This window comes from Elaeis guineensis, chromosome 5 (genome assembly GCF_000442705.2).
Source record: "Elaeis guineensis isolate ETL-2024a chromosome 5, EG11, whole genome shotgun sequence".
Classification (NCBI taxonomy): Eukaryota; Viridiplantae; Streptophyta; class Magnoliopsida; order Arecales; family Arecaceae; genus Elaeis; species Elaeis guineensis.
Genome location: NC_025997.2, coordinates 31131034 through 31203122, shown reverse-complemented (window position 1 = coordinate 31203122; position 72089 = coordinate 31131034). Strand labels below are relative to the sequence as shown.

Below are 72089 nucleotides of genomic sequence, written 5' to 3'. Positions count from 1 at the left end.
AAAAATATTAAAACTCTTTGATCGGATCGAGAAGGAAAATACTTATCCAGTGAGTTTCTCGATTATTTGAAATAAAATAGAATACTCTCTCAATGGATACCTCCTTATTTTCCATAATTAAATAAAATTATGAAAAAAAAAATCGTACCTTATTAGATATGATGCGGTCCATGATGTGTTTCATGAATCTTCCAATATTTTTTTGGAGATATACCCTCGAGGCTGCAGCATATATTTTAAATAAAATACTTTTAAATCTATTTCTATCACTCCATATAAAATATGGAAAGAAAAAAGATCCAATCTTAAGCATCTTAAGATTTGAGGTTGTCCGGCTTATGTGAAAAATATTGATGGACATAAGCTGGATGCTAGATCAAAAAAATACAGATTTGTAGGTTATCCCAAGAAGAGTATAGCATACTACTTCTATAACCCTACTCAACAAAAGGTGTTTGTTGGTAGGCATATCATTTTTCTGAAAAAGAGTTTATCCAAGAAGGAGGCAGTGGGAGGTCTGTTGAACTTGAAGAAGTTCAAAACCTACAATCCATCCAGGATTTACCAAATAGTTCTCAACCAGTTTGCCCATTGTTAAGGTACAGCCACTACACACACCTCCTCTCCAAAGGTCAAGTAGAGTGCGTAATGTACCACTCAGATATGGATTTGTTATTGAGAATGACAATACAACCCACATCATTGAGAATGATGATCCTATGACCTATTCAGAAGCTGTTATGAGCAGTGACTCTAACAAGTAGCTCAACACCATACAATCCGAAATGGACTCCATGTATGCCAACCAATTATGGACTTTGATTGATGCACCTAAGGGAGTGATCCCAATAGGTTGCAAATGGGTCTTCAAAAAGAAGATTGGAGCAGATGGCCAGGTAGAGACCATAAGGCCAGGCTTGTGGTAAAAGATTTCAAATAAAAATAAGGTGTTGATTATGAAGAAATCTTTTCATCGGTAGCCATGCTCAAGTCTATTCGGATAATGCTTGTTATGCAGCATACCATGACTATGAGATCTGACAGATGGATGTCAAGACTGCCTTCATCAATGAAAATCTTGAAGAAGAAGTCTATATAACTCAGCCAGAGGGATTTGTCTCTAATGGGATGATAAATCAGGTGTGCAAGCTGAATAGATCCATTTATGAATTGAAGCAAGCATCGAGGAGCTGGAACATCCATTTTGATGAGACAGTCAAATTGTTTGGCTTCATCAAAAATATGGATGAACTTTGTGAGTATAAGAAGAATAGTGGGAGTGCTATTGTATTCTTGATTTTGTATGTGGACGATATACTGCTTATTAGGAATGATATCCTGATGTTGCAATCGGTCAAGACTTGACTATCATAAAAGTTTTTCATGAAAGACTTGGGTGAGGCACCCTATATATTTGGTATTAAGATCTATAGGGATAGATCGAAAGGAATGCTAGGCTTGTCCCAATCTAGGTACATTGACCTTGTTCTGAAGAGGTTCAACATGGAGGGAAGTAAAAGAGGTTACTTGCCCATAGATCGTGGTATACAACTCTCTAAGAAGATGTCTTCTAAAATACCTGAAAAAAAATAGAACGAGTTCTATTTCTTATGCTTCGGCTGTAGGATCAATAATGTATGCTATGTTATGTATTAGGCCTGATGTGGCTTATGCCTTGGGCATTGTAAGTATATTTCAGGCTGATCCTGAGGAGGATCATTGGAAAGCTGTGAAAAACATACTCAAATAGTTGAGAAGGACTAGAGATATTTTTCTGATATATGATGGATCTGATTTAAAACTGGAAGGTTATACTAATTCTATTTTTCAATCTGATCCGAATGATAGCAAATTGATATCTGAATATGTGTTCACCTTATATGGTGGTGCAGTAAGTTGAAAAAATTTCAAACAGCAAACGGTTGCTGACACAGTCACTAAGGCTGAGTATATTACTGCAAGTGAGGCTGCTAAGGAGGCTATCTGGATGAAAAAATTCATCACTGAGTTGGATGTGGTTCCAGAAATTGAACAACCAGTGTTTCTTTATTATGATAATACTGGGACAGTTGCTCAAGCCAAAGAACCAAGATCTCACCATAAATCCAAGCACATCCTAAGACGGTTCCACCTTGTTCGGAAGATTGTCGAAAGATGCGATGTGATCGTAGAGCAAGTTAACACCAAGAACAATATAGCAAATCCGTTCACTATAACCGCCATTTTGATAGCTTGGGCATTAAGTACAGGGGTGATTAACTTTAAGTGCAAGTGGGAGAATGAAAGAATAATGCCCTGCAAGCCAATCGCAAATGGGATGCGATAGGATATTTTTATAATTTATCTTTCCAAACTCATATAAATTGATATTTATATTATTAATAAAATAAGTATTTTTGATTAATTATATGCTGCATCTTATTAATTTAAAGATTATAATAACCCTATAGGTCTGAGCAATAGTTTTAGGGCCATGATGAGATCACGCCAGTGAGATCTAATTCTTTGATGGTCCTGATCTAAAATATTTCTAGTCGTTGGTATATTGAGTCGGAAATCAATGATACCGATAAGACTAGTATGTCCTATGTATGCTCAGAAATAAAAGTGGTTAATCTCATAACCACTTATGAGGTAACACTAATACAAAGATATGAGTGCTCATTAGAGAATGAGTTCACTAAATTGACCTATAAAAGAATATCACATGGAGTCTTATTTACGTGTCAACTGATGATTCTCTAGTGAGAGTTATGTAAGTGATCCTTAGACTGAGGTCACCATGGTACCTTGTGTACATGGATCCATATTTTGGTTCACTACCTAGCTTGATTCTTTGACCTTGTGTGGGGTATTCTGAATATGGTGAAATATACAAGGAGATTGTGAGTGATCAATAAGAGATCAGTCACTCCTAATAAGGGGAGCGAACATCCTATGTGATCTCATAGGATGATAATTCTGAAAGTCTTTGATCAAAGCTGGATGATAATTAGAAAAGAGTTTCTAATATACCATCAACTGAATCATCATCTTTGGATCAAGATATATAATAATAAGTGATTAGATTTGACATATTTTTATACCCACAGCTCATCTGAGATGTTTGACTGAAGGATGAATTACACGAGAACTTACCACTGAAGGATACTTTGATAATTTTTTATCAAAATTTTAAATCTTTCAAATAGTCATGACACATTGCTAGATATCAATCTGACTTGTGGATTCATCCAAATTAAAAGAGTTTAATTCTGGAGTCAATTTGGAAAAGTGCAAGTTGATTGGGACTCTTCGGGTGACCTAATCTTATCGGATTATGGTTACGTAAAAAGTCTGGATCAACTGCTAGCTAGATTTGGAACCCAATGGGTTACACACTTTAAAATTTAATATTGGTCTGATCTAATTAGAGTTTAATATAAATTTTATGGGTCAATTCGATATGCTAGCACATTGTATTAACTCAAATTTTCGAATTAATTTAGATCAAATTATTTGAGCTAACCTAGACCAGTTGGCTTTGACCTAATGGAGTTGGGTCAATTTGGATTGGATCCTTATCTAACTTGAAAGAGTTTCAAGTGGAGAAGGAGTCCTCTATATCCACCAGAACTCACGGCAAAAAATAAATGCCATCCACCTTAAATTTGCATGAGAAGTGGAGAGTCCTTCTTAATGAAGGCTCTTAACTATTACGTATTACCTTAAATTCCTAATCAGTTCTCCTATGATTTGATGCCAAATTTAATTTAGATTTTTATGACACATAGAAAACTAAGATTTCTTCTACTCTAAGTATCTGAATCATTAAAAATTCACTCAATAAATTTATTTGGTGCATGGGAAGTTGGAGCACTAAAGGTTTGCGTCCCATGGTCTCATGTGACGTTCTTTAGTCCCCTATTTATAGGAGATGCCCTAGATAGTTTCTTATGATGATTTTTGACTGAGACTAAGAGGAGGGACATGGTAAATATAAGAAAAAATATAAAAAAAATTGAGAAAAAAAAGAAAAAATTTTGAGTGGCAAAAGTTGCTACTAGGGTGGTGAGATTTTCAGCAAGTGTTGCTTGAGCGTCCTAGGATTTGATTTTTTTATATGTTGGAGCTAAAAATCAAATCCTAAGTTGTATGACATCTGAAGAGTGTCTTCTTGGTATCATTCTGGTGGTGAGATCGAAAGCAACTGGGCTTTGGTGTGATCGTGATGCAAATTTAAAGCTGGCAGTGTTCTTGAGAAGACAAGGCTGCAGCAGCGCACAGTTGGGAAGGACTTTGGCCAACTTCTGTCTGGATCACCATTGGAGGATTTCTACCTTGGGGTCTTGTGGATAACACCAATGTGCCATTTTTTTATATTGGTTGAAGTATAATTTTCTATCTCTTTGCATGCTTGAATTTACTTTGATCGTGATCGACAAAGTGATTCTAGGGTTTTGGGTTCGACTCAATAGTATTATTTGATAAGGCTATTGATTTGCTTGTTTTAAAATTTTTAAAAATTATTTTTTGCTGCATGGCCAAAACCCAATAATAACTACATTCACAAGTCAATCTGGATAGGTTGCCTCACGGATGAAGTCGATCGTCAATAACTTGTCAACCTCTCCATCAATGGCCTTCTGTTGCTCTGGAGCGAAGCTTCTCTTCTTTTGCCTCACAGACTTATAATCGGGGTCGATGTTTAGTCGGTAGGTAATAACTTTTGGAGGGATGCCTAGTATGTCTGAAGTAGACCAAATGAAGACATCGGCATTTCTTCTCAGAAAATCGATCAGCTCTTCTTATAGTTCCTTGCTTAGTGAAGATCCGACTTGAATGGTTCTAGTCGGGTCTCCACCATATAAGAAAAATGAGATGAGCTGCTCCACGGGTTCTCTCCAACTTTTGATTTCTCTCTGATCTAACCCATCATCGAGGAGGAGAGCTTCAGCTAGTCTTTTTTCATTGAGAGTGGTTAAGTAAAATTATCAAACCAACTATTAGTCTCCTCGCATCTCACTGAATCTATTTCTTGTCAGAAAGCGCACGAGCAGATGGTAAATTAAGACGACTGCTTGAAGCACAATCAATCTAGGCCACCTCAAGATGATGTTATAAGCGGACAAGATCCAGGCTACAAAAAAGTTAAGGTGAATGGTTGATTATCGAGGTGGTTGCCTGACTGTGATGAGGAGTTCGATCTCGCCCTCCAGTTTCATCGAGTGACCTATAAATCCAACTAGAGGAACACTAATATGTTTGAGAAGTTTAGTAGAAAGCCATTGCATTCGAAAGAAACAATCATAGAAAATCACACCAGCGGAACTTCTATTATCGATAAGACATCTTTTTACATCATAATTAGTAATTGTCATTGATACAACTACAGCATCATTGTGAGGCGTCTGAACTCCTTGCAGATCTGCTTCACGATGTCATCATCAGTGCATTGGCGCTTGAAAGTACTTCCACAGTCATCTGCCCCCTGAAGTCACGGTCCTATAAAGATCATGTTGATCACGCCCTCTATTGGTTGGACATGAGTTTGCTCTTCGAGCTCCGAATGAGGTGGATTGGAAGGTAGCCACATCGAATGCTCCCGCGCATACCTCTTGAGATATCCCCACCTTATCAGGTTCTCGATTTCGTTCTTCAACTGGTCGCACTCCTTTGTATCGTACCCATGGTCATGATAGAAGCGGCAATACTGCTTTCGATCATGAGATTTCATCTTTATTGGTGAGGTCGATGAAGGAAGCTTTCTTCTTCTATCTCCATCAGAATCTGAAATTGAGAAGTAGTCAGAGGAGTGTAGGTGTCATACCTACCCATAAAGTTTTTGAGCTTCTTGATAAGTGATATATTTTTATATTTATTGAAGATATTTTTGGTAATTTATGGTGCTAACATCTTCTTAAAAATTTTAATTTCATGAATTTATTAATTTTTTTAAAAAATAAGTGATTTTAAAAAAAATATGAAATTAGATATATTTATAAAAAAATACATGTTAATTTAAGCACCAAAATGAAGAAAAATTTTTGAAAAATTTAATGCATATTTTTTTTAATTTTTCAGATAAAAATTGGAGCAAAAATAGAGTTAAAATATCCTAAAAAATAAAGAAAATAGCCTTCGATGTACGGTGGACCGATCGCTCGATCCACAGAGCCAGGATGCGGTCCATCGAAAATGCTACGTAGTCCACAGGCATGGTCTACGAGCAGCAAAAGCTATTTTGCATGATCCAACGGTTGAGATTTAATCTGAGGATCGATCCGACGGTCAGCATCCATTATCGATTTATAAAGAGGGATTTTTGTACGATCGGATGGTCGAAAATAAATCCATCATGAGATCCGACGACTGAGGACACTCCCGACTGAGAATAAGAGATTATCAGCATGATCCGACAGTCAAGAACCAATCTCAGGCATGATCGAATGGCTGTGGTTTGATCAGACTTTGATAAGGATTAAAACTATAGATTTTGGATAGATCTGGATGGTTCAAGCTCCATCCGACGGCCAGAAATATTTTTAAGAAGATTAATATGATTTCTAAGGGTTTTATGACTCTTTTTTCTATCAAAAAATTATAAAAAATTCATCTATAAATAGGAGATCTGGGAATAAACTTTGAGAACAAAAAATTTGAGCAGAAAGTATAGAAAAAAATAGAAAAAAAATTTAAATAGCTTTAGGGACCCAAAGAAAAGAAAGAGAAAAGTCAGTTTGCTCTACAGAGTACGACGAAAGATGGAGAGGTCATCAACCATCTTTCCGACAAGACTTGACTGATCAACTTCAGATCTTTGTTATAATTTTATTTTTATTTTATTTTATTATTTTTTTTAAATTTTTGTACTTAAATTTCAATTTTAATTAATGCAAAATTTATTTTTTTGTACTTTAAATTCCTATCTTTTATTTTTTTGCACGTAGATGCTAGGATCTAATTAGTAAATCTTAGTATCTGATTTATTTTATATTTTTTAAATTCTTACTATTTATTTTTATTGTAAGTAGATGCTAGATTAGTTAGTAATTTTAGTACCCGATTTATTTTATACACTTTTAATTTTTATTTTTTGACTTAAATTACTTTCTTCAAAATTTTATTTTTTTTTATAAAATCAAATATTTCAAATCAAAATTCTACTTTCTCTGTGGATTCGACCTGACTCACTACTTTCTATGTATTTTTAATTTTTATTGAAGTCAAAATTTGATTGATAATCACGGTGTCCTAACGACAGCATCGCGATCGTATCAATTTTTGGCACCATTGTCGGAGAATGAATCAATTTTAATTTTTGATTTCTTTGATTTTCTTGTGACTATTGTTTACTAACTTTTTTTATCTTTTTGTAGAAAAAAAAAATCAAAAATTCAAAAAAAAAAGGGAGATAAAAAGCTTCCAAGTTGGTGAGATCAATCCTAACCCTAGCCTTAACTATTTTTTTAGTATTAATTATTATTCTTTTTAATTAACCTAAAATTTATCCACATAAATCTAATAAAAATTACATTACAAGAGTAGAAATTTAATTTTTAGTAGCATTCATCATTGTAGATTTATTTTTGATGATCGCTGGAGATAAAGTAAGCTTTCAAGTTTTATTAGTTTCATGCATCTAATTTAGTTGCATAGAACCTTTTGTTTGAAATTGATTGTGAATATTCATCTCAAATCAATTTAAGGGCAATACACATAACAAGATAAGGTGAGAATTTTATCACCCTTTTTTGGCCCAAAAACAACCAACCAGCATCCCACATTAACCCTAGCCTAACTAAAATCAAGTAGACATTGGCCCCTAGTATTAATCAAGTTCAGTTCTGAGTATTATGGTCAAGTCAAGTGCAAAGTAAGTCCGGACTCACTCCTGAAACTGGTGTCTAAGGCTAGAGATTATAAAGGCTCAGTCTAAGTAAATTTATGATTATTTAATTAGTTCCGTTAGCTTACTTGGCCAATTCAATTGGTGTCTAAGGTAAGCAACGGGGGGACCCCCACGATCCCACCTCTTACCTGACTAGTTGAAGGAAGTGAGAACAAACCCAATTTGTATCTAGACTAAGCCACTCTACATCGAACTGTTAGATCTAAGAAACCCATAGGTGTCTAGGTTTAATTGTTTGCTAACTTGATTGTAATTAACACTAAACCACAACTAATTCTTCCCACCTTATGTATCTAGGTCTAGGGCTCTTTCTTTCTTCTCTCTCCTTTTTCTCTTAAAAAAAATGAAATAAAAATAAAACTTGAATCATACATTAGGGTTTGCACTGGTATATGTAAGGTAGAAAATCTCTCTATCCTGACCTAGTTGAACTCAATCCTGAGATTGAACGGTTCATTCATATTAAACCTAAAAATCAGATGGCTGGAAATCCTAGAGAACCACTTAGGCAGATAAAGGAATATTTTATTCCTTCCTCCTATAATCCATCAACTTGTATCCACTTATCTGATATCTCTGCAAGCCACTATGAGATCAAGTTAACCATAATCCAGATGCTTCCGTCTTTCTAGGGAATACTAATGAAGATCCTTACAAACATCTTGATGAGTTCTTAAAAATTTGTTTCACGGTGAAAATTCAAAATTTTACTGATAATACACTTAGATTGACCTTATTCTCCTTCTTACTTAAAGACAAAGCCAAGTACTGGCTTGGCACAATAGGGAGACCAATCCAAACTTGGGCTAAAATGCAGTACGAGTTTCTTATAAAATTCTATCCTATAGGTCGAACCAACACCATAAGGCGAGCCATCACTGGATTTGCTCAGCTTCCAGGAGAACAAATTCATGAATCATGGGAGAGACTTAAGAAACTTTTTAGAAAATACCCACACCATGGTCTATCTAAGTGGCAAATTGTTCAAGCTTTTTATGAGGGTTTAGGTGACCAATATAGATAGATAGTAGATGCATCTTGTGGGGGTACATTCATGAGTAAAAGTAAGGATGAAGCCTACACTTTATTTGAAACTTTGAGTAAAAATTTAATCAATCATGCTTCATTATCCTCCTACGAAAGATCAATCTCTCACCAAAAGCGGACAGAAATTTTTGAGATCAAGCAAACAGACTCTAGTCCTAAGGCCGATCTGAATCTAATAGCCCAAAGATTAGATAAAGTCAGCCTTCTTGCCCAAAAATTTGATCAGTTCCTAGCATTAGATCAACAATCTCTTGCACAATACACACCACCATCTAATTATCATGAGATTTATTCTATCTGTGCTAGTCCAGCCCATCATGTGAGAGAATGTCCAATGGCTGCACAGTTTTCACCTTTCATTCAAGAACAAGTTCAAGCTACCCAAGGTTACTCCAAACCTGTCAACGATTCATTCTTAAACACATATAACCAAGATTAGAGGAACCACCCTAATTTTTCTTGGAGACCCCAACAAACTCAGGCTAAGACCCAACTTTTTTCTGTGCAGAACTTTCGGAATGGACCCTAATACCAAAATTATACCTATAATAGTGGTCAGTCTAGTCAGCCTATCTAGCCATCCTATTACAATCAGCCATTATACCCACCTCCTCAACAGACTAATCTAGCCGACGATAGGTTGAACCAACTCCAACAAATGATTATGATCCAACAGCAATCCCTCGCCAGGCTAGAAACACAAATAGATCAATTAACTGAATCTACCATGAGGAGAGAATTAGATCAATTACCAAACAAGCCAATACCGAATTTTAAAAATGACCCACCCATCCACCAATCATCTGGACCTAGTCATCAATCCAATGTCCCACCTAAGAATCTCCAATTTGAAAGTGATAATATAATTTCTGAGCTTAAAAGTGATAAGATTCTTAACGACCCATATCAAGTCCTAGTGAGTGAGGCTAGTACTGATACTAGTCAAAGTGAGAATTTAAAAGAAGAGATTAGTACTGAGACTAGCCCAATAGAAGAATCTGAGTCCAGTACTAATATTGATCTAAGTGATAAAGAGAAAAGAGCAGATGAGTTATCCGAGATATATTTACCAAAAATTTCATTTCCTTCAGCCCTAGAAGTCAGTTCTTCCACTTTAGAATCACCTCCTCTAAAAATAAAATTGCCCTCGGTCATATCTGAGTACACATATTTAAAATCAACTGATACCCTTCCAATATCCATTACTTCAAACTCAACTCCTAACCTAAAAACTCAATTCATGAGCATTTTAGAAGAACAAATAGAAAAAATTCTCGATAAACAAGGGTCTGTGAATGGGTTTGTGAACTATCTTTCTAAAATTAAGAACGAAGATGTGAAATACTTTTTGAAGATTGGCAATAAAATATTAAAATTTATTATAGGCCATCTTCCTGAGATTGGCAATCCAAAATTATTTATCAATCCAAAATTTGACACGGGATAGGTGAGAGAATCAGCATGGTCTGGCTGAAGATGGTAAACTTAGCGCTTCTTGGGAGGCAATCCAGTTTTTAATTTTTAGTTTTGTACTTTTTGCTATCTTTTGTATTTTGTTTAGGTTAATCAAGTCTTACTTAGTATCTTTTGTAGAGATCTGAAGATAATCTTGGCTAAGTTGGGAGGAGAATCAATTTTAAAAAAACTTCTGGATCAAGTGATATCTCTCCTTTTCTTTTTCTTTACATGCACCGTTCATATTTTCTACTCCATTAAGGACAATGTTGATTAAGTTGGGGGGAGAATAAAAATTTTTTTTTAAGTTCTCAAGTAAGTTAGTATTTAGTATTTAAGCATCTGATTACACTTAAGAATTGAGCTAAATCAAGCATTTTAAAAAAAATTGATGCACAGATCAGAGAGTTTGTGAGATATTGAGGGATCAAGTATTAAGAAAACTCAATAAAGAGTTAAGTTTAGAACTTAAACAGTTTTCTTTGAGCATTTCTAAATTTTTCTACCAGTATCAAAAAAAGAGTTAACTTTTTATGGGCTTATGTAGGGTAACTATATATTTCTTCATATATAAAAAAAAAAAAAATTAAGTACTTCATGTTGAGTAACCGGGCCTCTTTGCCTAAGCAAGCATTGAGTTTCGCGTCAAAAGGTATGAAGGGCAAAGAAGCTTTGTTGTAAAGCTAGTTTTAATTCGTAGCCTGTTTGATTCGAGTAAGTAGGTCCAAAGGATATTCTATATCCAGTGCCCTAAAGCCATCTGATTTTGGAGTCATTGACTGAAAACTCGCTACATGGGTCAAACAGAAAGCTTAAGGGATTAAGACACTCAATAGCAGTACAACATTTAAAAAAAAAATTAATCAATAAATAAAGGACGGAAGTAACAATATACTTGTCCATAAGAAAATTAATAATTTGGAGATAAAGGTAGCGATAATTTAAAAAAGTTCAAAAAAGATTTAGTGTTCTTAGTTTAACTCTCATATTGACTAGTATTAATACCCCAATGACATACCTCATTTATACTCTACGAAACATCAGTGGTCCTTTCAAAAATTATTTGGTAAAATTTGAGATTTTAAGTTAAACGGTACTTGATTCTAAATTTTTTCGTTACTCGAGGACGAGCAAAGTTCAAGTTGGAGAGTGTGATAAGTGGTATATTTTTATATTTATTGAAGATATTTTTGATAATTTATGGTGCTAACATCTTTTAAAAATTTTAATTTCATAAATTTATTAAATTTTTAAAAAAATAAATGATTTTAAAAAAATATGAAATTAGATATATTTATAAAAAAATAGATGTTAATTTAAGCACCAAAATGAAGAAAAATTTTTGAAAAATTTAATGCATATTTTTTAAAATTTTTAGGTAAAAATTAGAGCAAAAATAAAACTAAAATATCCTAAAAAATAAAAAAAAATAGTCTTCGGTGTACGGTGGATTGGTCGCTTGATCCACAGAGCCAGGGCGCGGTCCACCAAAAATGCTACGCGGTCCACAGGCATGATCTACGGCAGTGAAAGCTATTTAGCACGATCCAACGGCTAAGATTTAATCTGAAGATCGATTCGATGGTTAGCATCCATTGTCGATTTATAAAGAGAGATTTTTGTACGATCGGACGGTCGAAAATGAATCCATCATGAGATCCGACGGCTGAGGACACTCTCGACTGAGAATAAGAGATTATCAGCGTGATCCGATGGTTCAGAATCAATTTCAACATGATCGGACGGTTGTAGTTCGATCCAACTTTGATAAAGATTAAAACTATAGATTTTGGACAGATCTGGGCGGTTCTAGCTCCATCCGACGGTCAGAAATATTTTTAAGGAATTAATATGATTTCTAAGAGTTTTATGACTCTTTTTCCTATTAAAAAATTATGAAAAATTTATCTATAAATAGGAGATCCGAAAATAAGCTTTGAGAGTAGAAAAATTGAGTAGAAAGTATAGAAAAAAATAAAAAAAAAAAAGTTAAATAGCTTTAGGGATCCAAGAAAATGAAGGAGAAAAGTCGATTCGCTCTACGGAGTATGATAAAAGATGGAGAGATCATCAACCATCTTTCTGACGAGACTTGGCTGATCAACTTTGGATCCTTGTTACAGTTTTATTTTTATTTTATTTTATTATTTTTTTAAATTTTTGTACTTGAATTTCAATTTTAATTAACACAAAATTTATTTTTTTATACTTTAAATTCCTGTCTTTTATTTTTTTGCACATAGATGCTAGGATCTAATTAGTAGATCTTAGTACCCGATTTATTTTATACTTTTTAAATTTTTATTATTTATTTTTATTGTAAATAGATGCTAGGATCTAGTTAGTAGATCTTAGTATCCGATTTATTTTTTACACTTTTAATTTTTATTTTTTGACTTAAATTGCTTTCTTCAAAATTTTATTTTTTTTTATAAAATCAAAGATTTCAAATCAAAATCTTGCTTTCTCTGTGGATTCGACCTAACTCACTACTTTCTATATATTTTTAATTTTTATTAAAGTCAAAATTTGATTGATAATCATGGTGTCCTAACGACAGCATCGCGATCGTATCACTTCTAGCTTAGTTGGGAGGGTGGAGCCTCCTTCTTGTTCTCCGGAGCCTCCTCTTTTCCTCGCCTTCTTCTTTTGACCCTTTCTCTTGAATTGGCATCGGTCAGACGCGGCTTGCTCGATGCGGATGTACTTCTGTGCATGCTCGAGGAGTTCGACATAGGATCGAAAAGTGCCTTGTCTAGAGAATAACTTGAAGTTTCGGAGTCCCCCCTTCATCGCCGCGATGGCCATCGCCTCATCAAGGTCCTTGATCTCCAGGGTGGCGGTATTGAAACACACCACAAACTCCTGCAAAGACTCTTCATCCTGCTATCAGACAAAGAAGAGACTATCAGTAGTTCTGGGTACTCTCCGATTTGTGCCAAAGTGTGCCACGAACAGTTGCTCAAACTATTCAAAAAAGTTGATGCTTCCCGATTGTAGGCCCAAGTACCACACTCGGGTGGTTTTTCAAAGCATAACTAGGAAGGCAATGCAAAGAAGGGTGTCAGACGTTCCTTATAGAAGTATGAGGGCTTTGTAGCTTTCAAGATGGTCGAGTGAGTCAGTGGAGCCATCGTATGGCTCAATTTGCAATATTTTGAACTGACTAGAAATTGGTTCATCGAGAATCCATCTTGAGAATGGGACTCGTACTGATCTCGAATTCGTTAGTCATGTCCCAATTGTTGGTCTGGAGTCATTCCAGACGGTGATCTATTTCTTTCAGTTTTCGATCGTAGTCGTCCAACTGTTGCTGCGACACATCAGGATGCTGCGAGTAGCCTGGAGTAGAACCTCTCCGAAAAGAAGATATTAACGATGACCACGGCCTCTTCCCCTTGTGCTGAGTTCATCGAGGGGAACATGGAGACCGACGGTCGTCAGAATCGGCATACGAGGCACGTCGTGACTCTAAATGCATTGGCCATCAGGCAGGTGGAGAACTCGCTCAATGGGAGTGCCGCATGGAGTGGCGGGTTGGAGATCGTGGTTGGTGGCTATGCTTGGAAGGTGCATCACATGGTGCGATTTCTCTCAGCCGCTGTTATTGTTGGAGATCTTGAACAGCTTCTATCAGATTTTTCAACTACTGTACAAGGGCAGCAAACCCAAGATTCATCATCATCAGCGATCACAAAGTGCTCGGCTCTCCATGGATCGTCGGAGGTGCGTCACACCACGACGATCGTTGAACAAAACCAGCAAAAATATTCTGTGCTCTTGTCTTGGCCATAGGGGTCCTTAAGAGAAGATTCTTCTCTGCTCGATGCACCCCCCCTTCCTGGCACGCCAAACTATTGTGATTTTTCTTTGGTGGGTAGTCGGTAGTCGATCCAAAGCCGACTAAGGGCTGCCCCTATTAGCGGATGGTGGGATCGTCGGAAGATAATATCCCGTCATCGAAAAAGTGCACATAGTCAGGGCCGAGATCAAGGGGAAAGAGAGTGATGGTGCTTGGCTCCGCTCAGTGCCAGAGGAGAAGAACCTACAAAACAAGTTCCATCGGAGGTGGCTCCGACAAGGACCCTCCGACGCTCAAGTCAATGTAGTGGTTCGAGAAAGAAGAGTGACAGAATTTTTAGATCACAAAAATAGTGTGCGCATGCCCCACTTACCTGGAGAGGTCCCCGCTTACCTCTATTTATAGAGAGAGTAAGATCAATGGTGAGATGACAGGTGATCATGTCGATCATGTCTTATCATATGATGCCGTATGGGCATCTTTAAATGCTAACGGTGAGCATGCCTTCTACTCGGCATGCTTATGGCGGCAGACACTACCGGGTGTGGGGTATAATTAATAACCTTGTGGACATATTTAATGAAATTATAGTATCCCATCACGGTGCACAGTCAGCCGACTAGAGTATGATTTCTAAGTGACATGACCTTGATGTGGCCTGTCAGAATCATATGATGGCTATGTTCGGTGGTGGTCAGCTAGTCAGCTGAGACTCGTATTATCGAAGGCGGCAAAATGGGACCATTAGGTTGTCTTGTCCTCGATTGGCGTAGTTGGTCTCTAACCGATTATGAACTCGGTCACGGGCCGAGCGCCGTTGGGTGCCAGAAGCTATGGGTGGCATATTGATCTTAGTCGGGCTGGTGCTGATCAGAGGAGAGATTTTATTTGGCTGGAAATCCACGTTAGTCCCTCAGTGTCAACCTTGCCGGTCGGGACTCGTCAATTCGAACCGGGTTGATTGAAGGTGGCTTAGTCAGTGAAACTTCTTTAGTCGGCTCAGATACGAGAGGGTTGGATAGTCGGCTAAGTGATGGGGATCTACCCGAATAATGGGTATCAGGACGATATTCTATGTTGACAGATAAGATTATAGAACAACCTTCTATCTATCTAAGTTTTGAAAAATTTTTTCCTACAGTATGCTATTTTCTCTTTTCTTTCTTCAAACTCCTCCCGAGTCACAATAGCTTTCGTGGCCACAGACAACATCGTGCAAGGCTACAACATGAATGCAGACACCGCCGCAGGGGAGATCATAGCCACCGTGAGGGTGGAGAAGCTGATCCTGATGATGGATGTGGTGGGGATCCTGACGGACCGAAACAACTCCGAGAGCCTGGTGAAAAAGATGGATACCAACGTGGCAAAAAGGATGGTGGAGGTTCTAGAGGCTGGCTAGGTGCTGTAGATCGCTGGAGAGGTGGTTATGGGACGGGGTGTGGACAAGCAGTGAGCATCAGGGCATCAAGAGTGGAGGAGCTACAGGTGGCGGGGGGAGGGTGCGAAGGAGCTGCGGGTTTCGGGGGGGGCTCGGAGGAGCCGCAGGTTGTGCAGGAGGGGGTGGGCACAGAGAAGCCGTGGATAAAGGAAGGTGGAGGAACTATCGAAGGAAGGGAGGGGAGAATGAAGAAACGAAAAGAATGACGTCACTTCTGGCTACTCCAAAAACACCACCCTCAGCATTACCCTCTTACCTCTCGAGCTTCTGTGTATTTAGAATAAGAGAAATTTTTTGTACACTGCTTGCAATATAGAAAATCCGCATGGAGCGCACCGCTTCATTCGATTGGATCACATAGCTATCATTTTTTAATGCACATTTAATGCCATTTAATATCCATAGTTCTATTTTTCGTTTAAAATTTTGAATAATAAAAATATTTTTTTTTTTTAAAATTATGACATATTATGTCAAAATTATGATATCCTATGTTGAAATTATAACTTTCCGTATAGAATGTCATAACCATAAATTTTTCAACGGCGAAAATATACTTTTTCTTTATAACATCCTATAAAAAAATTATGACATCTTGTACAAAAAAAATTATAATTTCAATACAAAATATCATCGACATAGTATATCATAATTTTTTAAAAAAAATATTTTTATTATTTAAAATTTTAAATAATTAAATAAAATTATAAATATTAAATATATATTAAAAAATAATAATTATGTGATCCAATACAACGAAACAGTGCTCTTCACGTCAGATTTTTTATCCCGCGGGGGGGGGGGGGGTTATAAAGAATTCCTCTTCGGAACGATGGACGTCAATCCGTAGGTCCAATTCCGGCCGCTGCCGGGACAAATTTTTTGACGGCAATCCCTCAGGTCCATCAGCTGCTGCACCCATAGCACACGACACGGTGCATCATCTAAAGTTGAATGTAAAAGCTCTTTTGCCTCAAATCACTTGGTGTGGATTTTCAGGAGAGAGGATTAACTTCTATGGGAAAAGATTTTGGGATGAGACGATTATTTTTGCTAAACCAGCCTTTGAAAAGACAAGTGAGGGTGGCAGGGCTTCAGAAAAGACATTAGTCTTTCCCGTCACTCTTTCACATTGCCAAAAAGACGATGCAAGCCATGAAGGTGGCAGGACTTTGGAAAAGAAGGATAATAGTTAGTAAAGTACTGGATTTGATGGGGATCTAAATAGAAAAATAATTCCCCTGACACATGACGTGAACCAAAACAAACGATCTTGGTGAAGATATGTAATCATCAAAGTAGTAAACAACCATCAGGACAAGATAACGACGGAGTAATCAAATGATTGGACACACATCAGCCCTCCGTACATTGCACATGAAGGAGGGAAAGCACAGAACGAGCTAAGAAAAAGATGAAGTGGAACCAATGACTCTCTCGCTCTCTCGTACACAACAAGCCAAACCAGAAAGCCATCCACATCCATTTCCTTTCGTGACCAAATCTGTACCAATAATCATCATTTCAGCTTTTAATTTGCCCTGAGAGATTGATTTTCTACGTCCAAGTAATTAATGCCACCACAACTTGGATCTATTGAAGGTTTATGGCGTTGTGATGAAAAAGATACTTTATAAGAACACGGAGATGGCAAAAATAAAGAAATGATACATAAGATCGAATGCATGCCATTGCCAAAAAAAAAAAAAAAAAGGGATTTATGGATTCCAATATGCCCTTGCAAGTTGCTTTTGCTATGTGATAGGGTTAATGGCAAAATTTCTTCACATCAGATTGTCTTCTGATGAAAAACACATAGTTCTTGCACTTATTCACCCGCCTATGCTTTTATTAGATATGACAATAGAATTCATCAAAGGAAACTTTATGAAAATCCAAATTTATTATCCATGTAAATTTGTAATTATGGAGTTCTTGACAGTGGAATAGCATAGAATATTTAATTCAAACTCCCCTGGAACCATTGTTACTTTTCGAAATATATGAGTGAAACAAATAAGTGGCATAGATTCATTCAAAGCATATCAATATTAAAACCACTTTTATCCTTTGATTCTTTTATGTATAGTTTTATTACAAATAATTAAGGGTGGTGAACATGCAGGACATCATAATCAAGCTCCCTAATTTCATAATCGACGACAAAAATCATATCCCATGCATCGCATTGGATTATAAGCTAGCATAATAATAGATTTCAATTATGCTGGAATCCATGCCAATTGTCTAACTAATTTGTATTGGTTAGATGAATGTCATACTGATTAGGTTTTTGGGTAAAATGATCAACATATATTATTTGTTTCGATCTGAACTATTCTTTTGAATGTTTGATTTATTTTTCTATTTGTTTTAATTAAATTACAAACTAAACTATTATGTTTATAGTCTGTTTTATATTGAAATTTATTATTGTGATGGCTATTCTTCTACATTTACAAAATCAATAGATCCGGACATCGTCTGGCCACTATACTAGTTAACCTATGTAAAGCAATAGTGAAGTAAGAGCAATGTAATATAAAGAAGACAAACCACAAATAAATAAAAATTTTTATAGTAGTTTGGTATCAAATCCAGCATCTATGTCCACTCCCCAAGCAACTCTTAGAAATTTCACTATAATCTCCTCTACATTATAGCTTGATTATTTTTTCGAACTCATGATCAAAATCTAGTTGATTTTTTTAATGAAAATCGATTAAAACCATCCTTCTAAGCTCCTCCTATGCTTGCACAAGAGTATACTCCAATTCAAGGCTTGGATGGATATTTTTCAAATTTCAATCCCAATTAAAACTTAAATATAGTAGAAAAGTAAAGATAAAATTTCAAGCACAAATGAAAAAGCTTCTAAAGAGCAAAACTAAATATTGATGAAGCTCTTAAAAATTTTGTCTAGGAAGCTTTACTATGAATGCTCTCTTTTTCTTCTGAAAATCACTAAAAACTTCAAGATTCTAATGATTGAGAAGTTAGAGTTCTCTCTTGAGTGCACACTTAATGTTCTTTAGGTTTTTTTCTTTATTTTTCTCTTTCTCTATCTTCTTCAATATGCTTGGTAGCCTTTTAACCATCTTAAAATATCCAAAAATCAATTTATCGCCATTAGAGACTAAAAAACTAGCTGTTATAATCATTCTACATGTTTCTGCAACTTCTTTAAAACTAATCGTTAAAGCTATTAGCCATAATGGAGTCGACTCAGATCAAGTAGGGATTTACTCGAGCAAACTTGGAGTCAACTTGACATGGGTTGGATCAACTCGAGATCTAGTTTAAAAAATATGACTTTCTGTCTTTCCTGAGAGAATCAGCTCGGCTACTAAGGGTTGACTTGAAGTTGATCAGATGTCAACTCGAACTTCAAACTGAAAAATTTTAACTCTTTATCTTGCCTGAGATATCGACTCATACTTCATAGGAGTCGACTCGCAAACTGTACCACTTGAATTCTGCATGTCAGAATCAACTCTTGACTTTTTCAATTTGGTTTCTCATGTTGTGACTTCCCAATCTACTTTCTTTGGCTCCCCCTTCTTTGGCATTCTTCATGAATCTACCTGAAAGTAATCTTATCTTTTTGAAATATTCTAAATTTATACTTCAACAATCTATTAATATCAAAATACATAGTTAAATATTTTATATTCATCAAAATCAATCTTTAAATCAATACATAAAATCCTAACCACATTCATCTCCACAATAATAACCGATAATGAAATTAGCTATTAGCAGAATATCAACATCGAGAAAAAAACTATCCAGTAATATAGCACAAAGGATAAAAAAGAATAGAAATAAATATTGAATATATCTTTTTTTATCAACAAAAAAATATTCATAAATTTTAGAGCATAATTATAGGAAATCTCAAAAATTAATTCCAAAAAAAGCACAATATAAAACTATAACAAGAGAAATTAAAAAAAAAATATGGCTACATTCATCATCATATATATATATATACAAAAGAAAATATCTTTAATCGAGAAATAACTTTGCTGATATAAAGTTATTCTCCACAATCGCCACCTTAAAAAAAATTTATCCCGACAAACTACATATAAATACTAAAATACTCAAAAAAAAAGGTAATGCATCATAAATAAATTCCATATAAACCCTATACATCATGAATAAATATCATACTTTGGGATTTATGGGCTGATCTCTTTCCTAAAAAATCCGATACATCTAACATCTTATAAGAATATTTTTTAAGAAAGAATTTATGAGCTAATATTTATCCAAATTATTTTCTTGATCAGAAATTTTTTATGAAAGAAGATAGGTCATCGTTGATCGCTGCATGCTCCATGCATAGGCAAAACAGTAATTCAATGCTTCCTTTTAAACCCTTCTCTTAATATAAAAAAGAAAACCCTTGCCCCAAATCCTCTTCCCACAGTCTACCTACACCCTACCTCCTACCGATCATGCCATCACCTGCTCTGGATATTTATAAGGTTGAGCTTTTCCTCTTCAAGCTTTTACCATCTTCCTCACCCGACCTCCTTTTATCCCCCTCCTCTTTAATCTTAATCACCCCTTATACATTAACCATCGACTCCATGGCTTCCCTACATCGGAAGTTTGCTATGTCATAACCCCCAAAGCTTTTCAAGGGCTTGAGAAAATATGCCGGCCCCTCCAACATCATTCCAAGGTACCTCCACCCCTCCCCACCCCACCCCCCTAAAAAAAAAAAAAAAAAACCACATCTCTTTCTTCTTTCAGATCCCCACTCATCCCATTCTCCCCCATTCGCCTCATAATCTTCTTCCTTTCCATGGATATTCCTTCAAAGAAAAATGGGGTTCCCTAAGCTTCTCCCCCAAACATTTGAAAAAAAAATTGAAAAAAATTATTTTTTCTCCTTCCCTTACAATCATTGCTTCCCTATATATTATATATATATATATATATATATATATATATAAACTACTCTCCCCTAGCATGCTGCCTTCAATTTTTTTTCTTTCTGTATCCATTCTTCTTTCATTATTTTTTTCCATCAAACAAACCAAGATCAAAAATTACAATAGCATGATTAGATATTTTCTACAAAAAGGTTCAACCCTAGCACCACGTGTTCTTTAATCTTCCAACTTTGTTTGAATTTTTTATAAAAAAAAAATCGCCCATATCAATCTCAACATATCATGGCTTTCCCTATTTACCTGTTTGATCTGCTTCCTCTTCCATTCGATGACACCTTTAAAACAAAAAGGAGCGGATAATGTCTGCCATGTGTCCCCCTAATACCAAGAGAAAAAAATGAAAAAGAAAAAAAAATCTTAGATGCACCTTTTTTTTCCTATTCTTCTATTTTATTCCGTCTTTGTTTCCAATCATATTTCTTTGACCTACCTTAACCATTCTATGGCATCAAAATGGGAAAGTCAAAGGCTGTTAAAACAACAATCCCCCTACTATTTCTTCATCCTAATCTTCCATAAGAAGAGAAAGGCTGCCCTACTGGGTACAACCCTCACATAAATAAAAAAAAAAAAAGAAAGGACAAAAAACAGACTCGTATGCTGCACATCCCCCCACCAATGAGAAGATATAAGGGCGAGACACATACACCGCACACGGATGATCTGCCACAGATTATCTAAGCTGACAGTATAGATCATCCCCTGGGTCTCAAAGTAATTAACTATTGATGAGCTTCAGATTTTGCCCTCGCACAACATTCGGTCCCATTTCAACTAGATCAGCCAATCTAACTATCTGATGTGGGCGACTGGATATGGATGCAACACACATGATGCAAAGGTAACCCTCATTTTTTTTCTTGCTTCCATTTTGGTTCCACAGATGTTGTATAACCTCAATGTTTTCTTTTACAATTTGAGTCGAAGGATCAAATCAAGATTGGTATATCACATCATATTTAAAGCATGTCATATCAAGCCTCAAGGGAAGAATTGCAAGGTCCTCGTTGTGATAGAAGAACAGTGCGGTCCAAGAAGAGAAAGCATGGCATATTCTTCAATCGACATCTGTCATCTCTTGGACAATTTTGTACTCATCTGTGATAGAAGAACAACATGATCTAGAGAGAGAAAATATGACATCTTTTTAATCGACATATGTTACCTTTTGGAGAGCTCTGTACTTCCCTTTAATGTATTTCTATTAGGACTGGAAGTGAGCTCGGGCCGGGCTTCGGGCTCAGGCCGAAACCATTAAGGCCAGGCTCGAATCAAAAAATAGTGTCCATTTTGCTTTCGAACCAGACTCGGATAGACCTTGGCCCGGCTCGGGCCAAGCCCGAATTGGATCCAATCAAAGCCCGAATATCCTACCCCCATCTGATATTGGGATTGATACACTCATACACACACATCGAATATGTAGCCCCCGTCTGATCAATCCAGGATCAAAACCCATACGCTCTCAGATTTGCCCTACTTGATGACTGTCCCTAAGCCCCCGTCTCCCTCGACCACCTCCCCCAAGCCCCCATCTCCTGATCTACTCTGACCTTCGCCGCTCGGCCACCTCCTTCTCCCTCGCCATGCCACTCGGCCTCTGGAACGTGTGAGGAGTCATAGGTGGTGGCGCCACCATCAACATTCTTCGTTTCCTCCGAAGGAGATGCATTGTGGGGCTTGATCCATCGGGCAGTGAAGCTACGGAGGGGAATCAAAAAAGGCATGGCAGATCGGAGAAAGGCACCCAGGGTGGTGGTTTTTCTCCAGAGGCTTCACTGGAAGAGGGATGGCCTCCAAGCCTCCTCGAGATATCTGATTCTTCTTCTTCATAAATGGTCGGAAAAAGGCAAGACATTAGCGGGCCCAAGAGCAACCGTCAGTCAATCGGCTCGGAGAGGATGAAACCCCCATTGAGTGGCCCTGACATGGCCCTCGTCGCCATCGAGAGCTAAAGGAGGATGATGAAGAAGGATCCAGAGCTCCAGAAAATGATGGCCTGTAATCGGGTGTCGACAGCGGCCTGTGCTCGGGCGGCGATGGTGTCGGAGCCATCATAGACTGAGGGGGTGGAGGAGTTGGCAGAAGAGGTGCTAGAGAGGATCTTGAAAGTGGTCTGGACTGTGGCAGTAGAGGATGAGGTGGAGAAGGGGAGGGAGTGGGCGGGCGTGGCTCGGGTTGAACAATGCTCGAGCTGGCCCAAAGGTCTTCAGGCCGGACTCAGACCTGGGCTCAAGCCGGGCTCGGGTCGGGATTTTTATATATTCATCGGGCCTAAGCCCGACCCAAACTCAAAAATTATTTTCAGGTCGAGTTCGGGTAGGGGTAGGGTTCGACCCAGTTTCACCCCCTAATTTCTTTTGATTTGCCTGCAAAAACTTCGTATGAATTTTATATTTAGCCAGCCATCGGTCGATCATCAAATCCCACCCATGGGAAGAAACATAATTTTGCTATCCATGAACAAAAGATTGATGCCACCAATTGTCCTTTTTATCACCCATCTTCCATAATGTGCCTCTTAACATGGAAACCTAAGAGCCATTGGGAAGAAATTATGGGCCCATCCATTCAGTAACTTTAAAAATATATAAATAAAAAATAATTATGATATGTGTATATTTTCTCTCCTCTTTCATTCATTCGTAAAGAATGATTAATTTATTAAATATATATTATATGATCGTAAATTATATACCATAAATATTATATTCTAAAAATAATATATTTTGTCTGAAGATGTATTTCTAATTGTTACCAAAATATGTATCAAAAAAAAATTATAATATATATCAAAAAATAAATAATATATATATTATTGATCATATATCATATACTAATGAATACTATATTTTAAAAATTATATATCAATTTATTTATAAATATATATTAAATCATCGAATGACTAATAAATAGAATATGTATCACCTACTCATCTACCATATACTAAAAATACAATATTTTAAAAATTATGCGATTTCTTTAGAGGCATGCTTTGGATCATTATTAGATACGTACAATAAGCCCCATATTCTGTATTTGAAAAGCAACACAATTTTTGCGATCCTTAAAATAACCCTATATTTTTATTTGAATGAAACACCCCATGAATGGATGGAAAAAATCTCATGGACAAATAGAGAGAAGCTTGACGAGAACAAGAGAGAATGAGCAGATGATCTGTCTCAACTCATCACATATGTATCACAATTTTCTTTTTACTTTTTTTTTAATTACAAGACGAACATGGCCCATAAGGGCACAGGAGATGTGGCCGAAAAGCCCCGCTCCACATAATTTTCTCTGACGTAGATTGGATATTTAATTATTTTTTACGTTGGTATCTTTAAAAAAGTTAAGAAAATACTAAGAAAGCGCGCGCAGGCATGTGGCTGAGTTCCAGGGGTGGGTGCACAGTCCTAATCAGAAGAATAAGAAAAATAAACAGTATGAAGAGTAGAATTACATAAACTTTCAGCATACATCAATACAGAAACACCGTAAATGACCAAAATGGGATAAAATCTTGTTTATTTCTTAGTGTACGGTAATGACATCAGACTACAAAATGGTCTGCGACACATGCAGTGAAACATTCTTCGATAATGAGCCTGTGATTCTTTCCAACTCAAATCGCAGCATATTTTTCAAATGCTTCGAGCAACCTTTTCATACAAATCATGCGGCCAATTTCTCGTCATGTTGTTCGCTACGAAGTTCGCAATCTGCAGGGTCGAAATAACAAGCATCAGGAATCATAGCAAGAAAAAATGAAGGCATGCAAGGATGTGAATACGAGCACCAACATACACACAACACCCCAATTTTAATTCAATATAGAATCAAAGCTCCAAAGTGACCCTCAGAGGCCCCTGGACGCCATTGCACCTACTCCCATCTTAACTAAATGTGCACCAAATCTTCAATACTTACCTTGAGGAAGCGGAACAAAAGAAGTGCACCTCCAAAAGTGTATTAACATAAACGATACGAAATTTTTCTAACCAGATGGAAGATCACAGCCTCCATGCCTTCTGGTTCTATCATGTGCATTCCACATGCCAGAAATAGTAATTAGAAGGCAAAGGAGCAGCTTTTGACCTTCCAATACTTCAAAAAAATATGGTTTCCGGTAAAACAAAGAGAGTAGTCCTAGTTGCCGGAACTTTTTGTAGTGATACATCTCAAAACGATTTCCATCCATGGTGGTATTTATTCTTTAGTCAATGCCTCGGCTTTCAAACACTTCACTCGCACTATAACTGAAGCATACTATTAAGAAAAGCTATATAGCCCAACAGAAAAACATGCAACAAGAAAACTTTAACTAGAACTACAAATATAACTGGACAAAGGGTTACAGTTTTTCAACTGGAGGGTAATATGGGTTTGGAGTATAAAGCCTGTAGAAAACTGAAGAGACACGATAGTTAGTATTTTCTTATAAGAGAGAAAAAGCAAAGACGGCCACCCAATAAAGAACCAGGGATAGCCAGACAATAAAGAACCGGGCCCCTGTGATTTTCAGAAAACACAATTTTTTAATTAGAGAAAAAGACAATCAAAATCCATCATTCTATGAGGTTTGGTTTTCGGAATCATATTCTCCCACCATCAAAAGTTTCCTATTTTAATTGGGCTGTTTCACTTGGTAATTAGCAGGCTCATGTGCCATAAAAGAAATATATTTTATGCAAACCTTGGTACAGGCAGGTAAAATGTTTTTTTGTTGGAATCAATCATTCGTGTCCTTAACCATGTTTACTCTTAAACTTTTATTATTCAGTATATGCTATAATTTAGAAAAAATAATATAAAAAAATATAGATAGATGGCATACCTTAGACCTCAATGCACGAAGCGTTCCATCAGTATCTCTAACATTGTCCAGACAACTAAGAGCAGCTTTGAGGAGATCTGGTACACATGCTTGCACATGAGGGGATAAATTCCTGAAGACATCAAATGTAACATCTGGTGCACGAGGATTTAACGGAAGAAAAGTGAGTTTAGTGATCTCTCTCAAAGCATCCACATGTTGGCCTGCTCTGGCTAACTTATGGACAAACAAAATAGCTTCAAGCTGCCTTAATACTGTTTGCTGTTCAGAAATAAGTTCCTTTTCATGAAGACTGCAAGAAGAGAAAAAAATTAAGCAATCCAAGGTAAAACAATGCATCTATTTAACTAAAGATGAATCCAGCATGGCACAAAATTTTACGAATATACAACAGATATTTTTATTGTCTTGAATTAATATGGATATCACAAAGAAGAATATTTTAAGATTTGACATAAAATATGGATCCTACAAAGAAGAATATCTCAAGATGATGGTTTCAATGGACCTAATCCAATCCATATATCTCACAGGCTCAAACTTCGAGACCCTAAGCCAGCCATTTAGCATCCCTATGGTTGCTAGCTTGTGGAAACGAATTTTGCAGAAGTTAATTACAAGAGACTTTTCAGAAGCACTCATTCAACGTGAGGCATATTGGATATCTGGAGAGAGATTCAGAATTGAATGATCTGTAAATATCCCATCTACTGAATGTCAGGAGTACGAACCTCTCACCTTCTAATGTGAAACGTGAAGATTGATGCAAGAGAGAGAGGCTAAGAGAATTAACTGCAAAACCCAAAAAAAAAAAGAAAAAAAGGATGAAGATCTTGATATTCGAGAAGGCTTATCATATGAAAATTTCAATTAGAATTAGCACAATTCAAATAAATGCCCTTATGGTTACTCTCAAGCTCCAGGCAGCGTTTTTAGCCATGAGCAATTTTAAATTGCTCATCTATGGCCCGAACCTAGGTTGGTGATTTATCCCTCTGGATGAACCTCCGCTGCCAAAAGGCTAAATTTTTTCCTCCAGCTACTGCAGAGGTTAAATATAATTTATGTGGTCATATAGGGATCTTTGATCTAGTGAATGTTTCAATTCCTTTGCTTTAGTTTTTTTTTTTTTGCATAACAACCGGTAACCAACCTTGGCAATTCATTTGGCTTTATCCCCTTTGAAAATCAGGGCCTTATCCAGTTTAGACCTAGGATATCTTTCCAAGATAAAGTAGGGCGAGGCATGTTCCCCAGACGTGGCTCAATCAAATTCATAGGTAGAAGAAGAAAGATATGGGAAACGTGCTTGTGATTTTCTAGGGACAAAACCTGAGAAAAATTGCAAACGTCACTTTGAAAAACTATCATACAACTTGCAATTTCATCCCTCAATCTCACAAATTACCTCTCTGGATTTCTAGACCTATGCTTCGAATTTTCAAATAGTAATAATACTATTTCTTGGAAGACTTGGATACTTTTGACAAAGTAGTGCTGCTACTAATAATGATTCTTTGAATCTAGGTAGATAAATATGTATAGATTATGAAACCATCAAACATCAACTTGGTTTATGAAGTGCAATGGTATTTCATTAAATTTCTTCAAAGACACTTTAGTTCCTTGGATTCTTTAAGATTGTTGCCCCCAAATGCCACATCTGAGTTTGGTACACTTCCTCATCCCATTTCATGAGACTCTAGTCCATGCATGAAAACTTGTTTCAAGCTCTATCAATAGGAAAGAATACATTCATCAATGAAATATTCTCTGCATAAGGCACAACGGTCATATCAATAATCATGCTGAACTCATGAAGCTTCTTCACAAGTTAATGTGCTTTTACATGGAAGAACTCTTCTGACCCCAAACAATCCCACCTGCCCGCAGCCCCCCAAAAGAAAAAGAGAAAGAAATGAAAAGAGAATAGGAGAGATCAAATGCCATGCAAGCATTCACTAGTATCTGAAGTTCAATAAGCTCCAATAAATACTTTAAGTGAGAGGCCACGTTGCAAGTATTTGTCCAAATATAGGTCATTTATTATGCTAGTAATGTACAGGTAAAAGAGAACCCGTAAGTTCTTTAAAGTCAAATTTGTAATAATAATGTTACCTCATAGAAATATCATATGCAAACAGGTCAAGCACATATGACCACGAACAAAACCACATGTTATGTCAAAAACATGATGGTCATCCTTGTTAGTAAAGCAATATGGGCATGATTGACTTCAAGTCACATCAAGTTATGCAGAGATTTTAAGATGCATTAAATAATTACCATATTAATGATCAATAAGGCTGTCTAGAACTTTTCACTCATAAAATGATGACAATATCCAACATTATGTCCCACATGGGAGTCTTTATGACAAGATTAACAAGAATCATAACCAAGAATGCCGTACCAGGTCGAACCGCCCTGTACGGAGCGTATCGGGCCGACCAACGGCCAACTGATCCGGTTCAGCCATTTTCCTAGAAAATAACTCCAAACGCATCGAACCGGGTGGTTCGGCACGATTCGACGCCATACCGCCCAAAATCGAACAGTATGCTCGGTACGGTTCGGTTCGGCGTTGAACCGAACCGTACCGACATTCTTCACGTGGGAGAGTGGGGGGGTGTGGGGTGGGGTCTGGGCTGTCTTTAGTGATAGTCCAGGTGGATTGTCTGAGAGACCCGAGAGTCTGAGAAGAACTCCTGAGCTCGCCTTAGACTCTCACGAGACGCCAAAAAAATAGAAAAAGAGAAATTTATCCAATTGCAGCACTGGTTCGAGATGCTGATTTTTGGCCGAAAAAGTAATGTATTTTTTTTAATAAATATTTTATTTTTTATATTTTTATTGTTAAAAAAAAAGATAAGAACGAATAAGTATGAAAATAAGAAAAATCATGCCAAAAATTTATGATTTTGGTATAATTTGATCATATGCGATAGATCTTTGGAAGATCTACATGATGATACTAAAATCGTTAATTTTTATTAATTATATATTTTTTAAATATTTATATATATTTATTCTAAAAAATTATTAAAAAATAAATTCAAAAAAATAAAAAATCAGAGTTTCAGAATCATTTTTAGAATGATTCAAGCTACTTAAATCTAACCTCCAATTTTTTTAAAAATTAAATATTATTTGAAGCATATAACATATTTTTTTTGAATTTATAAGTTTTAAAATTATTATTAAAATTTTTTGAATTTATATATAATATTTTTTTAATAATTATTAAACTACCGTGTTTTATTATACTTGCAGATATTTGTAAAAAAAAAATTCAGAGTGACATTCGTTGACTTTCATTAATTATATTTTTTTTAATATATATTTATTTATAAAAAAATTATTAAAAAATAAATTAAAAAAATAAAAAATCAGAGTTTCAGAATCATATTTAGAATGATTCAAGCCACTTGAATCTAACCTCAGATTTTTTTAAAATTTTTGAAATTAAAAAATATTTTTATAATTATTTAAATAATACAAAAATATTATCAAATAAAAAATATATAAAATTAGTATTATATTATAGTTAATTCAAAAATATTATTTGAAGCATATAACATTTTTTTTTGAATTTATATATTTTAAAATTATTATTGAATTTTTTTTGAATTTATATACAATATTTTTTTAATAATTATTAAACTGTCGTGTTTTGTTATACTTGCAGAAATGAGTAAGAAGAAAGATTCAGAGCGTGACATTGGTTGGGATCATGACGAGATGCTCTCGATTCGCATCATTGGAGATACAAATGATGCAACACAGGTTCAAAGGAGAGGTGACTAGGTTGAAACAGCACCTGACTGGTAGTTATCCTGATGTGTCCATGTGTCGGAAATGCCCACAGAGATCCGACAGTTGATAAAGAAGTACTTCACTAACTGAAAAGCAACGAAGAAAGGACAAAACAAAAAGGACGGAAATGGACTGTCAAGTTGCAGAGCCACCTTCTTATCACTCTAGAGAGTCAGAGGCTTCCGCTCCAGATGATGAGGCACAGATTGAGGCTGCCATTCAGACGAACTTGGCTGATCAGTACCGCAGGAGGAGATGGTCAGGTATAGAGAACGATTTGGACATCATACTACAAATCGGAGTCTGGATCAGCGATCAGTGGGGAGAATTCGAGTTCAGGAAGACTACTTCAGTCAGAGAGCCCAATGGTAAGAGGAAGCAGACACAGTATATCATCTTTGTTGGAAGCTTTTGACAGTAGGAGATCATCCAGAGATATTCCAGCAGGAGCCACCATCTATGATTTGGATCCACATGCTTTTTCCAGCAAAGATTCAAAGCAGCAGAGAATTGACATTATGGTGAAAAAGGATAAGAAGAAGGATATGTGGCGAGCTATTGGATCATGATTTCATTTCAACCATATTCCAGCAAATGCAACAGGCAATCTTTACTATCGATATGCTATTTCAGCCATAAAGGTTGTCGGCCAGGATATAGATCTGTCAGGACCTAAGACATCTATGATCAGCTTCTTGACAGTCACAAGGAGGATCTGCAGAGATGGATTGCTTCTTACAAGAATAAATGACCTACATACGGACTGACAGTGATGTGTGATGGTTGGACTAATCCTACTAGACGGGGCATCATTAATTTTTTGACATACTGTGATGGAAAAATATTTTTTCACAAAGCAATTGATGCTTCAGATAAGATGCACGATGCCACATATATCCTTGGTCTGATGGAGGAGGTGATTGATTCAGTGGGTGACCAGTATGTCGTGCAGGTCATCACAGATAATGGACCACAATATAAAGCTGCCGGAGAGTTGCTGGTAGAGCAGCGACCGCAGATATACTAGACCCCATGTGCTGCACATTGCATTGATCTTATATTGATGGATATTGAAAAGATTCGTAGGGTGCAGCAGGTAGTGGAGATTGCCCAGACTATTACTAATTCATCTACAATCACACATGGGTTCTTTCATTGATGCGGACGTATACTGAAGGAGAGATCTTAAGACCGGATACCACACGATTTGCTACCAACTACATAGCACTTGATAGTCTTCTTCAGAAGAAAGCAACCTTACGTCAGATGTTTGTCAGTGCCGAGTGACAGGAGAGCAGATATGCGAGGGCCGGCACTGATGGAAGTCATGTGGAGAACTTGATAACGAGTCAGTCATTCTGACAGCGGGCTGAGAAGGTAGTGAAGGCTATTAAGCCATTATATGATGTGCTTCACGTCGTGGATAGTGAAAGATATCCCCAGATGGGCTTCTTATATTACATGATGGAGAGGACAGAAACAGATCAGTGAGAATGATCCGAAGCATGCTCAAAAATTCATTAACATCACTGAGTGCCGTTAGGACTATCAGATGGGTAGAGATGTGCATCTAGTCGGTAAGTATGGATTCAAGAATATTTTAAAATATTTTTTTCTTATACTTGTAAAAGTGTACGTAATCAATTATGGAATTTATCTGCAGCTTATTATTTGAATTCGAGATTTCAATATACCATTCCTCGAATAGATATGGATAACGAGCTTCTTACTGCTCTTCGTAATGTGATATATAAGATGGTGCCCGATCCAGAAATCGCATTATTATGTCTGCAAGAGGTAGCTAGTTTAAAACAAATGTAATTATTCAAACAGTTTAGAGAGGGATCAGACAGCTTTGGAGTCCCATCAGCTGTCGTAAGCAAAAAGCAGATGAATCCAGGTAAATTACATATCAATAATGAGCCGCATAGATTGACATCAAATACCTAATAATATCATAAAATTTGATATGTAATTTTGCTTTTGCAGCTGAATGGTGGATTCATTTTGGAATGTCCGCAGAACATTTGAGAGGTGTGACTGTCCGCATTCTTTTTCAGACGGTCTCTGCTAGTGGCTGTGAGCGCAATTGATCAATTTTCGTCCTTATCCACAGCAAACAGAGAAATCATCTGATATAAAAACACCTCAATGATCTTGTATATGTTCACTATAATCTGAGATTGAGACTAAAATGTATTCAGGAGGAAGTACAACTGAAGTACACTGATCCGATACAAGATGATTATGCTGATGAGGATGACGATCCGATCATCAGATGGCCTGCAGGTCAGCAACAGGAGCCAGAGCTTGATGAGTCAGGATCCCCTCCACGACTAGCTAGTGTGGTAGCTAGGAAGATCAAGGTGGATCCAGGGCAATGGACAGAAAGAAATATTCCACATAAATTCCAACTGATCAGCCACAGCCTGAGACATAGGAGACTCATTCATCACATGACTCGATGTCCGATACATCCTCGCAGATGTTTGAGCGACAGATGTTTAGACAAGATCGGCAGTCGCAAGAAGACATCCATCCTCCCAATCATAAAAAACTCGATCACAGAGGACACAAGAGGAGAAAAGAAAAGACAGTTGCACGTACACCACTCTCGAGACTACAGGAGCTATCTGGCTCAAATTCGGAGACTAGGGAGAGTGATGATACTGATAGTAGTAGTCATGGATCTGATGATCAGGGAGGAACTGGAGGACAGGAGATCACTGCTTATGAGACAGCCGCAGGGTGATATTCGATTCATTGGTGAGTCACATGCCACACAAGATAAGGACTATGGTGGATGAGTCGGTAGAGACCGTGGGGAGCCGATGTCATATAGATGACGGGCTCCTAGAGGTCCAGCACACGATGCAGCCGCAAACAATCTTGCACGTGGAGTAGGATCCATGGATGTATCTGGATCATCCTCGCATTATGGATCCTATTATCCGCAGCCACCTTATGATCCATATGGATATGGTGCATCCGAGATATCGTCTTCTAGTAGTTACTATCCTATGCAGTCTGGAACATCTTATGGATCAGATTTTACTACCGACATATTTGGATAGGCTCCTCCATAGCCATACCATCATCCCGAGGATACTTCTCAGAGTCAGAGTTGAGTGAGAGATCTGAGATGTCTTACAATCCAGAGAGAATGGCTTATAGGATGAATATTTAAGAGTACAGTGCATCTTGGTTAGAGGGTTGGACTGATGTTCCTCCAGATTATGCCAATGATCAGATATCTACGAGCATCGCAGACACTCACGAGATATTAAATGCAGAGCAGATCTTGAAGTTAGTATATCATTTTTTGTGCTTTGTACTTTAAAAGTTTAGATACATTTTAATGCACATTTATATATTTTCTTTTTAATTTTAGGATGATATGATTGTAATATAATGTAAATAAATATATATTTGAAATTTTAGATCAAGAGTCCTTATACCGCTACCGAACTCAAAAAGTGAACCCAAATATGTCAATAATATACAATATAATGTAATTTTGGGATTGTATTTATGAATTAATTACTTGGAGATCCAAAAAAAAAACAACAAAAAAAAATTATACCGATACCGAACCGGTACGCCGAAGCATACTATGTCGGTACAGTATGGCACCGATACCATACCGGCCAAGTATCGGTACGGACTCCGGGACCGATACAACGGACCTAGATCATAACTATAAACCAAAGCCTTATTTGATCTCTCTAGGTAGAAGGTGGATCATATTTGATGGTTATTGGAGAAGGGAAAATATTAGCAAAATATTGGCATCACAGGTTCTCTGCTTCAGTTGGCTCCACCTTGCTGCTTCCTTCTGGACATTAACAAGGATGGTGGCCAGATTTACTAGAGAGAAAGGAGTTCTGCTAACACTTGAATAGTTATTGTTTCAATATGTACTTTTTATTCATTGTATTTTTATGCAATATAATACTTCAGCGCTTGTCTTAAGCTCAGATGAAACAAAATGAACTGGGATAACCTCGTAGCAGCTAAATCAACCAAATGCAAGCAACACTAATATATTCATACAGGAAGGCAGCATATTAAATCGGGAAGATACTACTTGAAATGAAACAGACACCTTTTGATTGGAGGAAAACAAGGTCTGAAATTAGACATATCTAGCCATGCATAGAGATTGGATATATTCATCATGGCAGGCATAGTAGCATTAGTTATTTCCTGCACTAGCAGTGTAACTCCAAAATACAGATAAGAAACATAGCAGGAAATGTTGATGCAACAAACGGAAAATCTGGAAATTCATTCAAGATAAATTTAAGGAAAAAGTTCCATAGTCATGGTCCAAGCACAAGAATGACCTGGCTTCAGGAGAATATTTGAATGTCTCCAGTATATCATTGCCAGAATGAATTAGACCAGCAGCTCGGCTGTCACCATCTAGCCTACCACGCGACATGGCACAGATTGCATCTGAAAGACATTTATTGATCGTCTCCAATGCCATAGCAAAAGCTCCAACTCTCTTGTGGATTTCTACAGACTGCAAAGTTTCAGGTGGAGAACAAGCTAGATGATAAGAAAGTCAATGAACAACAACAGGAAAATTTTAAAACAACTTCCACAACAGAGCCAAGCAAGAAACATAGCATCATCAATATTAATAGAATCAAAGTGGTGAGCACAATAGCCAGGTGCAGTCACTAATGTTTTACATCGTAACCTATAAATGAGCAAAGAGTAGCATGGGATGTCTAAACCATCATGATACAGGTTTATGTAAAAGCCACCCTGGGAGATGCAAAAGTGTTACAATGTGCGTGTGTACAGAAGCATGGTTGCCTTCATGGCCTATTAGTGCAGTCTTTGTCAGCTAGAGAAAGCTTATGATAGAATACCATAAGAGATATTGGGGGCACTGAGGAATGGTGCATTTCAACAGTCCATGGTCTACATCAAAGGTCCCTATCAAGTCAAGAGCTGAATGCTCTTGAGATAGACAAATTTGCAATAAAGTGTATAGTGGTGTGTCATATAACTTTTGCAGGTGATAGTGTTGACCTATGTTGCGCAGGCTCAATATTATCATCAGGCAAACACCTGCCTGCATATCAGATCCTTGGAATCTCTAGATTTTTTTTTCTTCTAGATGCAAACTCATTATTCATATGACTGCCCATATCCATTGTGTCAACAGGTACTACAGAATAAGCCAAAAGATCCAGCTAACATATTTATTGATTATGGCACAAGGATACAATCAATGCAAAGTTGGAAACATAGGTAGTGCAGGATAGAAGAAAATTAGACTCTATGGAATCGCAGTATAGTAAAAATGAAGATGGAAATCAGGACTTAGCCCAAGTTCATGGCCGGAGATATCATCATGTGATTAATTTTCTTATATCTATTACACAAAAGAAAAGAGAACTAGGTTGAAAAGACATATCTAGCAAAATTTGAGTGGAGGTCCTTCTATGGTGGTAAATAACCATTCCATTGGTGACTTGAAAGAAATTTATGAAACGGCAATGCTTTCACAATGTAGTAATCTAGTAAGTTATATTGGTCAAGCAAAAAAGACAAACCTGACAGAGATGAGAAAGTTGAGGTAGACGTAAAACTGGGAAGGAGAACATAAGGGATTAGAACAACAAAAATTTATGATTTGCATCAATTGATAACAATATAATGGAGAATCAATGGATGATTTGTGCACCTTCACAAAAATTAAAATAGGATCTAGAAGAACAGGTGTTTAAATTTGCACTAGAGGGTCATGAAAGAGGAAAGAGAAGCCTAAATCAAAATGGATGGAATTGGAGCAAACAGTTTTGTGAAAGATTGACTGACTGCAGAGATGGCATGTAACAGGAATCACAAATTTATCCACCATTTTTTATTCCAATTGTACGTTCCTGCTAAATCTATGCCACAACATTATTATCTATGAACACAGAAGAGAAAAGCAAGATAACGTGGTGATGACAAGGTCAACAGTAAACAGACATAGACATGCATGACACAGTAGATTTCAAGCTTCAAAATGCACTTGAACACCTCATACTTAGATTAACGGAGAAGTATGAAGGATGTACTTTGTCATAGAGCCCAGCTTCTTGACAATGATGAGCAGCTTCAAGTAGAAACTGTTCTCGGCTTTTCCAATCCATCATGTATTTACTAAGTACACCTTCCTCCCCCGCACCTCTTGGCCCAAGCAAAAGAAAAATACCTCCATCCCGTAACAGTATTTCAGTGAGCAGTTGCCTCAACATCAAACTTCTCTGTCTTTGCTGATCAGTGTTTCCTCGTCCAATCCACGACATCTCCCCTCCACCCATTGCAGCAGCCGCTTGTGCATAGTATTCCAAAGCTAGTTCAAGGTTACCATGACGTAAGTAGACCGAACCATGCTGACGTATTATGCTGGCAGCTTCAGCACAAGCATCCATAACTCCTATCTTATGGCTCGTTCCGACACCTTCAGAAAGCACTCCATGGTCTGCTAGAATGATGGAAATATGTACAGCATCGATGTTATAACCCTCTTCCCCCACTTCCTTGGATAAGTATAGGACTGCTGGAAGTAATTGAATGCTCAAAAGTAGCACATAAGGATAAACCAGTGGGTCCTTCCCATTCTTTGTATAGTATGATGGTTCAAATTTATTCAAGTAACTTTGGAGATCATCCAAGCTATATGGTACCAAGCCTTCACTAATACAACAGAAGGGTTCCACTAGGGCAGTCCCGTACTGATGACAATTTAAACCACAAGAAATCCTCTATGGTATTAAAAAGCATTGGTAGATCTCTAATCAATCTGTCAATTTGACGGCGACAACCAGAAATTATAGCATAAAGTAGCAGTTTCTTCCTGTCATAACCAGGTCGACCTGCTCGATCACCCATTCTTAACATTTTTTCACATTCTTCAGAAGCAGCAGTGGCAGTCTCTGCCGATACCGGACCTCCACTTGTGATCCACTCTGCAAGCTGCCACCAAAAATTGTTGGCTCAAGGAATTGAGAAACATTTAATCATGAACACTGAAAAATCTGTACCTGAGGAGCAAACTGACGTGCAGCACGAGATGATTGAGCAACATTTCTTGCTTCATCATAGTACCCGGATCTTAAACAATAATATATCTTCATGGCCACAAGAAAGGATGTTCATCACAGGTAGCGACCAGAAATTAAGCATGTGAGGAAAAGATTGTTAGCAAAATTTGCTAATAAAAAATAATAATGGCTAAGAAGAATGATCAAAGAGAATCTGGCAAGATCTTTGAAATCATTAATGCAGCAGATAGAGCTTAAGTCCTCAAACAACTATACAAATTTTGCCTGTGACCTGAGCTTACTGTATAGGGCTGTTGACAGAGAGAGCCATTTGAAAGCAACTTGTGCTTAGCTATATTCCTGGCTTAATAATAGCTCCCCAGTTAGCAAATGAAGGTAGATTAAGAACTCTCTCCTATTCAACTTGATTCTACCCAAATTATTTAATAGTAGTGCCATGGATGAAGTGCCTAGAAATTAATTAATACATCAGATGTAAGATCAATGTCAAATAACTCAAGTAGTGAGACTAGCTCAAGGTAACAAGCATGCACCCTGCGCACACATAGGCATGCATGCATGTGCACTCTCAGACAAACGTATAAGCCCTTAAATGAGGTGTTCATTGAGCAGGCTAAGTCAGCTTAAAATCAATCAGCCTTCAAGACAAGCTTGAGCTAGTCCAGTTTGCTCACGCTCAGATCAATTACAACCCCACCTAGGTGAACAATCATCATACTAAGTATTTATGTAAATAAAAGCCTCATGCCAAAAACATCTGATCCTATTTTACCAAAATCAAGAGAACTCAAAGTCTACGAACTCGTATAAAAATTTTTAAGCATACAGTAAACAAATCTGGTACAGGACTCCCATTCTCACAAGAAGATCTACAAGCACCTCCTAATATAGTTATTCTGCATGTCGTACACCTAACTGTTCCATTGCATATCAAATTTTTAAAATTAAAATTAACTTGTATAAAAAAAAAAAAAAACAAACAAACAAATGCTTGAATAATATTTTATACATTAGTTACTGTATGGAATCCAGTCCACATTGTATATTTTTTCCTCAATTAGCATTTATCATCTAAGGTACCATCTTGTATTTTTAGCATTCCCCTTTTCCATTTGCAGTTTACTCTTCCAAGTTGGTTCATCCAAAACTTGATCAAAGCATGTCAGTTAGCAATTCACCTTATCCTAGAACCAAACCCTTATCAGACTTCATTTTGATACATTATACTTGAATCCTTGATTCAATATGAACATGAAAATAGAAAATGTTAAACTAAAGCTGGCTCACAACTATGGAAACAGAGAGAATTAAGCAAGTAAAAACCTGTTGCCAAGTTGTATCAATTGGGGGCTGCCTACGTGCATCACCTGCATCAAAATCTAGCATGCCATGATCCCTCAGGCGGACCTGTCAATAAACTAGATGTTATAACTTGCTTAACTGTGAAAGGAATCCTCAAAAGCACCAGAAAATGGAGAGCAAAATAAAACACGAGAACCAACAAACCCGGAGGAATGCTCGAACTTTTTGCAGATTGCCAACAGCCCCACCTAAAGCAGCCTACAACCAAACATTGAGAACGGGCATGGATTGTCATAATCTTAGAACTGTATCAAATATTCAATTCACAGAGACATTTATAGAACCAGAAAAAACAATAAAATGTGAATCCGCAGTATAGCATCAAGAAAGAAGAATTTATACAAAGTTTAGATATGTTCACGAGGCACTCCAAGAAACAACAACATAGCAAGCAAATAAGCAATCTACCAGGGTTTTTGCAGGGAAAAGATCCAGTACTGAAAATGTACAATTAGCATGCTTAGCATTAAGCCCTAAGAAAAACTAATCGGCATCCTACACTAACTCTAGAAAAACCACTGGAAGAATATAATTTCAAGCAAATAAATGAGACCCTTAACATAAGAATAGTCACATAAGCAAAATGGAAGGTAAATACCATAGATACAAGGAAAGAAACTTAAAAATCACTTCCAATTTGCATTCAAGCCCTACCAAATAGAATCGCAAGGAAGTCAAATTGATTAGATGATCAGATTTGTGCCATGAGTTAAATGATTTACATAAAAACCTAGTATATGCAAACAAGAAAGAAAAAGGGAAGGAACCAACTGGGAAGGACAAGTGGACCAAGCATTAGGTGGCCTTTGAGAAAATCGAACACTAGACCAACAAGCACATCAATAGTACTCAAAAAAACTAAGTTAAAGCATGACTTGTCAAAGAAAAAAAAAAAAAAGATGGAATGCTAGTAATGAGCAGAGATAAGTGAATTGAACCTTAGCCCAACCAAACATTTTGTTCATATGGACAATGATGTAAACTAAACAAACTTGTTACGACTCTCATAATAAAGAGAAGTAGCACTCAGTTTTTAAGTGGCAGTCAGTTGAAAGAATTAAGAGATCCTTGACATACAGACACTGCAAAAAAGGCAAAAACCATGACTAGACCAGATGTTACCTGTGCAGGATGGCTTTGGATTGTATCCAAGATATATTTCTCATGACCCCACTCAAGGTGGGCCTTGCCCCTTTCACCAGTGACATTTTTCTGGACAAATTACTCTGACTACTAGAATCCTCACCAACCAATGCCTGAATAATAAATTAAGTCAAGCAAATTGATGAGGCTGTTAATGATACAAACACGATCAAAAAAATCATCATAAGAACTACCTAGCATCCACCAGTCTGTTTCTGGCAGTATAAATTGTTCTTTACGATAGATGAAGCCCATAGGTATTTGTGCTGATTACAGCATAGTCCTTCCCCAATATCCCCAAATCCTCACAACAACAACAAAGGTGGGAATAGATCCCAGGTCTATGATCACCGAAAAACTTTACCAGCAGACTAGCTGGCACCCTTGATTTGGCTTATGTATTGCACAAATGAAAAGAAGTACCATTACATGATAAACTCAAAGGCTGTACCTGAATCAAGTGCCAGATTTTCTGCATGGTAACTGATTTCGTACCAGAAATGTCCAGACCTAAACCTTCATAAGCTCCTCTGAATGCTGTGGCAGGCTAACCAACAAAAAAGAAAAATAAGAATGATGATTATTGCCACTGCATGCTCGTGAAATACAGAGAATAGTTTTGTCTATGATTTCTTTGGGTAACCAAAGATTTGTTACCACCAACATAAAGTACACTAATGCAGCTAAGAGAGGGGCAGAATGCACTCTGAAGCTATCAAACCAACAATATGCCAGACAGTGATCCAGGAAATTGGTGTCACTGCCAACAAAGGCAGCTATATGTCTGTCTCCAAGATCAGTAATAATAATCTACCAGCAACATATTGCGATCTTAAATATAAAAGACTGAGGCTTACTCTATATGGCAATCCACGACCTCTTGCATCATTAAGATTCCTCACAATCTCAGCATAAACAGAAGCTTTCTTTTCAATTATAGACTTATTAGCCAGAGGCACAATCTCCATGCTAACTGGACTGGCAGTAACCTGAGGGCTGGAAGCATGGGATGACAACAGACCAGTATGGGAGAGACGACTGGTATTGGTCCTGGGTAATGTGGATAATCGGCTTAAACTTTGCAAAAAGTCCCTCTTTTCCTTTTGCCAGTCATCCTATAGCATACCATCAATATATCAGGGGAGAACAAGCCGAGCTGGTAAGAAAAATTGTATCCAGCAGTACTTCCTGATAATCAGTCTAACATGGATAAACAGGTAGCTGAAACTTCAAATAATTGTAGAATAGCTATGAATTTAAATGTCTATCTAATGTAGAAAGCAAAAAAAAAAAAAAACTGTTCTCCATTATATCGCATATAAAATAATTCTTGCTACTGCAAGCTCCATCATCCACATCAATACCAATAGAAATAACAACAATAACAATAACAATAACCATGGTAGTATTGGGAATACTAGTAATGGTGGAGGTGGTAACAATAATAAATAATAAAAATAATTCCAGAAGTAATATCACATGCAAAGCACTGGACATCTAAACTTACATGAATTGTGCATCAAAATGAAGACAAGAAAACAAGGGTAAGCAGAAGTTTTCTATAACTGACTATTCTTTGCTATATAAAAATTCTAGGATTGTTCTTGTCATCACCTCTACAAATAAAGGTAGATATAACATACTAATCATGCATCAGTTTTGTAAACACAAAACAACAAATACCAGCACTGAAACACCTAAACTTACATGAATCATACATCAAAATGAAGATAAGAAAACAACAGTAAGCAGAAGTTTTCGATAACTGAATATTCTTTGCTATAAAAGAATTCTAGGATTGTTCTTGCCATCACCTCTACAAATAATTACAAATAGAAGCAGCTATTACATCCTAATCATGCATGAGTGCTGTAATCATAAAACTACAAATACCATTGTACACAAGCAAAAAGCTAACAATTATTAATATCCATTACCTATGTTTATAACAATAAGCACAGGGAAGGATAGCAAATAATTGGCTTTAGCTATTGAACCATAAAGATGATACGCAGGTTACATGAGGCATCAATATAAAGAAGATAAGCAGGTTATGTGAAGCACCAATCATAGGATAGTACATTTGATCAAAATTGCTTTATGCATACACATGCACAAAACAGATGCATGATAACTTGAACCAGAAATATTTAAGAAATGATGCGTAACCCATCTGGCATAAGCAATGAGAGCCAAAAACCTGTCTGAATGTCTAACCAACCATTGGTCAACAAGTAGCCATCACGTTCATGGTAAGTAAAGGGCTGCAGTTATTTATCTTTGTGGGAGGTCTGCACAGACTTATGATGTGGGGAGTGTTGACATCTCTACAAGAAAATGACATAAATGGAAAACCACTATTTAGGAGTAGATATGTACTTGCCAAGATTAGAATCTAAAGAAGCCGGATACATGGAAATCTGTGTTACCTAGACACTCATGTCCAGCTCTCGGAATCCATTTCGGATGACATGGTTTGAAACGAAAAAGTGCATCCCATATCTTTCTCGGTTGGACAAACCCAACCGGCGATTTCCAACAAATTGAATACACATCAGATATTTGGATGCTTACCAAATTTTTCTAATTACAGCTTTCAAAAAGTGATAAAGAGTTTTGATTCATTCACTAGTTAGTTTAGCCCACTATAATAGTGTTAGGCATGAGCTTTTGTTCTTTTCATAGAGTGGTCAAGAATGTAGAAATTAAAACGGCTTGAAAAAATATCGCTGTTTTCTAAAATTCTTAAGGTAATGGTGATGTTTGGATAAGAAACATGCATGATAAAAGACCTTAAAAATCATATCTTTTAATATTTTCTTTTACATAAAAAAATATCTTCCTTAATATCCCTATACCACTTTTTTCCTCTTGCCAAGTCAAATACTTGGACACAAGCCCAATGTCATGTCCGAGTCCATCCAAGTATTTGACATCGGACTTGGAGCTCTGAGCATGTCATTGCAACCTGACATATTGACTGAATCTGTATCAAATTTTGATTCAAGTTCTGGTACTGTTTATTGGCAGGATTTGGGAGTAAGTAAATAAAGAACATGCTCACTCAAACTTCAGAATGTTTCAAGTTCTTTTGTATTTTGGAGCAACAATTTTAACATTGACCACATTACATATAGTGTAAATGTTGCAGAGATTATTGTAGCTGCACTGTAGTAATTGTTGTAGCAGGTATTGTACTAGGGGGTACTGTATCAACGACATAGAGAAGTAAAATAAAGAGGTGCCTAGTGGGTGCTGTATCAATGACATAGAGAAATAAAATTGAGAGGTGCCAACCAAGGTTTATTGTCTCAGTACCGGAACCCATATAATAAAATCCTATTATAGTGTCAGTACACAATTCAATACAGTATGGTATGTCCCATACCACCTGAAATGGCATAGGAAAGCATACCGGTACAATATGGTATGTCCCATGCAGTCTGGTATGGGACGGTACAACGAACCATGGTGCCAACTCTATATGCATAGCTAGCTCAAGGTTCACAATCTCGATGTTGGACCATGTACCATTGCCATATGAATACAATGTCTGTATGCCCAATAATAGGGGTTGGTTTGACAGTATGCCTCCGCATACTGAGTCTCGATATAGTACCAATACAGTATGGTATGCTGACAAGGGATAGAACTAGTATGGCGAATCTTGCCTCAACCAACAAAATAGAAATTTTGTTGCGTCTGCCCCTCCTTTTGTTACATAACAACAATTTTGCTTTTCTTTGAGTTCATAAGGAGATTATAGTCCTCTAATCAAGTGGTATTTCACTAATTTGTAAAGAAACAAAAACACAAGCAACCATGCCAAACACGCACTAAGCCTTCCATTTTTTGGAGTTGTTTCTAATGTGTTTTTCATTTTACACCATCATACTAGTTGACTCTATCACCATATGATTTCATGGATGTAATAAATGGAAGCTAATAGAAATATTATCATTTATCAATCAACAAGTTTTAATTAAAATTTAACATGCTCTTTGTTAATGACTATCACACCACTCTTGCATGATAACCTCCTCAACAATCATATCTATCAACTCAGAGATATAAGGCATTCTTGGAGTGGCTAGAGTGAAATAGACAACAATAGATATCACAAACCTAATTGCCACCTAGGTGTGTCCAGATCTTACCATTTCTTTTTAGAGAGTTAGTCTATCTAGTTTTGAGTACTTGATAATTGAACATTTTCACGTAATCGCAAATATATACATACACATATATATGCACATACATACATTACTCTGCTGAAATTTGCTTAAGGTCACACATAATCAGAAGCTAAACAGAGGGGTCCTTAGCTTGAAAGAAAGGATTTTTAACCATTTCAATCAAATTTATCAGGAAAAGTTTTTAACACATTCCAAATCAACATTCCAAAAAGCCAATGAAAGTTTAAATATAAAATTTTGCACTGGTGTTAATTTGTGCAGACAAACATATGCAAGTTTCAGTAAACCAACCAACTTGAACAAAAGCAATCAAAATTGTAATGTTTAGGGTCATAATTGTTCAATGCTTCTTTTCCATAGTTGTCCATGAAATTGTATGTGCTTTCCAGACATATGATTCTGGTCAAGTTCTCAACAATCAAAATCAAGACCTAGTTTTCAAACATTGGTTTAAACCTGAAACATAGTAAAAATACAGAGTCTTTTAATTAGCAAGAATTAGGATTTAATGAAAGGGGCAATGTACCATACTCAATGCCCTTACAAAGAAGCCTGCACTCTCAGAACTACACCCAAGAAACATTGTTAAAATTAGTATGAGAAGACTATAACCCGAGAATAACTAAAAATACTGATAGTAAAAAACACAACCTCCTTTTGCCCCAAACTCAGTTATATTAAAAAAACATGGCCAGACAAACAAACTTAACAGCAAAATCACCAACCCTATCAAAGTGATGACCTCAATATGCCTGGAAGAAAGAAATCCCTTGTGCCTCCGTGTCCTAATAGACTTTGGATTAAAGATATACCAAGATCTGTCATACCAACCCACCCATACTTGCATGTACTAACAATAACATACCGAACTGATAAGTACTAGTATGGTACCGACATTTTGTTTGGTATGTGAGCAAAACTGATCTGAACCAAGCAGAACCACCTGGTACCGACCCATAGCCTAGCTTCAGGCAGTCACATGGCTGGAACTAAGAAAAAGTGTTAAAATCTTGTCTCAGGATGCATACCATACCAAACTGGTAACATACCCGTACGGTTCTTGATACCAGTTTTGCAAACCTTGGAAATAACCATATTAGGTAATGCATTTTGTCCTCTGAAATTCACACACCATCAACAAGTTTCTGAACCATTCTGATGAAGTGCTGCAATTTGGAACTGAAATATAAATCCAACTTTGGGAACTAAAAGATGCTAAACGAGATGTTTCACATTCTTTTTGCATATCCCAAACAAATACAATACTTACTGCTACATAATCCTAGTTTTTGGTTTGAATTTCTAGCGATGATGTAATTATGTGACAAACTGCCAGAAACCAAGCACTAGCTCCATGGTCACCAAAGGAAAAAAGGAATTTAACTAATGAATCCTCCTGGTTTCATCCTCTAGTGATTCTTGAAAGCAGATAGTATGAAAGAGATCTTTCACATAAGTTGTCCTGATCATCTCTAAGAGTATGTGCTTATTAAAAGTATTAACTGAGCTCATCTAACAGTTGCTCCTAAAATAAAATATATAAACATATAAACTAGCTTTTAAAGGAAATCCTCACTTCATTTAAAGGAATCCACAAAGACATAGTTACAAATATACTAAATTCCTACAAGTACTAGCTCAAAAAAAGAAAAAATAAGAGATACTCGTATGCAATGCAAAACAATACAAATGATCAAGATTAGAAAAATATCATCTATTCATGATGGTAACAAGTACAACTGAAAAAAGAATGCAACATGTTAAATGGGTACAAAATTAGTATAGATAACCCGAAACAACTAAAACATGCTAACCTCCAAGACTTGCATCATATAATCATTGAAGCTTCTCAAGTTGTCCTTTTGAGCTTCTTGGATGGATGAGACCATTGCCATTTCATGAACCTACTAGCAAAACACAGTTCAGCTGATCAAATTTACATGAAACATGTTGATTGAATTTGTATGTTGTCCATCAGCAATATTTTTTAGACTCTTCTGCAGGTGTTATCCATCAAAAATGTTTATTAAATTCTTTTGCATATATTTCATGATGCTCACAGAATCAGTACATGTAAAATAACAAACAAGGACAATACAATACTACATCAACCCAGCTGCAATATCTGAACAAGCTATATGCAGCAGAACAATCAACAAAGACCAAATGATACAAGATGTTATTTTACATAAATACTATGGCATTATCACGAAAAGCAATAAAGGTTCATTTCATCAAAAAAGTTATGCAAATAAAAGAATAATCCAAAATTTTGAATAAGAACATCTTTCTATTATCTAAATTGCAAAAGGATGATTTATTATTCAGCCTTTTAAATCCAAAAGAACTGTTCAAAAGCTAGATGCAACTAAAATCTTTAATTAATTTCCTAAACTGCAGGACCAGGACAATCTATGTTCACTCACTAGCTTCAGAAACTCATCACTCTTTTCAGGGATATACTATCTACTTACTGATTGTTAGTAGTTGCTAAAATTAATTTCTAAAAATCTCTAGGTTCATCCTAATTCTCCATTTAGATGCAATTAGTTTGCTTAGAAAAAAATAATGCTCAATGTCTATTTGTTGTGTCTGAGTTATCATTTCATATTCTCCTAGCCTGCTAATGTATCACCTCGTGAAAGTGACCTAGCTATCTAGATATTTCATAATTATATGCTATGGATGAATTTTGTTTGCTCCATTATTCAATAACCAAAAAATTCATCCAAATATAAATATCCAAATGGAACATTTAAGACTAGCATTGAATATGTTTGTTTTTCTCTAGTGACCCAAAAACATAAAGATAAATTACACCATTCATAGAATAATTCTCAGTTGCATAGTAAAATAACCTAAAGTTTCAAGCTAAAAATGATTATTAGAAAAAAAAAAAAAAACCTGCTGCAAGTATTCCTCAACAGTTGTTGCTTCAGAAGGAAATACATCCTCAAACGTTGTCTGCACAAATAAAAGTGAGAAACAGGATGTTAATGAAGAGATTCAATCAATTAGATGCTATGGTCATCATACTAAAGCATTACAGCATATACAAGATTAAACAGATTATAGAACATCCAAGCAAGGATGGTATGGGCTAGTGTGTCTAGCTATTGTTCATACAAGTAATACACTTTGCAGTAGAAATATGTATAGACAGTTTCAATCATCAGTTGTGCAGAAATCATCAATCTGAAGTCTCAATTGAGACCTTGCCTTTTGAAAGGAACAACACCCAAAAGTCTAATCTAGAACCTCACCAAAAAAAAAAAAAGAAAGTAATGAGAAACCAAGAGGCCTGCTTGTGTTTGGTATCATTGTTGTTTATGTGTTTTGATTTCTCTACAATTAGTGAAATACCCCATAGAGATAGATATTGAAGATAGCAACTTGCTTTTATTTTCACTCATATTGAAGGCAATAAACCTTTGCTTCCAAAAGATCTAGAGACTTTTTAAAAAAACAACAGAGTTTAATCATACAGGTTGCACTGTCCAGGTAGTTTCTCTTCTTCAGTCTTTGAAAACGATAGCAGAAAACAAAAGCAATACGGAAGGAGCCCCCCTAAGCCTCCAACTATTATTTGCTTTCTTTTGGCTGCAACTCCATTTATTAGCATCTACAGGTATTTTCCCCTTTTGTACTATATTTAAAATTTTATGATATACGAAAAATTAAATAAACGTAGCCCAAAAACGTCACCTTTAGTTCGAAAGACTTGAGATCTCGAGCAAGCTGTTCGGCATTTATCCCTTCACGAGCTAATAGCCTGCGCACCACAAATCTTCTCATTATAAAGTTCCATGCATGAATTAACATAAACATAATTAATAAAAAAATTATTAAAAAACACACAAATGATGATATGTGCAAAATCGATCCAAATAAGTGAGCCCTTGCCGTACAAACGATAGCAGTAGAATTCAAAGAAGGTAAAAGAACAAAATCAATGACATCACTAACAAAGCTGTTCAAATTTACTCAAAAACCTGCCCGCAATTAATCCAAGCTGCACAAATCTAAACCTAAACTATAGCGACAAAGCTACATGGAAATTTTCGAGAACATAACTCAGGAGAAAGACCTGACTGCGGAGATGGATTGGGAGGGGGTTTCGGCCCGTAGGGTTTTGGTCTTGAGCTTCTTCGAGAGCGACTCCAGCTGGTCCAGATTCCTCTGCGAATCCAAAGAAATCCATTAAGAAATCCCCTGACGGAGAGACGGGAGAGAGTGAGCGAGAGAGAGACCTGGAGAGGGGGGAACTGGGCGGAGGAGTCGGCTTGCTCGAGGAGCTTGGTGGAGGAGTGGAGGAGATCCGTCCATCCGCTCATGTCCGCGTCGGTCGCCATTCTTGCCGTTCCTCCTGGGCCGGTTTCTTCTTGGAAACCCTACTTCGGGGTTTTAGCTCATGAACGGAGGCGGGCGGTGGACGGGGGGGGAATTTGAGCAATAGGAAAGCAGAGGAGAGAGAGGAGGCATGAGTGCACGTGAGAAAACGTCGCCCAATTTTAACATAGCGGGAATCGCACTCTTTAACTCATTTGGGCAAAAGGCAAGGTTTCAGCCGATAATAAACTTAAACGCCCATTTGTTGCCCGCGCACCGAACTAATTTTTGGACGCGAGAGGTTGATTTGGGACGTTGCAAATCCAACCAGGATCGCAAATATCTCGGTCCATCGGAGGGGTAGAAGGCTACTCAGCCGGGGGAAAAAATAAATCGATAAAATCAGGCACATTTCTGATATCCTCTCTGTTAGCCGTGGGCAGTCTTAAGGGCTAATTAGAACTTACCAGAAGAGGTTACATTATAGACATAGTTGCATTTACGTATGTTGCGGCCAATCGCCTCGTCGCCCGATCACCGGGAAGCGTGCATCTGCAAAAGGAAGTCCGCACTGACCGGAGGCGGCTCTGGTCGGGGACTCTCCGACGGTCAAGTCAGAGAGGTGACTGGGCAACAGTGAAATGCAGACAGAGAGCTCTGAGGGGGAGAGAGAGAGAGAAGCGAGCCTGCGTATGTGGGAGAGACGGGCGGATCGATCCCTTGCACTGTTGCCTTCCCCGGTATATATAGTGGAGCTAGGTATGGCGCCGTCATTAATGGCGCGGACAAGTGAGGAACTGTCAACTCACTGTGGACTGTCAGAGTCGCCGTGAAAACGTCATGTCGCCGTGTGGCCGTCCAATCACCAGGGTTGACCATGCTCTCGGCGGGACAATGCCCCTAGGTAACTGCGCCGCATGTCCGTGTCAGAGATGACAAGGTCTGGCGGCTGTACGGCGATCGGAGGAGTCGGCCGACCCTAGGTCGGCGGCCAGCAGAGTGGCGTCGGGTTCCTCCGTCGGTCGGCGAGTTTCATGTGAGTCGGCCATCGGAGTCGTCCGTCGGGGTCGGCCAGTCGGTCGGTCGGCCGTCGGAGTCGGCCAGTCGGTCGATCGGCCGTCGGGGTCGACCAGTCGGGGTCGGCCAGTCGGAGTCATCCGTCGGGGTTGGCCAGTCGGTCGGTCGGCCGTCGGAGTCATCCGTCGGGGTCGGCCAGTCGGAGTCGTCCAGTCGGGGTCGGCCAGTCGGAGTCGTCCGTCGGGGTCGGCCAGTCGGTCGGTCGGCCGTCGGAGTCGGCCAGTCGGTCGGTCGGCCGTCGAAGTCGGCCAGTCGGTCGGTCGGCCGACTGGGTCGGCCAGTCGGGGTCGGCCGTCGGGGTCGGCCAGTCGGTCGGTCGGCCGTCGGGGTCGGCCGTCGGGGTCGGTCGTCGGGGTCGGCCAGTCGGCCCCTTCGACCGTAAGTCGGTCGGTGGGTATTCCCCAACAGTTGCCCCCCTCCACTCCTGAGCCCGATGTCGTGTTGGCTCGCGTGAACACGTGGGCGACGGCTTCGGACGAAAGGAGTGGTTTTCCGTCTTTTCTTACCCTGACTCTGGCGATCACATCAACGAACGATCCAATATCGGTCGTCCCGACTGTAGGTCGAGCATGCACGTCGGGTCGGAGGTCGGCCAACCTCCGAACGTTGCCCGTCGACACGATCATTCTGCAGAATCTGATAGTCGAGTAGCATCCGACGTATTCGGATAGGATAACGATGGCAAGTCGAATATCCATTGTCCAGCCCTTGGTCGGACGTATGCGTCGGGATGTATGATAAACGGTGGCAAGCCGAATATCCTTCGATCGGTCGTGACCAGATCGGTATGTCGCGAATGCGACTGCGGTCATCTTGGCGTTTTGCCCTTCTTAGTCGAAGCTAAGTCGGCAAGTTAGCCAGCCACACTAGTCGAAGCCCTTTGCCTTCAGAGGTGGGGGCCATCGATTTCGGCGATCGATGATCCAGCCGTTGATTTGGCGATCGACGATCGGCCGTGTTGGTCGGAGCCTTTTGCCTTCAGAGGCCGAGGCCGTCGATTTCGGCGATCGATGATCCAGCCGTTGATTCGGCGATCGACGATCGGCCGTGTTGGTCGGAGCCTTTTGCCTTCAGAGGCCGAGGCCATCGATTCGGCGATCGATGATCCAGCCATTGATTCGGTGATCGACGATCGGCCGTGTTGGTCGGAGCCTTTTGCCTTCAGAGGCCGAGGCCGTCGATTTCGGCGATCGATGATCCAGCCGTTGATTCGGCGATCAACGATCGGCCGTGTTGGTCGGAGCCTTTTGCCTTCAGAGGTCGAGGCCGTCGGTTCGGCGATCAGTGATCGAGCCGTTGATTCGGCGATCGACGATCGGCCGTCGATTTCGGCGATCGATGATCCAGCCGTTGATTCGGCGATCGACGATCGGCCGTGTTGGTCGGAGCCTTTTGCCTTCAGAGGCCGAGGCCGTCGGTTCGGCGATCAGTGATCGAGCCGTTGATTCGGCGATCGACGATCGGCCATGTTGGTCGGAGCCTTTTGCCTTCAGAGGCCGAGGCCGTCGGTTCGACGATCAGTGATCGAGCCGTTGATTCGGCGATCGACGATCGGCCGTGTTGGTCGGAGCCTTTTGCCTTCAGAGGTCGAGGCCGTCGGTTCGATGATCAGTGATCGAGCCGTTGATTCGGCGATCGACGATCGACCGTCGTAGATTCTCCGCTCCTTCGATCTCTATCAGGATCTGCGCACGAGGAGCGGGGAGAGGGGCGTAGGAGTCATACCTGCGATGCGTCGGTCTCGGACTCCATCGTCAGGGTGACTTTTGGATTCGTCGGGGTGGCGAGACCCGACTATCGGTCGGGAGCCTGCTTGGTTCGGCGGGTTCCCGACCTTTCCTCCGCTTCTCCTTCGGGCCTCTGGGTTCGGCCAAACGTCGGTCGGATGCCCCTTCATCCGCGCGCATATACTTATATGCGCGCTCCAGTAGCTCGGCATAAGTTCGGGGGAGGGTCTTGTCCAGAGAGTAGGTGAATCGGGACGCCCTCAAGCCCCGCTTCATGGCTGAGACAGCCATGTCTTCGTTGAGGTCCCGGACCTTGAGCGTGGCCACGTTGAATCGCGCCATGAAGTGTCGGAGCGTCTCGTTTTCCCCCTGCTTGAGGGAGAAAAGGCTGTCCGACGTTCGCGACGGCTTTCGGCTAGTGCTGAAATGGGCCACGAACGAGTGCTCGAGCTGCGCGAAGGAATGGATACTGTCCGATCAAAGATCGGAGTACCAAGCCCTTGCAGCCTTGCGGAGCGTGGCGGGGAAGCCGATGCAAAAAAGAGCGTCGGTTGCCCCTTGAATCGTCATGAGAGCTTTGTAGCTCTCGAGGTGGTCGACTGGGTCGGTGGAGCCGTCGTATGGCTCCACGTGCGGCATCTTGAACCGACTGGGAATCGGCTCGTCGAGGACCAGTCGGGAGAGAGGTTGGGCGGTCTGGAAGTCGACGTCGTTCAAAGACTTCTGGCCGTCCGACTGCAGCTGGGCGAGTCGGCGGTCGATTTCCTCGAACCGTCGCTCGTAGTCGTCCGCTCGTCGATGCTGGGAGACCCCAGGAGTGGAGTCTCCGGAAGATTCTGAGAGGGAGGCCGACGGTGCGCGCTGCCGCTTCCCTTTCCTTGCCCGTTCCAGCAGGGAAGGAGAGGGCCGCTGGGACCGTCGGTCGTCGCGCCATAGTCGTCCCTCCTCTTCTCCGTGGGAGCGCTGTTGGGGGTGCTCGCATGGAGGCGACAGGGATCGGCGTGGTCGTCGGCGGCTGCTCCTGGAAGGCATCGGTCGGGCCGCCGGCTGCGGCTGGAGGCTCTTGACTGCGTCGGTCAGTACGGTCATCTGCCGTACGATGGCCGCAATCTGGGCCTCCGTGGTCACTGCAAGGCGCGGAGAGCTAGGCTCCGCCGCCGGCGGTGGCGGGGAGGTCTCTTCCCGACGGGAAGAGCGCCTTGCCGACCCAGTGATTCTCGATCGTTGAGCTCTTGTCTTTGTCATGCTGTCCCCTACCTGACGCGCCAATCTGTTGCGGCCAATCGCCTCGTCGCCCGATCGCTGGGAAGCGTGCACCTGCAAAAGGAAGTCCGCACTGACCGGAGGCGGCTCCGGTCGGGGACCCTCCGACGGTCAAGTCAGAGAGGTGACTGGGCAACAGTGAAATGCAGACAGAGAGCTCTGAGGGGGAGAGAGAGAGAGAGAAGCGAGCCTGCGTATGTGGGAGAGACGGGCGGATCGATCCCTTGCACTGTTGCCTTCCCCGGTATATATAGTGGAGCTAGGTATGGCGCCGTCATTAATGGCGCGGACAAGTGAGGAACTGTCAACTCACTGTGGACTGTCAGAGTCGCCGTGAAAACGTCATGTCGCCGTGTGGCCGTCCAATCACCAGGGTTGACCATGCTCTCGGCGGGACAATGCCCCTAGGTAACTGCGCCGCATGTCCGTGTCAGAGCTGACAAGGTCTGGCGGCTGTACGGCGATCGGAGGAGTCGGCCGACCCTAGGTCGGCGGCCAGCAGAGTGGCGTCGGGTTCCTCCGTCGGTCGGCGAGTTTCATGTGAGTCGGCCATCGGAGTCGTCCGTCGGGGTCGGCCAGTCGGTCGGTCGGCCGTCGGAGTCGGCCAGTCGGTCGGTCGGCCGTCGGGGTCGGCCAGTCGGAGTCATCCGTCGGGGTCGGCCAGTCGGTCGGTCGGCCGTCAGAGTCGTCCGTCGGGGTCGGCCAGTCGGAGTCGTCCAGTCGGGGTCGGCCAGTCGGAGTCGTCCGTCGGGGTCGGCCAGTCGGTCGGTCGGCCGTCGGAGTCGGCCAGTCGGTCGGTCGGCCGTCGGAGTCGGCCAGTCGGTCGGTCGGCCGACTGGGTCGGCCAGTCGGGGTCGGCCGTCGGGGTCGGCCAGTCGGTCGGTCGGCCGTCGGGGTCGGTCGTCGGGGTCGGCCAGTCGGCCCCTTCGACCGTAAGTCGGTCGGTGGGTATTCCCCAACAGTGTACTTTAACTTAATTCCCGTTCTCAGAATTCTTATACATTCACTGGAGAATTGCACCCTAGCGGCAGCCTGGATCTTGAAGGACAATAGCAAAATCTAAACCTTACTGTGGTGATTGGTGAATAAGGGTCTACTAAGCATTATCCTCTCAGATGGCGGCAGCATTGGCTCTGCACTAATCTTATGTCACAACTTCTTCCCATTGACAGCATCTTCTCAAATAACCTTATTATAACACTCTACTACCTAATTCTCAATACGCTATATTGCAAAAATGATATGAATACAAAGTACACTTGTCAAATTTCATATATTACAAGCATATCTCCCGTCTGCATGTCCTTTCATACTTTCAATCTCTATTGTGCATTATCTCTGACCACCTACCTTCAGCCTCATTTCTCTTAGGGGATGCTTGATTCGCAACCGGAATCAAAATAGAAATGAAAATCGAAATGGCTTAGAATCAGAATCGAAATGGTCAAATCCTCCGAAGCGCTTAGTTCGTGATCGGAATCGAAAATAGAATAAAAATTTGAATCCATAGAGAAGAAAAGGGATTGAGTTCTATATAAATTGAGCCATTTCCATTCCATCCCGAAATTGAAATCGGAATGGAACTCCTCCTAATCAAACGTTAGAATGAGAGTCACCTATTTCAATTCTGATTCTAGACCTCCACTCCCCCCAACCAAGCACTCCTTTAGTTTTTTTTCTTTTTGAATTCGAGGACATATTCTCATTTCTCAATATCTTTTCTCTTCTTTGCCATCCCGATCATCAGTGATCTCCTTATGTCTTCAAGTATATGTTGGAACAAGGCTTAAGAATTACTAATATAATTTAAAAGACTAAACAAACCTAACAAAATTTTATTGTAGAAAAATTATAAATAACTAATAGAATAACAAGAAATTAAAAAAAAAATCAAATCCGAAAGCATATTGAACACTATCCTAAGGCATATTTCTGTCCCTTATGCAGGAAATATCCGAAAATATAATCCTAAGATATGATCAATATCTTCCGTCTACAAGCACGACTGTGGAGGAGATTGATGAAGATTCTTTCAACACCCAAAAAAAGAAAAAAAATATTATGGTAGAAAAAAAAATATTGGAGAAAACTTAAAAAGAAAAAAAAGTGAAAGCTCTTGGATGGCTACGTGGATTAAGTCCCAAGGATGCCTTTTTATATCCAACCAATATAACTGTTTATGACCATTAGAGCTTTTATTGACCCATCAAGCTCTTTAACAAGAAGCTTAACAGTCAAAAAATAAAATAAGATTAAATACATATAATCTTTTGTACTTTTACTGACCGATTAAGGTCTATAATTAGAAGCCCAATAGTCAAAAACTAAAAACATAATAATTAAGAGATTAAAACATTTAAATGGTAAAATTAAAAGATAAAGTTAAAATATTTGGAGAAAAATCTTTAAAAAATTTTGAGTTTTTCTTTTTGGATTCTCTTCAACAATCTCCCATAAAACTTAAAATTTTTCAAAAAATTATAAAATAAAAAAATTTCATGATGCTTATACTATGCAATAGATAAGATGACTTAATCTTACTTAGTGTGAATAATTTTTATCTAAAGAAATGAGAGTTAATCAAATCTTGAATTACATTCCTTTGATCTTGACTTCAACTACCACATATATAGTATCCATCATGAGTCTATGCATTAATGGCTATGCACATATATCTTAATTCTTCATGAGCGTTACTAGAAATAGCCCATATCTCATATATGTGACTATGTACAGAGACTCTCATATAGATGAGCCTCTCTAGGAATATGTGTAGTGTCACATCTCAAGAAATAACTCTCGGATCTCATTTAGATACAAACTCTTCCTAACCACTATATAAAAGTACTAATCACTATACAAATGGGATGGAGTCCATGACTCTTATATCAAATAAACCACATATACTTCCTGATCAATCAATTAGTTTATTATTACCATATTGAATTTCTTCAAAAGATCTTCTGTCACAGAGGTTGAGTTTCCACTATTGAAAGATCCTTTATAAGCTAAGTCCTATCCCTCTCGACGACTCTAACACCTTAGTCCTATTTAAACCTTTTGTAAGATATACACCACAAAGATAATGGATAAACAGATAACAATAAATGCAATGTAACTTATCTCCTATGACTATATAAATCATGTACCTATGAACAACCTTGAGAAACTATTGATGTCAAAAAAATCAGCATTAAGCAAATCCAAATTATACTATTACATAGATCACCATTATCCATGAAATAGAAAAATTAAATTTTCTTGATGCATAGAATGCTCAGAGTAAAATTCAAGATATAAGTTTAGATATATCATAAGAAATGGATAAAATATGACATGTGTCACAGAGAATCTGACATGTCTTTGAGAAGTCAACCATGACTAGTAGCAATTATTATGATGATATGAATAATGGCTATCTCTCCATTAGGGAGAATATCACATTCAATTAATGGCAAACTCCTAAGTAAACCCTCCAGGAATTACGTCAATTTATTGGATCTATATGAAGTAGAAATATTTGGAAATATGATAATAATTATCATGATGGCCATTATTGACAGTAATAAAAGGAATTAGAAGGCAACTAATAATTATATGAGAAATCATATTTTATTTATGAACAATGATGTCCATTTTCAAAACAAAGATCACAAAACAACAAATATTATTGTAATACGTATCACTTTCAAAGGCAATAATGTTGTGAAAAAACTAAACTAACAGAATGGTGCGTAGTAGAAGGTGGCAGCAATACTTTATGCGGACAATATAATAGTCAATTCATTACATTTAAGAAGGCAACCATGACAAATACATATTTTTGTTTTGAGAGAGAGATGACTTCATTTATCATATTACCTATTTGAGTATAATCCATATAACTTTTATTAATATGTCAAACCAAATTAGATAGCTAGATAATTGTAATAACAAACCATTCAAGAGACTTCAAGTGTTGTTAAGTCATCTAAGCTGTGATGGCCCAGCCCATATAACAAACTCAGCCCACCAAAGCCCAAATAATAAAAAAAAAAGAAGAAAAACAGAGGAGAAGAACTCCCGAAGGAGTCTTCTTCCTCCTCTCGTCGGCTCCCAATCGGAGTCGGAAAGAGCCCCTCCGGCTCTATTTAAGGAGGAGAATCCTCCTCTCTCCCTCTCATCGAGAAATTCTGGGACAAAACGGTAGAGATCGTCGAAAAATCCTCACGGAGACTCGTCCTTGTGCCCGTCCAATTGCTCGCCGGAAAAGCCTCGCCGGCATCGGAGGTAAGCCTCCTTCCTTCCTCTCTTCTCCCCTTTCCTTCCCATGCCTGTGTGCACGCTCGCCGGCGATCGGAGTCGCCGGATTTTGTTACGGAAGAAACCTTTATTTTTGCCATTTTTTCTTGATTTCCAACGTCGGTGGTCACCGCCGACCACCGGTTTGTCCCTCCTCTTGTCGTCGAGTCGCCCCCCTCCTGCCGATGGCCGCCCCACGCCGGCTGTGCCGCCGGTCGGAACTCCAAGGAGGGGACTTGTCGGTCCCCTGTTTCGGCCAAGTTAAAACCGAGAAGAAGAAAAGAAGAAGAAGAAGAAGGAAAAGAAAAAGAAAAAGAAAAGAAAAAGAAGAAGGAAAAGAAAAGAAAAAAAAAAAAAAGAAAAAAGAAAAAGAAAAAAAAAGAGAGAGAGAAGAAAAAGAAGAAGAAAAAAAATATAATAATAATAAATAGATTTTCTCTCCTCTCTCTTCGTGAAAAAAAGAAAAAAAAGAAAGAAAGAAAGAAAGAAAAAAAGAAAGAAAAAAATAAAATAATTAATTAATAAATAATGATATAAATAATAAAATAATAGAAAGAGAGTTTCTCTCTCTTCCCTCTCTCCCTTCAGCTTGAACTAGTATTTTCTCTCTCTAGAATTGGACTTTCTCTCTCTACTTTCTCTCTCTAGAATCCTCTCTAGATTATTTCTCTCTCCTAAGATTTTTAAAATTTTGAGAAGAATGATGATGAATTTAAATGATCCTTGTGATGGATTTTTGATCTGTGATGTCGGACGGTACACCGACATCCACTTTGATCAGATCAGGTATTTTTAGATTTTATTTTCATAATTTTATTGAATTATCCATATGATAATTTCAGCATGATTCGATCCGATCGATCGATTTGTTGAATCATATTGTCTGAAAAATTCAAGATGAGTTTTCTCTCTCTAAATTTTCTCTCTCTAAAATATTCTCTCTCTTGATTGATTCTCTCTCTAAAAAGATTAGTGAATGAAGAAATTTCTTTTAATAGTCCTGATCTGATTCTAATGAAGAATCCTGATCCATGATTGTCAGACAGCGTACTGGCACCCACCTTAATCAGACCATGAATCTTTAGATTTGATCATCCATGATCCCGATCTAGTCATGACTTGATTTATCATGTTGATTTCATCAATCGAGATATTGGATCAATCGTAATATTGGATTGTGTCACCTGATCAATTCGAATTGTACCTCATGAATTCTCTCTCCTCTAATTATCTCTCTCTACTTGATTTTATGAAATCGATGAAGAAACCTCGGTCCTATCACTTCGAATCCGATTTGATCTGATAGTCAAACTTTGGATCATTTAGTCCTAATTAGATTTTAATTAGATGAAATTAGATGATCGAATCCAATCTAAACTGTTGAAATATGGTATTCGTATTCTTTCTAATTATTGAACTTGATTCTGTATAGGATTGTGGATGTTTGATCATGGGATATCGTGATATGATCTACGAATAGAATTTTTGGAAGAAAATTTATAGAATTATGTGGATTTATTGAAATACGTTCGAGGTAAGTAATGTTTCATTTTTTCTAGATTTATCAACAAATTATAATGTATTTTTCTAACATGATTTGTGAAACGATGCATGAATTGGATGAATGATATTTTGTTATGAAAATATCTTATTTGAAATATTATGATGAAGCATGATTGAAATATTGATTTCATAATGCATTATATTGATTGATTTCGATACTACATGATTATATTTTTATTATCGAAATTAGAATATGAAACATGATTTATGAAGAATTATTATATAAGAAACAATATGAATTAACAACTTGACTATATAAAGGACCCTGCCAATGGGGGCATATACATTGGCAATTGATTTATCCGAGGGTTTACGTCGCTAGAGAGACCAGCGATAAACCGCCAGAGAGACCAGCGGTTCCGAAGGACTTTGCTGCCAGATGATTCGCATCTCACCGCAAGAAGATATGCGGTGTTATGACCCTGCATAGAAAAATATGGTCATAGCTCATGGTTGATGAAAAAAATTTAAGAATGAAAGAAATTGAAATCTGGAAAGAAACTTGAATTTTCGAAAAAGAAATGAATTTGACATGAATTATATTGCATAATTAGAAATTGATTTCGAATTGATGAACTCTATATGTTTGTTTTCTATAAATGATTATTTACTTAAATGCTGATGAAATCTATTGAAAAGTGATCATTGCTTACTGGACTGTCTAGCTCATTACCTCCTATTTTACTGTTTTTACAGATGTTGAGGAATTAAGATGATACAAGATATGAATGGAAAAGTGATCAGAAGCAGAATCTTCATACTTTTATTTTAGGTTGAAAGGCTTATTGAATTTGATGTAAAGCCTATGAATCATTGTTGAATTTATTAGATATTAAAGAAAAATTTAGATCGTTATATTTTGGATTTAAATTATTGAATAATTATTTCGCTGTTATTTTAGGATAGCATGATAAGATGCCTTGCATGCTTATGGAAGAGTTTTCTATGAGTATGCGGCGGTTGCCATGACCCTCGATCCACAATCTCGGGTCGGGGCGTGACAATTAAAGTGGTATCAGAGCATAAGTGAATGAATTATGAAACATAGAATCAATATAGAAGGAGTGTTAGTGGATAGACACTAAGGACATTATGGTGTAGATCTTTGATGATTGTAGTGAGAGAAATCTTTATGAACTTTTGGTTAAATATTGAGATTATGTATGAAAGGATCACAAGAGATTATGACATATAGAATTTGAAATATGATGGATGATCTATTGATCATGATATGATTAGTTAGATTTTGATTGAAAGTAATTACAAAAGGATTGACATAAAATTTTTATTGTGCATTGTGGTTATTAATTTGATTATTGGTTATTCAAGTGAATCGTAAGTTCAAATTCGATGTGAGAATAATACTATAATATTACTTCTAGTTGAGAAGTTGACTATTATTGGGAAGATAAAGATTTGATAATAAAATGTTGTTCAGAATGGGCTAAGAAAGTTTTTTTTATGATGCTTGATTGAAATATTTATGAAATTGAACTTGGTATGTGGATCATATATAAAGTGGCATATTAGGATGAATGCATATTTGGAGATATTGTAAAGAAACCTATTTCTTATTGATGAAATTGATTTTGAGATTATAGGATATTCATCGTACTGGAATCTTTAATCATCATCCTTAGATCTAAATAATGAATCTTATTATGTCTCTTGGAGACTACATGATGTATATAAATTTTAATTTAAAGATTTCATATCTAAGTTGATCAAGAGATTTTCTGATATTATTGTTGAGATTGTTAATGAAAAATTGATATCTTTAGATTAAATAAAAGATCTGATTTATATTTATTTCAGATTAAGGGATCATGTGAATTTATAATTTAGAAATTTTGGATTTAAGAATTGATATGGAGTTCCTTTGCTTTTGTTAACGAGATCCCTAATTGAATCTACTATTAAATGGAGATTTGATTTTTTGAAGCTTGTATGATTGTTATGAAAGGATATTTGATAAATATTGAAGATCCTGATGATAGAAATTTTAGAAAAAAAAATAATGATTTAAATTCTTATATATTTGATTATGTCCAAATTTGATGGAGCATCGAAGAATTTTTTTTCATTGATTTGACTTATAAAGATTTTTTGTTTGAAAATTATCAAATTGAATTGATATGAGAATTAAAATTTGATTCATATTGATTATAGTAAATCTATATGATGGTTTAAATATGATATTGGACTCAAGAGTTAATCAAGATTATTGTACACCAGTAAAGTATGAATGAGAATCGAAAGTTAATCTTTGACTTCAATTAAAATTTAAAATTTTAGATCTTTTCTATTGATAAGATAAAAAATAATTTGATCAAACTTTTTTTGGTGAACCTAAAAATTTTGATTATTAGATCAGAGTGCGCTGCGGAAGCATGGTAATCTAGATTACTTTGAGTAAGTCAGGAATATTGACCCTTTGAGTTAAAGAATTATGATAGATGATATGGTTTGATACAAAAAATTTATCGATATTAGAAAGAATAATATTTTAAAATTTTGAATTATTTTAGATATTCTAATGTGATTTTTAAAAGTAGTGCTTCACCTACTATGCTAAAAAGTAATTAGCATCCTAATTCTAGGATGAGTGGACCTTTGATTTTTGATTTTAGATTTAGAATATTTAGAGATAAATTTTCTCTATCTAAAATTAAATTTTAAATTTTTATTTATTAGAAAGAATTTGAATTGTTTATTGAATAATGATTTCGATCTTAGATTATTATACTCAAATAATTATCTCAGGGTATAATAAAATTTAAAGTTTGGACTCTTTTGATCATTATTATTCTCTGACTGAATAGAAAAGATTGAGGTTATCTATTGATATTGAGATTATTCTATAAAAGATGGATTGAGTTATTTATAATTTAATTTGATAATGAATCGATTAATTAAGAGTTGTTAATGTTTAGATAAAGAAAATTGATATACTTATTAGAATAGAGACATTGATTTTGATTATAAGAAAAATATAGTTTTGATTTAGATCAATTTTTGAGTTATTGATTTTTATTATGAAATGACTTAATGATAAAATTTGCTTCAAGAATTAGAATATTTAAGAGTTTGAGGGTTTGAGTAAGAAAATTTCGATGACTAGAAATAGTGATATTGATTCAATCAACAATGGTGATATTGATCTTTATGAAATGACTTAATGATGAAGTTGTATCGAGAATTAAAATATCAAAAGTTCTGGAATGAGATTGAAATGATAAATCTTCAATCTTTGAAAGTACAAATAAGAAAAAAAATATTTTTTTAAATTTTGATTGATTGGGATTCATCATATGATTCACATAAGTATGTTTTTCCTATCTTATGATGGGTTGAAATTAAGAGTGGATAATATTTAAAAAAAAAAAAATAAAAAAATGAATGATGATGATGAATGAAGTTCTTATGCAAGAATAGAGACATTGATTTTTTCTACTACAAGAGATGGATTTAATTTTAATTCGAGTCATGAGATATTGAACATGATTTTTATAAGAAATGAGATCATAATTTCAAATCTTGAAATATTAAAAATCTTTGAGATGTTGGTCTTGATAGATAAAAAAAAAAAGAATGGTTCCATTTCAGATCGATATTTGATGAACAACTTTTTTTCTTATGAAATGATTTAAGAATGAATTTATATCAAGAATTAGAATATTGAAATATTTGTGGATGAGATTCAAGTAAGAAACTATGAAGACTCAAGCAAGAAAAATTTCGAGGAGAAATTTTTTTAGAGGAGAAGAATGTGATGGCCCAGCCCATGTAACAAACTCAGCCCACCAAAGCCAAATAAAAAAAAAAAGAAGAAAAAAGAGAAGAACTCCCAAAGGGAGTCTTCTTCCTCCTCTCGTCAGCTCCCAATCGAAGTCGGAAAGAGCCCCTCCGGCTCTATTTAAGGAGGAGAACCCTCCTCTCTCCCTCTGATCGAGAAATCCTGGGGCAAAACGGAAGAGATCGCGGAAAATCCTCACGGAGACCCATCCCGTGCCCGTCCAATTGCTCGTGGAAAAGCCTCACCGGTTGGAGGTAAGCCTCCTTCCCTTCCTCTCTTCTCCCCTTTCCTTCCTATGCCTGTGTGCACGCTCGCCGGCGACTGGAGTCGCCGATTTTGTTGCGAAAGAAACCTTTATTTTTGCCATTTTTCTTGATTTTGATGCCGGTGGTCACCGCCGACCATCGGTTTGCCCTCCTCTTGTCGTCGAGTCGCCCCCTCCTGCGACGGTCGCCCCACGCTGGCTGCACCCGGTCGGAACTCCAAGGAGGGGACTTGCGGTCCCCTTTTCGGCCAAGTTAAAACCGAGAAGAAGAAAAGAAGAAGAAGAAGATAAAGAAAAAGAAAAAGAAAAGAAAAAGAAAAGAAGAAGGAAAAGAAAAGAAAAGAAAAAAAAGAAAAAGAAAAAAAAAGGGAGAGAGAGAGAAGAAAAGAAAAAGAAAAAAGAATATAATAATAATAAATAGGATTTTCTCTCCTCTCTCTTTCGTGAAGAAAAAGAAAAAAAAAAAGAAAGAAAAAAAGAAAAGAAGAAAGAAAAAAATAAAATTAATTAATTAATTAATTAATAATGATATAAATAATAAAATAATAGAAAGAGAGTTTCTCTCTTCTCTCTCTTCCTTCAGCTTGAACTAGTATTTTCTCTCTCTAGAATTGACTTTCTCTCTTTAAAATCCTCTCTAGATTATCTCTCCTAAGATTTCTAGAATTTTGAGAAGAATGATGATGAATTTAAATGATCCTCGTGATGGATTTTTGATCTGTGATCGTCGACGGTACACCGACATCCACTTTGATCAGATCAGTATTTTTAGATTTTATTTCTTATGATTTTATTGAATTGTCCACATGATAATTTCAGCATGATTCGATCCGATCGATCGATTTGTTAAATCATATTGTCTGAAGAATTAAGATGAGTTTTCTCTCTCTAAAATATTCTCTCTCTTGATTGATTCTCTCTCTAAAAAGGTTAGTGAATGAAAAATTTTTTTTAATAGTCTTGATCTGATTCTAATGAAGAATCCTGATCCATGGTTGTCAGACAGCATACTGGCATCCACCTTAATCAGACATGAATCTTTAGATTGATCATCATGATCCTGATCTAGTCATGACTTGATTTGATCATGTTGATTTCATCAATCGAGATATTGGACCAATCGTAATGTTAGATTATGTCACATGATCAATTCGAATTGTACCTCATGAATTCTCTCTCCTCTAATTGTCTCTCTCTACTTATTTTATGAAATCGATGAAGAAAATCGATCCTATCACTTCAAATCCGATTTGATCTGATAGTCAAATTTAGATCGTTTAGTCCTAATTAGATTTTGATTAGATGAAATTAGATGATCGGACCCAATCTAAACCATTGAAATATGGTATTCGTATTCTTTCTAATTATTGAAATTGATTCTGTATAGGATTGTGGATGTTTGATCATGGGATATCACGATATGATCTACGAACAAAATTTTTGGAAGAAAATTTATAGAATTATGTGATTTATTGAATGCATTCGAGGTAAGTAATGTTTCACTTTTTTAGATTTATCGATAAATTATAATATATTTTTCTGACATGATTTGTGAAATGATACATGAATTGGATGGATGATATTTTGTTATGAAAATATCTTATTTGAAATATTATAATGAACATGATTGAACATATTAATTTCATATGCATTATATTGATTGATTTCGATACTACATGATTATATGTTTTATTATCGAAATTAGAATATGAAACATGATTTATGAAGAATTATGATATAAGAAACAATATGAATTAAAACTGACTATGTAAAGGACCGCCAATGGGGGCATATACATTGGAATTGATTTGTCCTGAGGGTTTACGTCGCCAGAGAGACCAGCGACAAACCGCTAGAGAGACCAACAGTTCCGAAGGACTTTGCTGTCAGATGATTCGTAGCTCACCGCAAGAAGATACCGGTGTTATGACCTGCCACAGAAAAAATTGGTCATAGCTCATGGTTGACGAAAAAAATTAAGAATGAAAGAAATTAAATCTGGAAAGAAACTTGAATTTTGAAAAAAAAATAATTTGATATGAATTATATTGCATAATTGGAAATTGATTTCGAATTGATAAACTCTATATGTTTATTTTCTATAAATGATTATTTATTAAATACCTGTTGAAATCTGTTGAAAAGTGATCATTGCTTACTGGACTGTCTAGCTCATTACTCCTATTTTATTTTTTACAGATGTTGAGGAATTAAGATGATACAAGATATGAATGGAAAAGTGATCAAAGTAGAACTTCATACTTTTTTTTTAGGTTGAAAGGCTTATTGAATTTGATGTAAAGCCTATGAATCATTGTTGAATTTATTAAGATATTAAAGAAAAATTTAGATCGTTATGTTTTGGATTTAAATTATTGAATAATTATTCCGTGTTGTTTTTGGATAGCATGATAAGATGCCTTGCATGCTTATGGGAAGAGTTTTCTATGATATGCGGCGGTTGCCATGACCCTCGATCCACAATCTCGGATCGGAAGTGTGACATAAGCAATGTAATTTTGCATGAATTATATGAAACTTGTGTAAGAGTGCATATAAATTTCTGAAACATGCGAGAAACATAGAAAACTATGGTCCCCTGTGTTTAAAGGATGCTAATAATAGAAAAAAAAATATAGTTCTGATCGTTATTAGATGTTGGGTTGAACTAAGCAATCATCCAAAAGTTGTTAATTACCGTCAAAGTTGGAATATGCAAAGACATTAGTTTGATGACACAATTATAGGAAACTAACGATCTTAAAAAACTGTTATGAATTAAAAAGTAAAAGATTTAATCAACATATAATTATAAACAAAGTAGAGTGTTGATGAAAAATTTGGGATCGAGAAATTGGCAAGAAAGAGGGAGAAAAAGAGTCATAGGTTTTGAGTTATGATAATCAGTTTCTGTTAATTGTTAAACTCAAACAAATCCACAGCATTGTACTTTGGTCATAAGAATAAAAATGCAAGTAGAATTTTCTCAGGCACTATGATGCAATCATGGGCTGATGGATCACATGATGGTTGTAAAAATTTAAAATGGTAAAGCAATTCCTTGTTATAAGAAGAATACGCCTTAGATTGTTAACACAAGACTTAAGATTTACTAATGTAATTTAAAAGACAAAACAAAACTAACAAAACTTAAAACTTTATTGTAGAAAAATTGTAAATAACTTATAGAATAACAAGAAATTAAAAAAAAATCAATCCGAAAGCATATTGGATACTATCCTAAGACATATTTCTGTCTCTTATATAAAAAATATCTAAAAATACTATCTCAAGATACGATCGGTATTCTCCACTTGTGAGCACAATTATATAGGAGGTTGATGAAGACTCTTTTAATATCCAGAAAAAGAAGAAGAAATATTACGGTAAAAAAGAGAAATATTGGAGAAGGCTTAAAAAGAAGAAGAAGGGAAAGTTCTTGGATGGCTATCTGGATTAGATCCCAAGGGGGCTTTTTTATAGCTAATCAATGAGATCGTTTATGACTGTTAGGGTTTTTATTGTCCCATCAAGGTCTTCAATAAAAAATTCAATAGTTAGAAAATAAAATAAGATTAAATGTACACGACCGTTGGTGCTTTTACTGACCCATTAAAGTCTGTAATTAGAAGTCCAACCGTCAAAAATTAAAATCATGATAATTAAGAAATTAAGATATTTAAATAGTAAACTTAAAAGATAAGATTATAAAATTGAAGAAAAATCTTAGAAAAATTTTGAGTTTTCTTTTTTAGATTCTCTCTAATAATATATTCTTAATGACTGATTTGTACTTTTTTTGATTATATATGAGTTGAATGTTTCTAACGTATTATTGTCAATAATATTAAGATATGAAAAGAAATGAAAGATGGCCTTCATAAAAATTTTTGGATTTACTCTTATGAGGTCTCTCATGCCTCTTTGATAGCTCTTTCAACTCATCCAAGATATCAAAGAAGTCCTTTTCTATTATATACTTTACAGCCCTATAAAGGTGAACTTTAGAACTCGACCCTTATATCTCTTTCGCTAATGGTTAGAAAATAAAATAAGATTAAATGTACATGACTATTTGTGCTTTTACTGACCCAATAAGGTTTGTTATTAGAATCCCAATGATCAAAAATTAAAATCATGACAATTAAGAGATTAAAATATTTAAGCGGTAAAATTAAAAGATAAGGTTAAAATACTTGGAAAAAAATCTTAAAAAATTTTGAGTTTTTCTTTTTGGATTTTCTCCAATAGTATATTCTTAATGACTGATTTGTACTTTATCTTGATTATGTATGAGTTGAATATTTTTGACATATTTTTGTCAATAATATCAAACTATGGAAACAGATGAAAGATGGCCTTCATAAAGATTAATCCTTGTGAGGTCTCTCCATGCCTTCTCTTATAGCTCTTTCAACCCATCCATGACATGAAGGAAGTCCTTTTCTATTATACACTTTACAGCCCTACAAAGATGGACTTTAGAACTCAACCCTTATGTCTTTTCTTTAATTTCCATATATATGCCTTGAATAATATCGTTCTCAGCATGTGGCAATAAATTGCTAACTATTTGTACCAAACCTATATAAAAATATGTAATAAAAATTAAAATTTGAAAACAACATAATTAGTAAATATTTAAAATGTAAATTTCTACCTTCCATTGATCACTAATAACTATCCAGCTAAGCCCATATCCAAGCTCTAGCTCCTTGGCCAAAAGATAGATGAACTAAGCCAAGAGCCTTTGCATTCCATCTCAACAAAAGCCCATGCAATTGAGAACATCCGGTTATTGGCATCTCTACTAATAGTAGTTAATAGCTCACTCTTACAAAATTATTTTAAAGGATGCCCTAATTGCTCTTAAGCACCCCACAATAATCATGTAGCCTTGTACAATGCTTATGATGAGATCCTCAGATTTTATCCAATAATATTTGCCTTGCCCTCCAACACTTAGATACAGTTACATTAACTTCATATTTGGTCTTGATATCATGCATCATTCTTGAATTTATAAGTAGGATATATCCCCAACTTCTCTCAAAACTCCATTATAATTCATCCCATCATCTGCTCTTATGATTTCTCACAAATCTATGCTCTCCTACATAAGTCTTAGTTTAATATTTTCTATAATATTTTCAAATTAACATCATAGTTAAATGGACAACCACTAAATATACATTTATCTCTACTCTATTTGCCTTATTCTTATCAAACCTTAAATCATAACTCCAAGCAATATTATACTTATCACATATTTCAATTCATTATATTAAAAGTCATAGTGTTACAAAACTTGACATCCCACAAGTAAGTTAAAGTTGAATATGCCCATTTATTCCCTCTTCTAGGCTCATTGGTTGTATTCTTATAGTTTGACTCAAGGGTATCAAGATACTATAAAATTTTATAAATATATATACATATTGTCAGGGGAGTAGAACCCCAAACCTCAAGAACATTTAACCTTTATCTTTACCACTAAGCTACAAAACTCATTTGTATTTATATTATTCATCAATTTATTTATACCCTTTTTATTTGATATTATTTCCCCCTTTTTATTTTTATTTTTTGTAATATTGGGTCGGAAACCCAACTTGACCTGAATAGCCCAAACCACTAAAGATTAATCTAGCGGATATGAGTATTTGACAGATTTACCTTTTTGATGGGATTAGTTTGAGATTTTTAAGTAAATTTTTAATTACATTTGTGATGGATTTTGGTATTAGGATTTTAAAAGGGTTCATGTACAGGTGGGCCAAATTTTGTAGGTACCCTATCCATTGCCATCCTTGTTCATAGATTATTTCATCAACTACCTCTTCATATTCTATATAAACAAGAAGAATCTCCACCATATCTAATGCAAGTTCTAGCATCTGTTTAAGCTAATTATTTTCAAATAGGATCCTCGTTCATTGATTATTATTTAGAATAGAAATCCTACTTATAATAACAAAGTGCAACATACAGCTCCACACAAGTTGGGCTAAAAGTAAGAAACACTTTGGGACAATTTTTTATTGAATAATGCAAGTTTTGATATCATGTAAAAATGATAACAATAAAGATTTTGAGACCACTTTCTATCAAATGTTGACATCAGTAATTGATAATGCTCATGATCACTAGCAATTTTTCAAGTTTTCAATGGACTAAGGGATGAAAGCCAATTAAACTAATGGATAATGGGGAAAACCTAAAGGATAGATGATTTAATTAAAATAAAAAAATAAAACAAGTTGATTATTTTATCTTCATCATTGAAGTGGAGAAAGAATCCTACCAATCAATGCTGTCAAATAAAAAAACATAATGCCTCATGGCCATCATTAGATAAGAATAAGGGAAATCAAGAGAAAAAAGAAGTAGAAATCCTAGCCGGAGGAGGGGGGAAAGGGAGAAAAAAGTTTAGTCTATATCAACCAATTTTATGCCACGTCAATATTCATTATATACCATGTGATGGCATGTGATCATTTCTGTCACTGCTATCATATTGAACTAATAGCTAGGGATACAATTGCAATATCTTAAAAATTAGAGGACTTAACTACAACAAATTGAAGTTCAAGATAAAATGAAATGCCCCAAAAGATTTAGGATTTTTGATATAATTAGGTCAAACTAAAACTATTTATATAAAATTTATAATATAAATATTAAAAGTTTTTTATTACATCTATCATTGATTATAATAAAAATAAAACGAATCTTAAATTTCTATTTCTAAAGGACTTTAGAAAAAATAATATATGATTATATAAATAATTTAAAATTATTGATATTTTAAAATATTTTAAATAAAACATTCTCAAAATTATTATAAAGAAAATGATTAAGTTATTTATTTTTTATTTTTGTCCAAAAAGAAGAGGGTTGATTTTTTTAGAAAAATAGTTAATTATTGAAATATGAGATGCTATAATATATTGGAAATAAGTATATTTTGCAATGTCAATAAGTTTTGAATCAATAAAATAAACAATAACTTCATGTTACAAGCTAATGTTATCGTATAGCAGAGTAGTAGTATGAAACAATCTAAGAGATTAAGGATTCTTCCCCTTATGTATTTATATATATTGGAGTCAATATTCAACCCTAATTTATAATGAAAATATTTTGTGACTAATACATAAATCTAAGAGATGAAATAGTATTCTCATTAATAGCCATTTTCTGTAATGAAGAAAATTATTACCAAAACATTTCATGATCAAAGCACTTTCATCATGGAAAAAGTTTTTTAATAGCAAAAAAATAGTGCGCGTGACTTTTAGAGTTGATCTTTCATGACAAAATAAATGTTTAGGCAACATTATTAACTCATTTTTAGTGACAAATTATTTTATCATGACTTATATATGTTTTAGCGACTCTATTTCATCACAAAATATTAAATATTTTGTAGTGAATTGTTATTTTCATCGTAGATGGCTTTTAATGATGGGGTATTGGCTATAAACTTAGCGATGAAATTTTTTTGTCACCAGATACTTTATATGATGAAATTTTTTTTTGCGATAACTTTTTAGGCTAAATATATAAATTTTTGTGATTAGATATTTTTAAGTACTCAAAATATTCAAAATCAGGATTGAGGTTGATTGTCCATACCTATATGCCTACTAAGATGCACGATGATTACATAGGGTTCTCGAAACCTCATACTAACACCCAAGTCTACTATCTTATTGAATGGTCAATATTAACAAACCATCTCAAAAATCACTATCAATAATTAAGATGTTAACTAGGTTGCATAACTTGCAGGTGGTCCCTTGATCAAAAAGATAAAAATACTCGTATATCAGCAATGGTATCCTAAACTATATCATTGAGAGATCGATGCTACTGCAATGATTTTTTTTAACAATCGATGGTATATTTCAAATTATAATATAACTCGTATAATTCAGACCCCAAAAAATTTGACTAGAATAAAAATATTGTATCTCTAATAGTATTTTTCTTTCTTTTATGGATCGCATTGCACCCTTAACATACTAATTATAGTTACTATTTTGAAGCCTAAAAAAATCCTACCATGAAAAAATAACTATGTATTTAAACCAAGCCAAAACCAAATCTAAAATAGAAAGCTTAATGAGCACTGAATGTGCACCCAAAAAAGTTATAATTAGATAAAAAAGGCAAAAAATAAAGAGAAAAAATCTGTAACAGATAAGCCTTAACCTCACCGAACTAGAATCTCTCAAAATTAGATTCTGTTTTCCATCGTTATAACCTTTCATTCCTCATTTTAGCCTTGCCCTCCTTAATCTATGTTGTCAAAAAAAACTCCATAAATTACCACTCCTTGAACTCCTCTCCTTCCATCCAATCTCTCACTTTGTCTTCTCTTTCTTTTTATTCCATCCAAAACTACTCCCCCTCTCTCTATTGCAATGGGTTGTGGTGGTTCAAAGCAGCAGGATGTGGCCACCGGCAATACGGTGAGCACCGACAAACTTTCTCAGAAGGAATCAACTACCACCAAGAGCAGTGCACCTTCAACGACAATGCATAGTAGTATGACTAATGATAATTTGAAGTCCATCGTAAAGAAAGTTGAGATAGCCAATGCAAATGATAGGTTGGAGGCTAGTGAAAAATCCACTACTATGATGGTTGCAAAGGTCACCGATGAGAAGCTAGCAACAAATGAGGCACCAAACGAATACTTATTATTGAGAAAGGATGTGGAGATAGCTGAAGTAGATGTAGAAAGTGAAGGGGTTGATGCCAATATGGTTGGAGTGGATGGTGTAGAGTTGAAGAAATCTGAGGCCAAGGCTTATGAGGAAGAGGAAGAGGAGGTTACATGAAAAATGATGATGATGGTATGTATGCTCGAAAACTTCTTTAATAATATTTATGTTTATATTAATTTATCAGGATTTATTATTTTATTAATCTCATGACATTTAGCTTTCTAAAAAATATCACGCCCTTAGGTCGCACCATTTAGACTAAGATACAAAATATGATGTTCTTTGCTTTATACTGTAACTTTTTCTTTCTATTTCCTGGCTTAGACAAAATACTATGCTTAGATTCAATGATCTAGTTCTTTGTAGAATTCGATGCTTGTGCATTCAATAGGTTAGAAAATGTTTAGCGCTTGGATTCTCCAGAAAAGCTCCTGATAGGTTCTTTTGATTTCCTCATGTTCATTATTTGGAAGATTAGACTATAATGAATGGAATCTAGTTTTATACTGTAACTTTTTTATCATAAAAATAATAACTTAGTAAGATGATTTTTGTTTTAATTAATTTTTTTTTTTTTAAATAGGTGATTCAATTGGCAAACATTCCAATGATTTCAAAGAAACATTATCTGTTGAAGAAATGGATGAAATCAAAGTGGTTATTGCAAAATTGAATATAGGAAAGGGGGAGATTGTGAATGGCTCATCAGCTTAATAAAATATTGATCACTTGATGTAATAAGGATGCTATGATTCTTTTGAGTTGTTTTCTTGCCATTCTTTGCATTCCATTGGTAATTAACTCAAAGGTTTACATGGTGACAATTGACCAATATCTCACTATAGTTTATGGACTTATGAAAATATGTTTGACCATTACTAGCAAGTAACCCACGCTGCAACGGGCTCTAATTAAGGGATAATAAAAAAATAATTGATAAAAACATAATGATAATTTAAAAGGAACAATAATTTTCAATTGGAATCATATTTTTTTCTCTAAAAAACTATCACAGTCTTATTTCTTCTTCTTAGAAACAATGTCATGATAAACGATTATGTACAGCAAGCATAAGACACTGGACATCATCGTGTACAGTGGGATCCAACAGATATAGACCAAAAATCAAAAAATATATCATCAATCCTCGTCAGTAATAGGTTCTTCGCTTGAATTGGAAAAAGAGTATAAAAGTTTTTTTGGAACATTATTTAAATATGAAAAATTTGAAACATAATGGAAATGAAAATGGAGAAAAAAAAAGGCTCATACATGACGAGCAAATTTAAAATACCTTGATTGTAACTTTTTTGATAGCAAGATCATTAGCATTTTTCTGTACATATGGTGTGGTGTTATTTATATGAATTTTTCTTAAAAGAAGAAGAAGAAGATGCACAACCAACATATGTTACCATATTGTGCTTGATGATTGTTTCATGAGAGCCATTTTCTAAAAAAATTCATACTAGATTTTCTTTTCAAAAGTTGAAAAGATACTCTTCCGAAATTTGTACCATAGATGAAAATTCAGATAGAGAACTTCCTTGTACATTATCCTATTGAGTTTCATCTTTCTGAAAAATATTGGTTATCTTCAAATTATAGCCACTGTCATTAGAGTTTTGCAAACCAAGCATAATCTGAAAATGTAGATGCAGTTGAAAATTTTTTTTTGATAGATGGAAGGGTGAATCTATCACATCGTGCATCGGTTGCAAGATTAATCATCAGGACTCTAATTAGTTGTTGAGCCAATTTTCTAAAAATGATAAAGTTTGTTATACTAATATTATCTTTAGCAACAATATTTAGTTTATACCTAGAAATGTTCGAATTATAAAGGTTATTTCTTTACATAAAAACTATATCTATTTATATGAAATGAAAATGAGATTACAAAGAGACAATGACCATACCATGGTACTGGATGTTGGTCAGTTTTTCTACACTGATTACACCAAAAATTATCACCATAAATTTTTACTATAGCCCTGCAATATAATATGCTTTATGCCAC

The 72089-nt window shown here is 36.6% G+C and overlaps 1 protein-coding gene and 1 pseudogene across 1 annotated transcript; one reads left to right on the top strand and one right to left on the bottom strand.

The window, feature by feature from the left end:
• Positions 1–24044: 24044 nt before the first annotated feature.
• On the bottom strand, positions 24045–47521 carry LOC105045233 (nuclear pore complex protein NUP93A). The gene is given in 17 exon segments (XM_073257839.1): positions 24045–24328; positions 25444–25735; positions 33606–33787; positions 35343–35970; positions 35972–36243; positions 36312–36398; positions 37656–37739; positions 37839–37892; positions 38817–38878; positions 38881–38950; positions 39289–39384; positions 39695–39952; positions 44848–44937; positions 45938–45997; positions 46739–46805; positions 47121–47212; positions 47284–47521. Coding segments are annotated over 17 exon segments (2574 nt in total). The 5' UTR covers positions 47386–47521; the 3' UTR covers positions 24045–24250.
• LOC140858142 (uncharacterized) lies at positions 30289–32193 on the top strand (annotated as a pseudogene).
• Positions 47522–72089: the final 24568 nt, after the last annotated feature.